Here is a 50,897-nt window from a genome sequence, read left to right as displayed (position 1 = left end):
CACAGGTGTTTCATTTTTGGAGTTCAGCACAAAGTAGAGTCTTCCCATTAATGGGGAATGGAGTCAGCAGAGTGTTTACATTGCTGGGTACTTTACTGTTCTGTTAATTAACTCTTATTCTATTTACATGCAGATTTAAATTTATATGGGGTATTTATTCTGTAAACGAACACCATGGTGATTATCTGATAATTAACTAGAGAATCGATGGCATAAGAGGTTGAGATTTATTCCTAATCTATCTTTTGTGCACCTCTATTTATGGCCCATAGACATTTTTAAGATGGGATAGGTTCTTAATATCTTGCATGCTAATTGCTTTTATTGTGAATGTGTGTTGGTAAGTGATTGTTTTTAGTTTAAGCTATTTAAGAGTGTTTTGTGCATCTTCTTTCCCTCTGTTGTGACTATGCTCAGCCAAATTAATAGGACAAATAAGGCCTGACTCAGAGCTTTATTCCCATTTACTATACTTGGAAGAGATGAAGTTTTTGTGTAGCCAAGCTGTGGATAGTCTTGTTCACAGAACTTTCCATCTTCTTATTGCCTCATATTTCACGCTGGCTTTCAACTTATTATTTGGGGAGGTGTCCATTAGTAGAAATCCCCCCCAAGCATTTCCCGGCACACTATAGAGCCCCACATCATGAATTTAAGCTCACTGATGACAGGGCTTTGGGACTCTCTTCAGTAGCTGAAGAACAAGTAATTCTTGTGGAAATTGTATCCAGTTCCCGTGTGTCCTTCAATCCCCTCTGCCAGTCCCAGCCAAAAAAAATATAGGGCATTTAAACACACAACATTTTAACGTAATGTTCAGCACAGAAACTGTTGACTTGCTCTTGAGCTGGTATCAGCAGTCTCCCTCATTTGTCACTCTTCAGCCCACCAGAGCTGGCATTGCACTTAGCTCCTGCATGCCCCCAGGTGGAGATGGCCACTGGTGGTGGACCCAGGTCTTCTTCAGCAGGGGGACAACTTCAGCTGAAACAGTCCCTTAGCCCTGCTGGGCTTTGGTTTTCTCTTCCAGCTGGAAACTATTCTCTCTCAGAATTTTCCCTGATGTGGAGATGGAAGATGCACTTCATCTCCCAAAGGTTCAGCTGTTTCTTAGTGCTTGCTGAGATTCATGCTCCTTTTGCAGTCTTCCCTCATCCTCCTCCCTGCTTTGGGACAGATATATATATATTAATTTTGCCAGTGTCTGCTATGTTGTTATCATCTAAAGTACACACTAGAGATGGCAGCAGTTATGTCTCATTTTGCAGTGGTTTTCAACTCCATGATTTTCAAGGGCTGTGAAAAGGATGCCGTCAAAGGAAATTACGTCCCTCCAGCAAGACCAGCCAGGGGAGATGCAGGTGCCTGATGGACATGCTTTCTCCTCAGATTCGTTCAAATCCCTGAGGAGGCCCATGACCTGTATCAGCATAGAAAGTGCTGAACAGACTTGCACAGGAAGAGCAACTCTTTTCAGCCTTTTGCTGCCTCCTCAGATCTCAAGGATCTTCATTTCTGTACCGCAATGACAAATGACCCAGGAAGCCTGGAGTGCTGTTGGCTGAGCACAGGGTATTCAGAAAGGATTTCATTCTCATAGGTTTGGGCCTGAGAGGGCAGGGCCATCTCTCCAGACCCCTCCAGGATCAAAGTGACTCTCCTGGGGCCAGAGCAGAGAGGGGAGATGTGTTCCTTCGTGCCACCAGTGCTAGCTAACCAGGGCAGAAGCCAACTCTGCCCACTCCCTGCTGGTGTGATGGGCTTGCCTACATGTTCTCTGGAGGCATCCCATGCCCTCAAATCCAGATGTGGTACTGGGCACACCTTTGTCCCTGCTGCAGGCATGCGTGTAACTCCATCAGCCCATCCACGTGGGCTGCTGGCCCCCCAGCTGGGTACGTTTCCCTTCTGAGCCTGCAAAGCCTGCTGTTGGCGTGCCAAACTGAAGTCATGAGAACGAGTAGGAATCTATTTTTAAACCAGTGAGAGATCTCTCATTCTTAGCTATTTTTTTTCGTAATTGGTTCTGTTTTTGCTAACGATTTGGAATTTAACATCTATTCCTGCCCAAGAGTGTTACTTCGATAGCCGGTATTAAGGAAGGGGATTAAGACTGTTGTTAGCAGTGGAGGCTGCAGGACATATGGATAATGCAGACCTGTTAGCGACAGACAGAAAGTTGTTTTGAGGCAGTGGGACAGATTGCCTGGGAATCCTGGCTTAGCAGCAATGAAATGATGACGAGGTAAGTAGTGCTGGGAAAATCCTATTAGGGAAGGAAAACAGTGGACTGCAACCACGTGATCACAGGACACCTGGTGTTGAATGTGACAGTTCTCTAAGAAATCAAATGCATTTTTGGTGCGGAATGGGGACACTTACTTCTCTCTATGTTGCACTTGCTTTTTTAGCAGGCTAATAAGGCACTCAGAACCTTCCAGTATTTAGTACTGGAATAGGACCAAATACCCCTTCTGCACCTTCCAAGCAGTTGGTTCAGATGTAGGCCAGATGTTTCCACCTGCGTCTCCTTGGCACATGCTATGGAGTGGGATGAAGGACAGCGTGATCCAGAGCAGCATCCTAGATCTGGACACTGCTGCTGTGACGGAGGTTAGATACCCCAGAGCAGATATGCTCTCTGTGCTGATAAGATGAGGAGGTATTTCCTAATGCAGGCAGGGCAGCGTGGGCTGTAGAGATACGTACACACAGAGCTAAACCTTTGGGTAACTCCCAGCACCAGCTCTCAAAGGCTGAAATCTATTTTTCCACATTGGGAATCTTTTACAGCACTCTTTCTAAAGCACTTCCCTGGCTGTGTTTGGTCTGCAGGTGATTTTTTTTCCTGTTCCTCTACAGTAAGTAGATTAGCTGTGATTTATTTCAGACAGGACTGGGACTGGTGATTTGTGCGCTGTTGTGGGTGTAGGAGCTGTGTGATCTCATGATGAAAGGTGATTGCTGTGCAGCACGAGGGGACAGATTAGGATAAATGACACAGAGGAGTCTAGATCCACCAGCAGGCTGTGAGCCTGCCAGCTGAAGGGGGATGCAGGTGAGATGTCCAAAATGTTTTGGGTTTCTGTTTACAGCCTCTCCCACTCCCTGCACCCTTCTGATTAAGGGCAACCATGTGGCAGACATCTCTGTTTTTATTCTCTGTTTTTCAGGAGGAGATGGGGGACAAGGGAACAAATCTTCCCGCAGAAGAAAAGAAGCAGAGAGGAGCCTGCCAGCAGAGACAGCACTTCTCCCACCAAAGGCAAGTGCTGTTTGGGGATGGTGCCATCATGGCCCTCCTGGTGAGAGGCAGGGGACCCTGGGAGGAATGGCAGGAGCCAGTGTCCCTGGGTGATGGGGGGATTTCACTATATCACCTACTGCTGCAGGGGAAATGCAGCAGAAGCTGAGCAGGGACCTGGATGGAGGCTGGGGTCTGGAGTCAGGGCTGGTCTCCTTGAATCTGTCCATGCAGATGAAGTCAGGAGAGCCCCAGGGATGGACAGATGGTGTGTCTGCAGGACTGGTGTTTAGTCAAGGGGTGGTACTTGGCTCAGCTGGCAGAGCCATCTACCCCAGGAGACCAGGAACAGGTGGTAGAGGTTGTTCACATGCTGAGGGTGGACAAAGGCATTGCAACATTGCTCAGAAAGCCTTTGAGGAAAGAGGAACCCCAAGGCACCAAGAAACATAGCCCCTCTCCCTCCCATCTGAGCAGCTTCTCCTTTCTCATGGGAAGTGCTGGGACCAGGGGATGCCGCCTGCGCTGAACCTCCTGCTTGTGGATTTACTGCAGCTGTGGGTTCCGCACAAACCCATGCTCCAGCTGGCATGGGAATTTGGAACGTATTTTCTTGGTGCTTGTGTGGAAACTGGTTATGCCCATTTTTGTAAAATGCCACTTTTATTTTCAAAACCCCCATCCTCCACATGTTTGGGTTGCAGAGCTGAACCTCAGCATCCTGAGCCCATTGGACACCTGCCTTCTGGAGGAAGCAACACGTGGCTTCTGCAGCAAGATTTTGGGGAGTTCAACCTGTTCCTCCTGTCCACAAAGAGGTATGATGGAATGCCAGGCTTCCACTTGAAGTTTGGCCTCTTTTGCTGTTTCAGCTCTGTTGGCTGCTGGACTCCCATCATTTCCTTTGAAATCAGCCTCTGTGTTGGGATGAGTCTGTTTTTGAGTCCTGTTCAGGAGGAGGTGAAGAAGAGTGGCTTGGAGAGCTGTGGCACTGGCACCGGTCCTGGCCCACGCAGCAGTTAGGAGCGATCCAAGGAAGCAAGGGCCTTGTGGTGTTGCTGTCCCAGAGCTGGACAGGAAGGTTGCAGGTTTCTACAAGAAATCCAAAGCACACCCATGATTTGCTGCTCCAGAATGTTAAAAATCACCAGGCCATGGCAAACCTGGAAGAAATCGCCATGGCATTTTGGCTTGGCAGTCAAACCTAACATAGCTACCAGCAGGATCCTGCCACGTCCTGGTGGGCTAAAGGGGCCTCTGGAGAAGCACCTGCTTAGTGAAGCTGGGCTGGGATGGGCATGCTGTTACACACAGCCTGGTGTCTCCTTGCTCGTTTCGCAAAGCACAAAGGTTATGTCTGTGGTTGCGGCCTCCAGACAGGCCTCCTGCACTCTCCCAGATAACATTTAACACCTACCGCCCCAGACGTGTGCCGCTGAGGGCTGCTGCTCCCCAGGGCTGGACCCGGAGCCTTTGCAGCCTCGCGTGCTGCAGCTAACCACTTCCACACGGGCAGGCCACAGGCGCCTGTCTGGGCCTGCAGCTGACGTGACTTCCTGACACCGCTCAGCACCGCTGCTTCCCCTGCCCACTATCAGCTACAGCGGCAGCACGTCACTGCAGCTTTAGTCACGTCTTGGAAGCATTTTGGGGAGGGCTGGTGGTCTGTGCTTCGCTGCTGCACATGCACCCCTGCTTGCATAAATGGCCCGGAGGGAGACTTGGGGCTATGAAGACTGCCAGGGCATCTTGGTTGACCTCAGTCAGGCCAGAGCTTTTCACCCCAAAATCTTGTGTCAGGTCGGAGTAACGCTGGCATGATGAAGATATCAAGATGGAGAGCCTCCAGCTCTCCACTTGCTGTGAGCTACAATGGCTACCTGTCCCCATGGTTAAAGCACGTCTTATCTCCCAGTGGACTCATCTGGCTCTAGCTTTCAGCCACTAACTCTTCTTTTACCTTTCTCCACTGATTTGTTAAAGACTCTTGAAACCCCTCATGTGTGTTTGGACAACTCAGGCTCAGCAATTCTTGCCCTTTACTGGACAGCATTTTTCCCAGGCCTAGAAAATCAAAATGGGTTTAAATGGGCAAAAACCTAAAGTATAAATCATTGATTTCCCAAGTAACCCACAATGAGAAGTCTGCTTAAATATTTGAGGATGGTTTGAATCACCTGCATTTAAAAAGGAGTGATTAAGGAAACTAAAGACGTTCTCAAAGGGCTGAATAATACTTTCACATCCATTTTCACTACAGAAGTCTCTCTGGAAGCGCCTGCTCAGCCCTTCCTCCTTTCTGGACAAAGATGAGATAGCATCAGAGACTGAAGAGCTGGAACAAGCAGATCGTGTAAGTATCAGTAAGCTGCCAGGTCCAGATGGCATGCAGCCAAGAAGTCACTGGGATGGAAGCGCTGTCTCTCCAAAATAAATATTCTTCCTCTCCTTTAAAAAAAAAAAAAAAAAGAGAGAGAGAGAGAGAGAGAGAGAGACAGGGAGAGAGAAGAAAGAGCAGTGTTTGATAAAGACAGTGAACATTATACTCACATCTTTGAAGGCTCTTGGGATGATCTGGAGAATTACAGGTCTGTTCAACGTGCATGCAAATGAATGCAATACCTAGCAAATTAGGAGAATCAGCCGTGAAGCTTACACTGCTAAGACTGCTCGGAGGTGCAACCTGCAGAGATTCTGTGAAAGGAAACCGCATTTACTGAGCTCTTGCAAGTCTTTGAACAAACCAGTGAATTAGCTGAAAGAGAAGAACCGTCTGACGACACTTATTTAGCTTTTCAGAAGGCTTTTTGTGAGGGCATGTTCAAGAGTGGGCTGCAGCAATTCAGCTGACAGCACAGGAAGCAGCTTATTGCTCTGGCTCCAATGTCTGCTAGGACATGGGGTGAGCTGATGGCCAGTGGGCACACGAGGGCATGAGGTGTCTGTGCAGAGCCTTGGTCAGCTATGGACCTCAGAGGATGGGCAGGAAAGTGCAGAGGCTGCAATGCTGCTTAGGAAACTCAAGGAGGAGAGGCAGGTGGAATATCTGAAGAGGGAAGCAATGGATTCACTTGGGAGTAGAAGGAAAACAGGTTGGTGGGAATGACATGGAAGAGAATGACATGGTTCCAGGAAGAGCTACCCAGGGGTGAAAGCGGTTGTCTCCTCATCATCACGGGTTTCTGTCCTTGCTATTGAAGGACCAGGGTGTGTAGGAGACTGATGGGCTGGTGTAAGGGAAAAAGCTGCTTTGTTGGTCTGTTTCAGGGGTCTATTTTAGACCAGCCCCAGAGGAAAGGTTGAAAGAAACACAGAATCAGTGATTATCCAAAAGGGAATAGGACCCCACAGTGATAACAGTCCAGCTGATAACTTCCAGGCATGAAGGACTGGGCTCTCGCTGGACCACCAAAGCACATCTGATCAATAACTCAGTGTCCCGACTTGCACATTAACAGAGTCAATTATCAGCTCTGCTCTCTGCTTCCTTGATTATTATTTCAGCATGTAGCAGCTGCTTTGCAAGCGTTATGGCCCATCACACTCTGAAGGGACTGAGTTAAATGCAGATTATTGACCGATGAGGCCATAAGAATGTGCTGTAAAATATATGGCCGTGTTCTCCCATAAATCCCCAGCGAAAGTGCTTTCTAAAGGAATTCCTCTTGCGGTGGGAGTGCTCTGTGTCACTGTCAAGGCTCTGAAAAATGCTTTTTCCTCCCAATTCCTGCCACCTCCTCCACAGTATCATCGCTTTTGGCATCACATCTTCACTTGAATGCGTGGTCCTCCCTTCCTGTTTCTTAGGACTCCTGGGCTTCAGTGAGGATGCTCGGGTTATGGCTTATGCTGTACGTGGCCAAGGTGAAATATGTGTAGTGTGTCTGCTTTGGCCCCAGGTTTTCTGCTGAGTTTCTCAAGTTCCTCAATTTGGGCTGAGGCTGTAGGTCTCCTTGTAGGAGACCACAAGCAGATGCTATTGTGAGTGGTTTAACACCAAGTGAAGTCACCTTTTCTTTCTCTTCCAGCCCAATTTATGGCTGGCTGTCCTCCATTGCTTCAGGGAGAAGTGCCCAGGTCATTTGCTTCCCAGATCTCAGTGGCTGCAGGATCCAAACCTATTCCAAGGGAAGGGAGTACATGTCCTTAGGGGTATAAATTGAGAATGCTGTGCTGAAAAATTTCTTGCTCATCTCTTCCTGAGCAGATTACTGGAGTTGATCTTTGCAAGCATGGCCTGCATGCTAACAGCTTGTGCACACATGAGAGTGTCCCTCTTCCTCTCTGGTGTGTGAGCATCAGAAGAGGTCATTGGTTTTGTTAGTGCCGCCAAGCTGAGACCTGGTGTTTTAGCCTGAGCTGTGAAGTTTCGCACCCTTGGAGCTAGGTTTCTCCTTCCAGCATCCTGCCATGGAGGTTCTACCTCTGAGGCAATCATAGTGCTTTTGAGGGTTTCTTGAGCTGCTTCTTGATCTCTTACAAGAATGGGGAGAGGATTTCACATGCTTGAGCTGCAGCCCTTAAAGATGGCTAAAATTTTGGGGAGTTTTGTTCATATATATGTATGTATCTGTATGCCTTCCCTGTCTTCCACCCCCAATATATATCTGAAACACCTTTGTTTAAATTTCAGCCTGGAAAGAAGTTTGCTGTTGCTGCTGTTTACCTCCATCTCAAGGACATCTTTGCGAGAGGGGCTGTATTCATCAAGCAGGAACAGAAACTTTTGAAGAGCACTCAGGAAAGGATCATCTTGAAGTGACCTTTGTCCCTTCAAAATACTGAGGTATGTGGAAAAAAACAATGAGCTATTGAAATTTTTTATTGCTTGTCACTGTTGTAGAAGTCTAGCCACCTCGGAGCCTCATAACTGGCTCATGCAACTCGTCTGGAGATCCAGGTAGTGTCTCCAGCATTTGTTATGTGTGTACTGGTGCTCAGTGCTGCCTTCGCCTGCTCTAGGAACATCAGGCTACACACAGTGTCAGCCCCATGGTGTGATATGGAACCTCCAAGCAAGCTGCAAGCAACTGAAACCACACCATACTAACACAGGTTGTTCATGTGACACTTCCCATTCTTCAGCAGCTTTCACTTCTCTTAAAGCCTTGTCCAAAGACTTCTCATGGGCCAGGCCTTAGGCTTGTGTTACCCAGTTAAAGCTGAAGGGTACATGCCAGACCTACACCAGTTTATGCACTCACCTTTGGGTTTGTTTCCCCTGGATATGTCTCACCACTCTCCTTGAATGTGCCCTTGGGGCTTCCACCTGGGGCAATTACCTGACTGTGAAGGCAGGTGTGCAATTAGATGTGGTTATGTTGGCTCTTTGAGGAATATGGGTTAGGCTCCCAAAGCCCAAACTGCATCCTTTGATGTCTGAGGGATGTGAGAAGCCTTGGAGAGGAGGAGCCTGGTAGGGAACACAAACAAAGTTTGCTCAACCAGAGAGGCCATGAACACAGAGTTGTTCACCCAGCCCTGCAGTGCAGCCGCTGTGCCTTGACTCCTGCATCTGGCTGAAAAAAGCTGTTGGAGGAAGCACTTCAGACAGCAGGTCCTGGGCACCTGGCCCTCGCTGCGCATGGGGGTGAGAGAAGTTGGTGGGACCCTAGAAGGGATGGGATGTGCCCTCTGGCACCCTTGGTTCCGTAACAATGGGCAGTGTGGAGGATAAGGGGAAAGGACGGTGGGAGGTGTCAGCCCCATGACTCCCTGCCATGGCCATGGCTGCAGACTGGTCCCTGGTCCCATCGCATGCTCTGCTGGTGAGTCCCAGCCCTGCTTTCCAGAGGGGCTCTGCTCACCCTGGCACTGGGTTGCAGTGGCATGCCTCGAAGAGTGGAGTCATGGTTTAAAATAACCTGTGAGTAATCTCAGCTGCTGGGCTGTATGCAAGAAATGGGCGGGCTCTCTGGGCTTGTAGTCTAAAAGCTGACTTTTGTTTAGCCATGACTGCATCATTACCAGAGCCCTTATGTCTCTTTTGGGGTCAGCAATTTCCAGCCCTGGCGGCATGGCTCCCTGGGGATGCCCATCCTGCTCTTTGGGGTCAGGGGTGTGGGAGCCTGCTGTCTGCTCACCGTTCCCACCTGCACAAGGGCATGTGTCCTCCACTGGGAAGCCCTCCAGGCTCCCCAGACTACAAATGGTTCAAATCCTTTGGCATTGTGGGGAAGTGCCTCGTGCCTGTATCACCATGGGTCATGCATTGGTTCTCTTTAATCAGTGTACTGCTTGAAAATCCCATGAGCAGCCAGCATCTGCCTCCTGCTTGGGGAGGTTTGGCAGAGCCCCCCTGCTGTGGGGGACCCGTGTGTGTGTGACGAGCATGGGGACCCCATAGTTGGTATGTGGGGATTGTTGGCCTTGTCAGCAGGCTCAGGGGAAGGTCTCCTCGTTGGCTGAGCTGCCGTCAGCATCAAAACTTCCCCTCCTGCGGTGCTCCTCTGCTGGCATTTGACATGGAAATGGTCCTGATTTATTCTGGAATAATAGGATGAAATGGTGCAAAGGAAAATGTTACACTAAGGAGCGAGATAAATCGCCCAGAGCAAAGTCAGCCAGGAGAAAAAGGATGGAGGGAACCTCCCAGCGCTGGGCTCGCTGGGGGCCCAAACTTCAGGCCGGAAAGTTGAGCGCTGGCAGCAAGGCGGTGTCGGCCAGGCTGAACGCAAAGCGCTGGGGGCCGAGCTCCCGCTGGGAAAGGCGGGGAGGGGACCCCCAAAATCTCCCGTGTGTGTTCCCCCCCCCGGCCGGGCGGGCAGAGAGGAGATGCTCGAGCCGGCTGCGGGCTCCCGGAGGGTTCCTGGCCGTCTGGCACCATCTGCTGGGGCTTCCCGGGAATAAAGCCGGGCTGGTCCCGCACTCATTCTCCAAATTCTCCTTCCCCAAAGGTGCTGGTCACTCCTGCCCCGCTGCCTGCCTCACTGCCCCACGCCCTTTGGGGCTGTGCCCTGCGGCGGTGGGAGGGCACCCAGGGAGTACTGGGGTGCAAGGAGGTGACCCCAAGCCTCCCAGGCCAGCGTTGAGCCCCTTCCTGGGTGCGGGGGACTCTGCAGAGGGCTGCTGAGCCCCTGATTGTGTACTCCCCAGCCTGGCCTTGCACAGGGGCTCCGGCTTAGGATGGAGATGGAGATAGAGCAAGGCAGAGCTGTGCCTCCAGCGAGACGGGCTGCGCAAATGGACTGGCTTATAAATGAATTTATAAGTGGAAATTGGCCTGTAATGAGAGAGTTACTGAGCAAAAAGGACTGCGCTCTGCAACCCACTTAGGAACCTGAGAGCTTGGCATGTTATGCAAAGCCAGAGGGGCAATGGCGGGGCCTGTAAGCAAAAGCATCTGCACCTTGCTCCAAGCCGTGCACGGCAAGAGAAGCTCCATTAGGCTGCCAGTCCCACCGTCCTTCGTGGGCCCTGGGCTCCTTCCCCCAGAATCACTCCCCTCCCCTGCTAAAACTGCAAGAGCGCCGGGCTCTTGGGGCCACCGCTAAACGCCGTCATTAAAAACGGTGCCTGTTTCAGGGCAGCTCTTACTAGCAACAGTTCTGGAGCTGGTTCTCCGGAGAAATATGGTAGTTTTGAGGTTTTTCTTTCTAAAAATAAAGCGGTCTCCCAAGCCCACTGCTGTGTTTGGGCTCTGCACTACAGGCTTCTGTCGACAGCTTGCTTAATGAATGAAGATGTGAGGGAAGAGCAGCTCTTCGAGGAGGAGGCCGCTTGCTTCCCAGGGCTGGATCTGTAAACAAGACATAATCCGCGTCTGGAAACACGGCTCATTCCTCTTGGTGCTACACACACAACCAATTTCACCCTCTGAATTCCTTGAAACTGGGGAGGAATTTGTCCTGCCTCCACACACATAACCTCCATGCGTGGGTTATCTGCCGGGAAGTGCACGCATGCCTCTGACTTCATCCCAGTCCCTAGGGATTTCCCCTGCGTCCCTTCACTGTTGCATATCTTCCTAGGGGGTAAAAACAGGCTCCCCTTGACACACTTAGCACGCCTGTCCCCTCACCAGCCTGCTCTTGAACAATTGGCCTGAGAGCTTCCAGAGACCACTAATTGAGAGAGAAAAACAGCATCTATATAAAGAAAATCAGCCTCAACATGCAGCTGGCATTGCTCAAAGCTGGAAGGCTTGCAAAAACCCTTCCGTAACAAGGAGGGAGAGGCGCAGGCGATGGGAAGAGATATCGGGAGAGGAGCAGGAGCCAAGAGGTACAGCTGCAGCATCCGCACAGCCGGCAAGGCACCAGTGTAGCCCCAAAGCACGGGAGGTCCCGAGCGCTTCCAGCCCCCTTGGCACCAGAGCACAGCCCTACTGCTCCTGGCCTTCTGCTCATAGGGCAGCAGCAAGCCACCTGGGACATCTGTCAGGGCCTGTTTGCCCAGGAGGGTACAGGGGTGAAGATCACTTTTCCATGAGAACCATCAGAAATGGTTCTCGAGCTTGTGCAGGATAAAAGGGGACCTGGAGCACATCGGTGTGCATTGACCCAAAAATGAACGTCAAAGAAGGTGTGTTTGGTATCAGCCAGCAATCCAATAGACACATCTTCACAGACAGAAACCTCCTGTGGCTAGATGTGAACAACCAAATTTCTCTGGCTATTAACTCGCTTGGGAATATCCGAGATAACCCTGAGGCGTGATTTTTCTTTTCCCTGGAAGTGCAGCACATCTGTGTTTTCTGTTGAGGTCAATTAGAGCTGTGGGACATTGGAGGCTGATGAAATAAGAGTGCCTGGCTATTGTCTTGCCTCCCAAAGTAGCAGTTCCTTGATTTCTGGGTCACTGCAATGGTATTTTCTACTGTTATTGCATTTATTTTTGTGTGTGTGTGTGTGAGAGTCTCACCACGACTGCGTGCCTCTGCAGGGTTGTCACCGCCACAGCCAGGCATGGCTCCAGTCCTCCTCCTGTGCTGGGGTGCTGCAGCCCCTGGGAGAGCACCATGCTCATCCTCCAGCCCACGTGAGGCACCACCACCCCCAGCATGGCCATATCCAGCTGGGCAGCCCCTCGGCTGGCCTACACCTCCCTAACAGTGGAGCTGTCCTAGCAGGTCACGTACAGCACCAGCAGGGGCTGTGCTCCCCTGCACAGCCCCATGAAGCATGCCTGCACCCCTCTCCTGGGAGAAAGGGGCCTTGGGATTCAAGAGAGAGCTGCCTGCCTCTGCCAGCAGTCTGTGGTGCACAGCGGGGGCTCATTGGAAATGTAACGATGGCTCTGCCCATGAGCTGGCTCGTCTTGCACCAACATCCCTGCACAGAGGTCTGCCAGAGGATTGGCATCTTGCACCTGCCTGTCCTTGCACCAGCTGGAGAGTGACACCAGCCTGTGACGAGCTGATCTGACCGGCCACAGGTGGGACAGGTCTCAGCACACGGTTTCAGTGCCTCTCACATGCTGCCTTTGGCTTGCTGGCTTCAAGGCTCCTGTAGCATACTCCCCAGGGAAGTGGAAGGCCACTGTGCTTTGCCCTCATCCTCTGCTAAGCCCCACTCCATCAGCAGGGGTCGGCTTCCCTGCAAGGATGCTTACCCACAGGGAACAGGATTAAGATGCAGCACTCAGGGACCTGTTACCACACTCCACCAAACAGCCTTTGGTTGGTAGCAATTTTCACTCGCTGCAGTTTTGTGTTTGGAGAATTAATTGCTTTAATAAGGAGCTTAATTGGAAGAGCAAAAGTAGGATAAACAGCAGAAATGTTGGGTAAGTGGTAAAGACCACAGCCATAGAGAGAGCTGTCACCCTCTGGGAAGGGAGGGATATCAGGGCACAGGGACTGCAGCCAGGCTGCACGCCTCTCCTCACAAAAAACAAAAACAAAACAAAACAAAAAACAAACATATATTTGGAATATGTAAGAGGTGTCCAGCAATCCCAAATTTTTTAACATCCTGGGATGTGATGGGACAGGTTTGAGGGTACCTGAGCAGAAGCAGGGGCTGCACCTGCCCGTGGCAAACAGCAGCAGTGGGGTGATGCCCCTCCATTGCCCACCACCCTCACCTCCCCGTGGTTTCACAGCTTGGTCATTCCCACAGCTGGCTGCAGTGAAGATGAACGCTGCTGGTTCCAGGTGAGTTAAAAAGCTTCAAGGACAAATGCACTCCAATTCAGGAATAGGCTATTTCTGCCCTTGCTATCAGCTGGAGGGGAAGGCACCTCAATTTTCAGGGCACCTGAATCCATTTGCAAATGCACGTTCAGTTCAGTGAATGGTTCTGGCTTAAGGAATGGAGGGGAGCCTTTTTTTCAATCTAAATGTTTTATTTCCACAGTTTCTAAACAAAACGTTTCACTTTTTCATTTTGAGATAACGTTCCATTGTGAAATACATTTTTTTAAAGCATAAAGCAAAATACAAGCCCTGAACATGAAGTAAATGGCATTGAATTTTTGTGCCAAAGCAATGTTTTTGACAGTGCTCAATATTTATTCTTTCCATGGTAGGTGTCAGCAAGAAAACTGGAAAATCTGCATTTCTGGACAACCTGAAATTATTCTTTGTTCTTTCCCTAGCAGCAAGCCCAGAAATCAATTTTCACTGGCCCATTTTCCGAGCAACCACATCGCTGCTGTCAAAACGGTATCTCTGGTCCTATTTGTGCCTAGAATGGGCAGATAACAACGGATCCCAAAGTTGAGGTGCCCAGCGCAATTCCTGCTCCTGCGTTAGTCGTGCCCATTGGTATCGTTTCCATCTAAACAGGAGCACCTGTCCTCCCTGCCGCAGCACTGCAGCTTGTGCTGCAGGTGCTAGTGGTCAAAGTATCAGCCCCACGGCCTTAAAGCCATCACCTTATGTTCCTAGAGCTCTTATTAATTAATTAAGCCTTATGCTAACACATCACAGCTGGGCAGAGTGTGCTGCCTGGCCTGCTGCAGCATTCTCCCTGTGCACCACTGAGCCTCTGCCTGCTGCAAAAGGTGGGTGAGCACACACACACGGAGCAGGCTGCTGCCCAGGGGGAAGGATGGGGTGTTACTGTCCTGGGTTTGCTGCTACCCATGCTTGAGACAGGGTGGGAGCTGGGTCTGGGCACAGCAGGACTAACCTGACCTCTGGCCATGGTCAGGAGCCCTGGAAGCAAATACCCAAACCCACAGAGGTGCCCCTAGAACTACCAGGGCCTGTAGCCAGCTGAAGCACCTCTCCACTTCCCCGGCTTGCTCCTTAACAGAGCCGAACCAGCCCCTTCAAGCAGCTCTGTGCACCACTGGGATGAATAGCAGCATTTATGGAAATGTATATGTTGTTTAAGGTGAAGCTGGGGTCAGTACGTACCTTGGAGGAGAATCTCAGCCGAAGCATGAAATGCGCTTCGTGTTGATTTCTGAAATCTTTAACCGTCTTTTCGTTAAGGGAAATGCTGTGCTGTAAAGTGAGCATTCAACAGTAGCAAGTCAGGCTTGGCGTTTGGGGGAGGTGAGGGCTGGGTTTCCAGCACTGCCCCATCCTGTGTCCTCTGGAAAGTCACTGAGATGCCTGGGACCATGCTCTCTTCTTCAGTAAGGAGGTGTTCGTGCTGACCTGGGTGCTGGGCCAGAAGGGCAGAGCAGGCAGTCTTACAGAAGTGTCGTTGTAAATGCCAGAGTGAGGAAATTGTGTTGGAAAAATTGTTCTGGGCTTGTTCTTTGGCTATAAGCAATTACTGACTCATAAATGGGTTTTGACCAGTGGCATATACGCATGGTGGTGTGGCGTCCCCTGTGTTGAGTGACAGCACCCAGATGCATGTTTGCCTGCCAAAAATTTACTGCTTTTTGTTTTTTGGCCTGGGCTTCACGCTTTGGAAGCTGTGGGTGCCTGTGGGACGGGGGAGAGAAATGTGAGCTAGAGCAGTGCAACGAGGAAGGAGTCAAAATCCAAGGCAGCTGTATTTCTTGCAGGGAAAATGGATGGAGGCCGCGGAAAGCAATCGCTGTTAGGAGCAAGAGAGTTATGGCATCCAATCAGGCAACAAGGGAATAGCACATTGCAGAGCCGTGGCTGGTGTTGGCTTCCTGTTAACCATAATAATAACTATATCCTGGAGCCATTCTGCAGTTCGTTTGGGCTGAGACACAATTACTGTGCTGCGTGCAACAAGCACCCTCCGTCTGCTGAGCACCATGGGGCCTGGGGCCAGCCCCTCTGGGTGCTGCTTTCCAGCGGGCAGCCTGCTGACGGTGTGCTCTGCATCGCTCCCTGCATGCCTGCACACACCTGTATTCGCTGATAAAATCAGGGGCTTTGCAGCTAAGCACCAGGCAATGCTTCTTTCAGAAAATTCTCTTTTCTACTTTCAACAGGGAGTCCCCATTGTGGACCGAGATAGCTCCAGGCTCTGAAAATGAGTCTGGAGTGAGGGAGGCAGCTCCCCAGTCCCCAGTTTGAGACTGGGACCACTGGGCTCTCTTGCGTGTTGGCCTGGCAAATGCACGCCACTCACCAGCTGCTGGAAACGCTCCTGTTAACTTCAGCAGCCTTGGTGCTGGCCTCTGCATGGCACAGCAGGAGCCCTCGGGAGTAATAAGGCTGACACACCCCTAGCTTAAATTTGGACAAGCCTTTTAATACCCAGCTGAAGAGATTACTGGAATGACCTACTTGTTTACATGTGGCGAATCCATGAAATGTGCAGAAGGCTTTGCTCATTAAGGGAAGAGGTCTGCAGGGTGGAGCCACCCCAGCAGCACCCGAGCTGCAGCCAAGCGCATGGATCACAGGCAGTGCCTCTGAGGGGCTGGGTTCTTGCACGAGGCTGGAAATCCCCCACGCTGCCCTTAATTCTCACCGATGGGATGCTTTGTGCTGTGGGTAGTTAACCCAGGCCTCTGAAGCCACTGGTGGTTTTGTAAGCAGTTGGGGCTCCTCCGCAAAGCCCATGCTATGTCGCAGAATGGGCCTGGGACCCACAGGCAGGGCTGGGGCATGCTCTGCCTTTGGAGCCGTGGTGTAACCTGCACCCCACCCACAGCCCCAGGATGCTGGAGTTCAGGATGGCTGAATTTCTGCCTGTTGCATGGCTCCTTGGGAGAGGGAAAAACATAACCTGGTGTAAAGGGAGCTTGCCCCATCTTCTGCTAGACTGGGATCTGATGAAGGGGTTGGAGCATTATAACAAGACAAATATCACAGCTCTGGTTTCCTATGCAGTGATCAGTGTGTCCCACCATACAGCATGCCAGGTCCTGGAAAGGGCATTGGGTTCAGATGGTCAGAGCAGGTTGCCCTGGCATGTGGCAGGAGACACTCTGTTGTTCATATCCACAGTACATCCTCTGAGAGCAGAGCCAGAGGAATGGTTTCCCTCTCTGTTCACCATTTGCTGGGTGCTCCAATGCACACCATCTGTGTCTATCACACAATTCTCCATCCTGTCATTGTCTTGTGACTAAGAAGGACGGAGACACGCAGCTTGGATCCAGCTATAAAGGTGGAGGAACCTCCATCCTCAGCTCTCTGCGTGTATCTCAGAGCCAGCCAGCCAGCACGGGGCAGCAGGAGGTGCGGGCGAGCCCCAGAGCTGGTCCCGGGGTCATGGCAGTGCAGGTGCAGCCACCAAATCCTTGGGCCGGCGACAAGAAGGGGAAGTGTGTTGTTATAAATCGACAGCCCGGCCTTAATAGCTTTAGGCTACAGGCGTGTAGATTAAATTTCAGCCCTATATTTCACAGGAGGCACGCAGTGGCATGTCAAGGCACTGTAACTGCACAGCCCCCTGACGGCATGCCGGAGGTCTGGCGAGTGGACTAACTAGAGCAATGAAATAAAGCGTAATAAAACGCAGGCTGAAGACTGGGAGAGTTTTCTCATGGTGAGACCTGGGCTGTAAAACAGCATGTTGGGGAACTGATGGAAGCTTCTCCACGATTGGGTTATTTAAAAAAAAGATTGAATGAATGCTAGATGGTGTATATTAGCCTAGTGTTGTGAAAATAGCAGCAATTTTGTCAGAAAAATGATGGAAGAGGGGAACATGCTGGTCCATTTTCATCAACTTCACCCCGAATGCTATTTCATTTCCTTTGGAGATTTAGGAGGAAGCTTGGTCATCCATTTGTTGTTGGGGAGGGGGAGAGCAAATGCAGCTGATGGGCTCCCACCAGTGACTGCTCAGTGTGAGGGTGAGCACCCTGCTGGATGCTGCTCGGCGGCACCTTCCTTTTTGGCTGCCCAGTCTTCTCCATGCATTACTGCACCAAAGAGCGGGGCTGTTTTTGGCAGTCACGTGCAGCGGACAACAGGGGCAACAGCCCAGTGGTTAGTGTTTCCAAGCTTTCTTCCCTTGGGAAGACTTCCCTGGTCCCGTCAGCCTCCTCTTTCCTTCTCAGATCGTCCCAGCTTGGATTTGCCAGCCCGTGCACGGTGCTGCCAGGTGGTATCAGCTCAGCCAGCAGGATGGGTTTGGCTGGCAAGCAAAGGCAGAGCTCCTAGCACAGCCTGCTGGAAACAAAGCGCCTTTCTCTCCAGCAATAGCCTCCGTCAGCCCCCTGGGTAATGCTGTCTCTTTTGGAGCAATGCCTTTTCCCCACTGCACATCCAGTGGGAGCATCACTGGCCCCTGTGGTCCCCAAGGGTGCCTGTGGGACTGAGGCAGGGGGGAGGAGGGTGCCCCTTTACCCCAGAAGCATGTCTGGATGTGCGTGCTGGGCAGGGCTCAGTCCTTGGTGTAAAATGAGGAGCTGGTAATAAATATTCGGCTTGTTTAGAATTGCAAATACCAGGGAAAGGAAAGCAGTAAACCAAAGAGGCTGCAATCAGCGTCCTGGCGAACAGTCAGGAATGGAGCTGCAGCGGTGGATGCAGGAGGGGGTGAGCAGCTGGCCAGCCCAGCACTCGGACCAAATTCAGGTCTGAGAGAGCAAAAACTCGAAAGGAAGCCGCTTAAGATAGGCCCTTCTTAATGAGAGACAAACGCGCAAGAAAATATTGCCTGCTAACAGTATTCATAAGCTGCTCCCAAGATGTTTTGATTAAACTGCTGTTGTCTTTCTAGTGTACTAATGGTTTTTAATCTCTCTTGATGCCTTGGGGCAAAGGGGTCTACTGATTCACAGCAGCGTGGTGAGCTGAAACTGGTCCCTGGTGAATACATCTCTCTTGCCACAATCACAGCTTTTAATTTTTAAAAATGTGAGTTTTTTAGCAGAGGAGGAACCCTTCAAACATCAGTAGGGTGTAAGCAGTGTGCCGCTGCATGCCTGAATACCAAGGGAGCTCCTCTGTGCTGCGGGGCTGCCCTGCGGCTGTTTCACTGCTGGATGAGGTCGAGTCCTTTCCCCCTGCCCCACTGCAGGTGCTGTGCCTCCTGCTGTTCTCTGCCAGGCTGCAGGACATGGACACGGACCTGCAGGGCTTGCACCAGCCAGCCAGCAAAGGAGAGCCACGCCTGGTCTCAGCAGAACATTGTACCCCAAAACCTGGTGGTGTTTCCTCCTCTGTGCATTTCCTTTCCTTGCCAGCAGCTGTGGGATGTACCCAACACCTTGTGTCTAGGAAGCTTGGCTTCATCTTCCCCATGAGCATCACCCTGTTTGGCCTTCCAGCTGGTTCACAGGTAACTGCACAGCTTGGCTGGGAGATGGGATAGGGGAGGGCTGGTTTCTGCTGTGCCGTGGCCCTAGCTTCACACAGGACTGCTGGGGGATGAGGGCTGTGAGCAGGTTTTGATTCCTGAGGTTTGAGTCACTCTCCTTGAGCTGAGAAAGCAATCCCTTAAAGCCATGCTCTGGGCTGACCCCAAATTTGAAGCACACCAACCTGTCCCCAGGTGGGCACTGTCTTTCCAGCCACTGGTGCTCAGGGTCTTACAGGAGTGTCCATACCTCCCTCCCTTTCACAGCCCCCTTTTCCCCCACATTTTACTTTTCTGCCCGTGAGTACAAGGGGAAGGCTCCTCCTATGAGCCCCCATGCACAGCACATGCAGTAGGCTCTCCTCCGGCGTCCTGGCTGAGCTGGGCACCAGGGAGCATCCCTGATGAGAGCAGACAGCTCCTCAGTCCTCTGGGTACAGTAGCTGCTTGTTGCTCGCGGAGAATGAAAACATATTAAAGTAAGAAACCGCTGCACCAGTCATTTTCCAATTCCCCACTCAGAGAACTGGCTTCCCTGGAAAATAGGTCACTTACATAAAAAGCACCTTATTATCACACCAGAGTGGTGAAGGAAAGGGATGGCTCAAGAGACACTTTCATTTCAAGCCCCGGTTCCTGGGTACTTAGATATTTCTGGAAAATTGACCCTTTGGGCTGAAATTTCTCATGCTCATATTCAGCCCATAAGGTGAATTTTGGGACCTCATTTCCTCCACTGAGACAGATGAAGCTAGGAAAGAAATTGTGTTGTATCTTAACCCTTGGGAAGATGGTGTGTGCACACTCATGCTTTCCATGGGGGTTGGGGTAAGCCATATACCTGGGTGAAGACTCTCATAGACAAGTGACCTTCTGCCTCCCACCTGCCATCCCTCCCCAGAAATACATTTGGTTTTCTCCTCTAATCCATAGCTGTGTTTGTTCCTCCCCAGAATGGGAAACAGTGAGGGGGAACAAGGGGAGAAGGGGTCAGGAGAAGGGTTCATGCTGAGTGTGGTGGCACTTGAGATGTAGGGGTCAAGGGACTGCAGGCACATGTCATGTTCTGAGGCTGGGAGAAAGTATCCAGCTTTCAGTAAAGGAAATGGAGCTGAGAGAGGGAAAGTGGGTTGCTGGGAGGAAAGGAAGGATTCGTTGAGGGGGTTCCTGGCTGGCTCTGGAATTGTCTTTTCACAAGGGAAAGGGGAGGTCTCTGGGGAACGGTGCTGGCTTGATTCACCCAAAGCAGTGACATTAGCAAAATGCCCAGCTCTCCTCTGAAAGAAAGAAGCTCTGCTTTTGGGGAACAGGCAGGTTGGAAGACTCCAAAATGCAGTAGCTACCTCCTTGGTCCTGGGCTGGGTGCTGTGTTCTTCCTCTTTTAGCAGGGTCCCAGGGGCTCAAGATCCAAGTGCTGTAAACCTGGTGAGAAAGCAAGGAAGATTTTCTCAGCCTCTCCATTTCAACCTCCGGTCTTGGCCAGCATCTGTTTCCCCCACCAGGGGAAAAGTGGCTGTGTGGGAAAATGACTTCATTGCAGACTTGTGCTCAGCCAGGTAGGTGGAAAGGTGTGTGAGGGAGCCCCGATAAGAGGAGGATGAGAAGGAAAGGGAAGGGGAGGAGCTGCATGGAGGAGGCTGGGAAGGAGAGGGTGGAATAAGGCAGGCAGATGGGCTGGGAGGATCGAAGATAACAGCGTGGTGAGAAGCCTGTGGAGAAACTTGGAGGATGGGGAGGGCAGATGGAGCAGGGGACAACCAAAGAGGCTGAGCTGTGCAGGAGGAGGTTGCCAGCCCCTCGCCCTTATCAGTGCAGTTGCCCCATCCCGAGGAGGAGCAGTACAGCGCTCGTGTGGCAGGGGACATCTCTGCCACTGACGCTGCTGTGGGAGGTGGGCAGAAGATCTGGTGCCTTGGCCTGGAGGAGATGCTTCCCAAAAATATTAGCAATTACCTCTGCATTGGCAGCAGCCAGCAAGCAGCGGTAATTTACATAGCAGGAGCTGGGAGATAGATGGCTCTTTAAACCAGATCTGTCATTCGCAGCTCGCTCCCCGTCTCCGACGCTTTGATGTTCCTCTTTGAAGAGCTCTCCTCGCCTGCTATTCCTCGCTCCCTTGGTGCCGCTCCAGCTCTCCAAATGCCTCTCTCTGCCTTTCTGCCTGCGTGCCTTCGTGGCCGTGTCCCAGCAGGAAGGACATGCAGCAAGTGTCCGCTGGCACCCTGACAGCCAGCGCAGGATGTGAAGCACCCTCATGGGGGGCGATGTGAAACGGTAGGGGCAGTAACAGCAGGAGCTTTCTGTCATGGTGCCAGTGCCTGATAGGGAACACATGCGGGACCCAAAGGTAGAAACAGGTGGAGGTGGGGTGGAGCACTGTGGCTTTCCCAGTACCTGTGGCATCCACTGTGTCCCTGATAGGATCAAGTCCCTAGAAAGGGAATCACAGAATTTCTAGGTTGGAAGAGACCTCAAGATCATCGAGTCCAACCTCTGACCTAACGCTAGCAGTCCCCACTAAACTATATCCCTAAGCTCTACATCTAAACGTCTTTTGAAGACTTCCAGGGATGGTGACTCCACCACTTCCCTGGGCAGCCTGTTCCAATGCCTCACAACCCTTTCAGTAAAGAAGTTCTTCCTAACATCTAACCTAAAACTCCCCTGGCTCAACTTAAGCCCATTCCCCCTCGTCCTGTCACCAGGCACGTGGGAGAACAAACCAACCCCCACCTCGCTACAGCCTCCCTTGAGGTACCTCAAGGAGAGACCCACGTGAGAATAATGTTCTTGGATGGTTAAGTTTCAGGATGCTCGGAGGAACAGGCTCTTCTGAGCAGCGGTGGCCATCAGGAGGTCTGTCAGAGCAACAAAGGCTCGCACATGCAGCAGTACAGAGGACCCTAGCAGTGAACAAGGTGTAGGAGAACAGAGGGAAGTGGGTGGGCTACAAGAGGTAAGTTACTGAGGAGCAGCTGCTCAGATAGGGCTGCTTTTGCTGTAACACACCTTCCTCCTTGAGCTCTTGTATCCCAGGGTGCCAGTGACTGAGTTTGGGTTCTTTCATTTTCATGAAAACCAAGTCACAAGCTGCCTGAGCTAAACCACAAATGGTGCTCTGATACCAGAACTAGTGTCCGTTCAGGTTTTCCTCAAGGGATAAAAGCTGAAAGAGGTAGTGTCAGTGCTTCAGTTTCACCACTTACATTGACGAAGGGGTAAGGGGCTCCAGTACAAATCTTCTCAGAGAAAGGAGCTGCATTGAATGTGAATGGCATAGCAGCACTGTGTGGCCCAATGGTGTGTTATATCTCCAGATCACCTACCGGGGAGCTGGAGAGCCAACAACCATCACAAAAGTGTGGACACAAAGCAGTGTCCTACTGCTGGATATCTCACCTGTAAGGTATTTTGAGGCAGTGCCACGTGTTTGAAATTAAAATTATGTCAGTGTGAATTATACCATATACCATATAATCATTATATATTTTATATATATATATATATATATGTATACAGATTCGTGTAGTTTTCTGGCAGATGCAGCAGAAGGGCAGTTTCCCCTTCCAAATGTGTCTTCTGGCACAAATATTTCTTGACCACAGACAGTAAGACAGCGTGCAGCCAGTCCCCATGGAGGTCAGGTCCCCTGGTGGTTTGGGAGGAGCAGAGGCACTAACTGTCAGCAGGCTGTGGGCTCTTTGGGTTTCATTTTTGTGTCCTCAGTAGGGACTGCTGTGAGAAGAGGGGTGGCAGTTGTTCAAGTGTGTGGCTGTCATCTATTAGCGCAAAAACCTGCCACGCTCAGGTTTGAATCAAAAAGCATGTCAGGTTTCACCTGTGGGTTAGGGACCCCCCATCTGTTGCCAGCACTGTAAATTGCCTCCAGCCTGGCACCCAGGGGGGCACCTGCTCTCCAGCAGTACAGGTATCCGCATGGCAAAGCAGCCAGTGTCAGGGGCAGCAGCCCTTGGTTTGTTTATCTCACACAAGACAGCAGCCACAGGGGCTTGAGTTTTCTCTGCTGTAGGACTGGGGCATGACGAGGGCAGAATCTGGCCTCGCGATTTCACCCTGGAGAACAAAGGCAAGCTGCAGCATCGCTAATGCAGCATCTGGTATTCCTACCGTCATGCTTCTGGTCCCGATCGCCTCACCTAGGTGCAGGTTTGCATTAGCAGCAGTGCTTCAGGAGAGGCTCATGGAGAGACCTTTTCTTATAAACACCCCCCTGAGCTGCTCTGGGTGAGGGTCTCCGTGATGAGGGGCTTGTGGCTGCACATCCAGCATGCTTAGGGCATGGGGAGGGAGCTGCAACACTGCCTCCTCCTTGCTTTGTGCCTCTGTAGTGGCTCATTCTTGTTTTGCTTTGGTTGCAGAAAGAATGGGGCATCATGCCTCTGGTGGGAAGTGATCCTCCGTGTCCCAGACTTGCTGGTGCCACCTCTGAAGTGGAAGGACAGTCCTGTCCTGTTGTGTGCCCAATGCTTCATGTGCCCAGAGTCACCCAGGCTGACACAAGGGATGTGAGATGGCTTGCTATAAGCTGGTTGGTGACAGAAAATGATTATCCTTCCTCTTGTGAGTACTAGTGAATAAACAGGCTATGAGCACTGACAAGTAAATCTACAACTTTTAGGAAAATGAGCACCCAGACACTGTCACCTCACTTTAATCTCCACTTGCCTGGAGTGATTATTTTCTCCTTGGCCACTGCAGACGATATGACTAGCAGTAAGTACGGCTTACTCCACTCTTCTGGCTCCACATTAACTGTTAATGATGTAAAGCTGTATTAAGCCTGAGCTGCCCTGATCACCTCATTCAAAACACCCCTTGAATGCCACAGAACAAATTTCTTTGCTACACACTGCTGGTCAGTGGATTCGTGCCTGCTTTGTCTTGTGTTTTTTTTGTGTGTGTTTTTTTTTTTTTTTTTTTGAGCTGAAATCTGCAGTAGTGTATGTGTTGCAGGAATAGAAAATGCCTGAGACACACGATGACCTTCGCTACACAAAGTGTTTTCACAAAGCTCACCTAGCCTTTGGAGGTCATCTGGTGTTTTTAGTAAGGATAGCGGGCTGGGACCCCAGCTGGCAGAAATCAATGCAGCTTGCCTGAGGAGCGCTGAGTTCTTCAGCTGGGGATTTGCTGAATAGTTTTTGATATTTTTTAATATTCTGTGGTGGAGGCCTGTGCAATTGGAAGTGGTACAGAGAGCACAAGCAGGGAGCATCCCTTCCCTGGCCTAGAGGAACAAAGGGGCATCAGCTGAAGCTAGCCTGATCAACTTTCAAAACAACACAGAGCAATTCCTCATACGAGGTGTTGTTAATGTGGGGAACTCCTTGCCACAGTACCCGCTGGGTTTTGGTTTGCATGGCTTGAAAAGCATTTGGACAAACCCAAGGAAGACAACTCCTGGGGCTATTAAATACAAGAAAAATGTGTTTTCTTGTTTAGGAAGCCCCTGAGCTGCAGGTTATAAGAGCCCACTGAGGAATGCAACAGACCTGGGAGAACATCCCTCGCCAGAGCAAAGGTTTCTTGGAGGTTTGCTGAGAAGATGAGATTTGGGCCACCCAGGCTCCCCAACCTTCTCTTGGGAGAGGAGAGCAGGAGAGATTGCTGCTATGACAGTGGAGGGCAAAGGAAGAGGAAGGCAGAAAGCACAAAGATAAGGCAAACTCCTCCTCAGCGAGGACTGTAAGGAGGAATGAGCTGCTGTTCTCCCTGTGATCTCACTCTCCTCCTGAGCAGGGTCTTGAGAAATTTTAGCACCCAGCAGGCCAGCAAGCAGCAGCCTGGTGTTGAATGTAAGGACAGGCTCTGCACTTATTGTCACCCTGCCATGAACTGTCCAGAAATGAAGCTCCTTCTGGGGCGAAAGACAGGTGAGAAAGCAGAGGTGTTGTCCCTTCCAGAGCAAGTCTGACCACCATATGGTGGTGACAATTACTGTCGCCATAATTAATTCCTTCCTGACACTGCTCTGCAGATGTCCCCAGGCCTGCAGGAGCAGGGCTGTCTTCTTAGCAGCTGCAAGGAAGCAGGGTAAGAAAATAAGTGGCAGGGGAGTTTCCTTCTGTTTTGCAGGCTAGCTGAGCTGCACAAGAAAGCAGCAGCTCTCAGAGCAAAAGAGGCTCTTTGGTCCCTGGCCCTGCTAGTTTTCTGAGAGAAAAGGGCTCCCATTTCCCCCACAGTGACTCCGCCAATGGATTATGCCAAGATTGCTAAAGCTGATGCTTTCATGTGAAGCAATTTGTGCATTGCAACAAGGAAAGTAAGTCAAAGCAGAGCACCTACCATATGCAAACCTGGTCTCTGCAACCAGCAACCATTTGACACTTTCCATTAAACAGCTCTACCTGCGATTAAAATCATCTGAAGTGAGACTTTGAGCTGCTGGGTCTTAGGATTACAGCCAGTAAACAAGTATGTTTTCCCCCTCTTGTTTTCTTTTGCATCCCTTCCTAAAGAAGGGTTCTGCATGAGGCTGAAGGAGGGAACAAGAGGTACTTTTTGGATAATTTAGCCCTTTTCTTTCAATTGTGTCATAGCCATCAACCTTCATCTCTGGATTTTGGGCAACTGCTGTGGTCCTTGCTTCCTGTGTCCTGTAGGATAGCAGAACCGGAGAGGCACGCAGGCTAAGACTACAGACATTTCTGCTGGGATTTCCTTGCCATGGCTCAGGTATGTCCTGGGAGCATGTTCTGTAACTGTATGTTGGATTGAGGCAGCCTGATCCCAGCCACAACACGGACTTCTGATAGAGATGCTGTATGCCTAGAAATCCTGAGCGTGCATAGCAAATGCATTTTCAGGGCAAATAAAGGGTACCAGGAGTAGTTTGCTGCTGAGAGAGCCTGGATCTGAATATAGAACCATAGATTCTCTGTATATCCCAAATGATCACTCTCCAGCAGCAGTGGTTTCTCCCTACGTGTGGGCACAGCTGGCTCTTGCTCTCTCTGCCTTTGCCAGCTGGTGTGCCTATGTGACACAGCTCCGATGTTTTCTGGCACATGGGGATGTCAAGGGATGCTATGGGGCTCTGAGTCTATCCAAAGTGATACTGCTCCTGTTCCTGTATGTTGCTGATAGCAAAAATCTTGCCTTGGCTGAGCTACTGGTATAAAGGACTTTTTAAGGGATGATAGATGGGATGGATTACTGATGCTTCTTAAAAACAGCCAGTTCTATCTACAGGTCCAGCTTTCTACCTTTTATAGACAGGATTTCACTTTTATGAATTGAATTAAGCATTTTGTTTTCCCTTCCCTTCATGTAACTCCTGTTTATTATACGACGTCTCCTTATTGACGTAGCATCTCTAACAATAAATGATGCATGAGCTATCTGAACAGTTACTGGAAAGTGTCCCTGGGCAAGCTCTCAGGAGGAATGCTTGCCTCACTAATGGAGGAAAAGTCTAACTACTTCCTAAATCAATTAACCTGAAAGGCCAGGAGACACGTCCCGGCTGCTCCAAGCACGTGTACATGTGCAGCATTCTTGGCCATGGGTAACAGCACCATGCCCACAGACGTGCTTGCTACTCCCAGCATGGTCCCAGCCTTGCCGATGGCTGCTGGATGACATTTCCTGCTCAGCACATACATGCTCGCTCCGTGCATTCCTGCTGCTGCACGTACACACGTAACTCATGGCTCAGCAGAGGCCAGCTCCCTGTCTGCAGCTGGCCCACGGGGACTTGTGTCTGTTTTCTAGCAGACAGCCCAGCTTCCAGGCTCCAGCCATAAAAATGCATGCTGCTTGTCTCTGGAAGTCCTCACGGTAATGGTGACCCCATGTACACACACATCCATACAGTGCCTCTTTGTTCCTGCTCACTGCATGGAGGGAAAGCTAACAACTGCCTGCTGACAGGCATCCCTGTTGCTGAAGGGAAAGGGAGTTAGGCAGAAGTCATTGCTGCTGATCATTGACATCCCTCCCAGGGGGAAAACAGAGGTGCTGGGCTGCAGGGCAACACACCTGAGCGTGGTGATGCCACCAGTCAGTGTGCCACGGGCATCCAGCCCGAGTACAGGCAGGGGCCAGCAGGAGGTCACCAGAAAGTGACAACATGAAGCCAAGGCCATGGTATGCTCATCCAGAAAGGATGAAGACAAGGAGAAATTCCTGACAGGCTGGGCTGTACATTCTTTCTTCCAGAGGAGTGTCAGTGCTGTGTCTCCAGCGCTGCAAAACCTGGAGGCTGGTGAATGAGAAGAAGCAAGGAGCTGGTGGCACAAGAAATTTTCTGTTAAGGAGGAGGAACATTTCTTGGAAGGAAAGAAAAGAGTGAGTTTAGGCTGATGGCAGAGAGGACGTTTGGCAGATGTTTCTTCCACGGAGTGTGCTGTGTCCCTGGGGAGGGATAGTGGTGCACTGGGGATTAAGGCAAGATGGGGATAACAGCATACATGGAGCAGAGGAAGGGGCATGGTAGGTCTGTACAGCAGGGAGGAGCAGTGAGAAGTGGAAACATGGGGCTGTATGTCTAGTGCCATGAAAGCCAAAAGAATGAGGACCAACCAGGGCAGAGAGTGAGAGGTGTCAGCGGGCAGCCACAGGCATCGGGAGGACCAGAAGGACACTTTCTCATGACCTGCCAGCTCCACTGCTGTGCCACAAGGAATGAAATGTGGGCTGTAGCCTGCGTGTAACCTCCAGTCATTATACCTTCAGAAGGCACATCTCTGAGAGTGTCCCTGATGGGGTCCAGAGAGCTTTATGGGAGGCAGGTCTGGGCATCAGCTTTGGCTGAGTCACAGCCCCAGCACAGCAGTGCATGAAGCTTTGGGAAGGCAAAAAGCCTTTTCCTCATGGTGTTCAGCCCAAGCCCAGCAGCACCTGGGGAAGCTCCTCGCTTTGTGACCTGTGGCAGGAGGAAGGTCCCCAGTCTCGCTGCCTGAGCGAGCAAAGGCAGCGCTGCGAAAACCAGCAAGCCCTATTTCCAGGGCAGCGCCGCTGACTCTTGGCAGACATGAAAGGAAGCTGAATCACTGTATTATAATTTCAAGCTCCATTAAAGAAACATGGGGATGGGGACAGCAGAGGGAAGGAGAGGGCAGGGAGGGATGAAGAGAAAATTGAACAGAGCAGAGTAGCACTTGAAGGGGAAAGAAATGTTGCTCATAGGCTCAGAAGGGGGAATTGCAAACAGAGATGAGATTAAAAGGGAACCCTTGAGACCATCTTTTTAAATACAGCAAGATTCACTTACTCCTTGCTGAGCCAGGCTTGCTGAAGGCTGGAGGCATGGTCCCCGCTGAGATTTGCCAGCTGATCAAGCGGTGGAAACCTGTCTCCCCACACGTACCGGCAAGTTGCCCTCTCCCACCTATGTTATCAAGGAAGTCCCACTGCTAATAAACTTACCGCGGAGTGAGTCTTAGCAGGGAAGCTTTTTTCCTTGACTAGACTTCAGCACCGAGCATTTTAAATGCTCCTTTATCCAAGAGCACACAGTCACATCAGACCAGGTGCCATGTGTTGGAGGGCACAAATTTTTAGTAGCTCACAAGGATTGGTAAGGCCCAGTGATGGGGTGGGAGGCAGATGTTGACCTGCATGTTTGCTGTGGCGGTCCCACGGGGGCCACAGGCTTCTTCTGCTCTGCACCCAGCTGAGGTCTAGTCCACCATGAAGAGTGGTGGTGCTGACTTAACAGAGGCTGTACTGGTGTACAGGTGAAGAAATGACAACGCAAATGAGAACTGGTCAGCAGAGATGATCTCGTAGATGTTCGAAGCACAGTAGTGTTTGGCCTGATGTCCTAGTCAAATTTAATGTGTGTCATGACATTAATGCTGCACCAGATCCCCTCACCCCCCTCAGCTGCAATTTCAGCTCATCCCTACATCCCACACTTTGAATTTTTATGGCAGTGCCTGCTTGAAAGAGTCTGAATTCCTTGGGACAGTGACCAGTTTCCATTTGCTCTGACAAATGGTAATGGGGCTGAATAAATAGCAAAAAGTGGCCCTAATGTAACAGGGCAATCATTGCTGCATTTCTTAAGTTGTTGCCTGGCACTACTATGTGCCATTAGATATCTGCCACATTATGCCTCAGGAACTCCTGGGTCTGCGGGGTGTTTGCTTTGTGGGAATGAGAGAAATTGCAGAGCTCCTCTGGCATGGGTTTTGTCCACACAACCCACAGGGAGGCCTGAGAGACGGGCAGCAGCCAAGGCAGATCGTGCTTTGTCCAGGCTGTTCTCCTTCCCAGCGGCCACGCTGAGAGCCAGGCTGTTTGGCCAGGAGCCCATGGGCTGACCTGCAGGAGAAGAGCTACTCCCCACCAGCCATGACCACCACCCCTCTGCTGCAGTGGTGCCAGGTGAGAGAGATGCTGTGAACCCATTGAGTGCAACCCTTCTTCAGATTTGGGGATCCTGGTGGGTTTTACACCGTGTCTCCTCAGTTTCTGGACTGCTTTTTGATCCAGGGGGTGCTGAGGGATGGCCAGGATCCTCTGCTAATCAGAAATAAAAGCATTCCTGCTCAGCCTCAAAGCCTTTCCTAGGGCTGGTGAATCCAAGGAGAATGCCACGTTCAGAAGAGGGAATGTTAAGGCAGCAGGAGAGACTAAGGCACATGGGGCTAGAGGCTCCTCAGTGTGCACAGCAGTGCCCTTTCACGGGAGGCTAAGCACACGCCTTGTACCCAGCTGCAAATTTTGAATGTTTTCTGGACCTGACCATCTGCATCCTAACCCTAACAGAGGCTCCAGGGCACAACTGCAATGCAAATAATGATAAATAACAGTAATAATAAAGCACCACCAGCACTTGCTGGCTCCCTAGCAATTCCCAGCCAGCACTGCAAGTTTGTTATCACCCATGCTGAGAGAGCCCCAGGGGCTCTGTGGTGGTGCTGTGAAGGCTGGAGCTGGCATGCAGCCTGGCACAGGAAACGTGGGTGCTGTGACCCACGCTGCTCAACCAGGCGGCCAGGGGCTAAAGCCCAAGGACAAGCGCTGCTGCTGCACCGTGGGCTTGCTCCTCAGGCTGATGGCTCCTTTTTTTTGCATGGCAGCTGGTTGAGGCTGGCCCCTCGGCCACCAAAACCTGCTGTTGTAGCTTTAGGCAAGCTCAGCCTTCTTCCGTCTATTCAGCATCGAGCAGCAGAACACCACAGAAGGGAGCAGATGGGTGTAGGGAATTATTAATAACCAGGCTTCTCAGCGTTGCTTGCCATTTATTACAGTCCCACTTAACAGAACATGCAAATGGGCATACTGGGACCCACTAACCCAGTATTCTGTGCTAGCTGCACTGTACGGCCCGTGAATAATAGTCAGTGCTTAGAGAAGGTGTATACGGAGAGGGCAAAAGCAGACTGATGCATCCTTACTGGTCAGCATGATGGGTGATATCCTCTGCACAGCAGCTGCCGATGGTTTATGGAGTTCTTTGCAGTCCTCAGGTGTGCTGTGGTAGGGATTTAGAGGAGGAGGAGGAGAAAGCAATTTTTCAGATGTTTATGGGAAGCCTTCTTCAGCGTGAGGGACAACAAGGCAGAAAGCACCAGTTAGCGTGTGTGAAAATACAACACACATGAGCTGGTGGAGGTAGGAGTTGGCACCTCTCTGGTGAAAGAGATGAGAAGTGGGAGTAGAGGAGGTGTAGATTCCCCCTTATCTCAGATTCCTGGGGGAGAGGTTTTTGGAAAGTGTGTGGATGTAAGCATCTTTCTACTCTGGAAAAGAATTGAGCATTTTGGGGAGTGGGTAGGAGAGCATTAGAAAATCAAGCTGCACCTCCCTCCACTGCCAGCTGAAAAATCACACCAAGGCCTCCCAGGAAGGAGAAGTAGGCTTCTGCTGTACTTCATTGTGCATAATTAAACAGGGCTCCTTAAATCTTGATCTGAAATCACAACGGTGTGTGAAACTTATTTCAATAACTGACAAAGGAGGCATCACACATGTGGGCTTGAGCGCTGTGGTGGAACTGGGGCAGGTTAAGCCCGGGTGGCTGGGAAGCCAGGGAAAGGACATGGGCTGCGATGGCCTTGCTGAGGGCCAGATGACATCCGTCACCTGGTGCCACCACTGCAAGGGATGAGCACGCATCTGGCAGGATGTTCTGGCTCATGCCAGAGGACCTTGTCATCCTCTCTTGTTTGTGGGCTACAGATTTCAGCCCTGGGACCTGCCCCTAAGTATCATCAGGAACTATAATGTAGTGGGATCTGTAAAACCTATCTCAGCCACCTTCCTGTGTAAATGAAGGGAAGACACAAAGAAAAAACAAGCTATATATAGAGTTCTCCTGTTACCGAGATGTCTGGAAGTAAAATCCCCCCTGTGCATACCCGGGAACCAACTGGAGACAGGGAGGGCTGGGTGTTTTAGGACCAACAAGCTTTTAAGTCTCCTCTTTGACTGCTTTTCTTCCCTAAGGGCAGTCCCACCTAGGCATAGCTGGGTGCCTTTTGGTTAAAGGTAAGAGATGAATATCAGCCATTGGGATGGTTAAGTGTGGTTGCCCAGGGCTGTCTGGGTGTGTAAAGCAAAGACCTTGGGCTGCTTCAGTGCCTGATTCCTAGCAGTACTATCCAATTTTTCCCAAGGGCTCAAGTTCCTATGCATATAAATAGGTCAGCTTTGCAAGGAATATAAATACACCTTTCACAACATCATCATCAGCATTCGTATTCTCTTGTTTGCCCTGACCAGGCAATTCATATCCCACAGAAGTGTCCCTCAGCTCCCAGGTCTCTGTATCTTCCCCAGTCCTGTCTAAGCATTATTGGTTCCCACCAGCCCAGTGGGACTTGGGAACACTTCCTGGGCTCAGGCACAGGTTGGTGGCAGCAGCCTGGGAAACTTTTGAGAAGAGAAGAGAGGAGGGGAGGGAAGAGGAGAGCTTTGCAGTTGGGCTTTTGTCACTTGCTGAAGCTAAAATGCCTGGAAGAACAACTTAGCTGGAGCTTTTTTTTTTTTTTTCTTTTCTTTTCTTTTTTTTCTTCTTTCTTTTCCTTTGCCACACTTCAAATAATTTGACGCTGAATATTTAAGACTGTTGCCTTGTCCTCAGTTCACCTCATCAGACCTCTTGGTCTTCAGGATCACAGCGGAGGAGGAGGCGAACATTCCGCTGTCTTGCAATGCCCTTGTCTGAGACTCCATGAGCCCGCTGGCGACGGCTGCTCGTTAAGGCCTGCAGGCCACCCAAAGTAGGTTAATTTATTGCTCCTGCCTCGTGCCTGGCAAGAAGCTGTGCCTGGTGAGAAGCTCAAGCGAGCTGGGAGGCAAGGCAGGCCTGGTGGGCTCGAGCTGCTAGGCTGGGGGCAGCGCAGGGCAGAAGCTGTGGGCAGAGCGCTGGCAATTCCCATTTCCTCCCTGATGCAGGAGGAAAGAGACGCTACGGAGGGGGTGAGAAAGCAGCAGCAAAGCTGTTTCTGTGCCCACGGGTGGAGCAAGATGCTTCTGCCCCGGTGCCTGCACCATGGCTGCAATGTCTGCTGCCCACCAGCCTGCTGCGGGGGGACCTGCCAGACGGGGGTCCCGCCGGGGCCGTATACTTGTTTTTCTTCTTGGTTGCATTACATAATGTGAGGTAGGAAATGTTTGTACAGTAGCTGTATTGCTCCTTGGGGCGAGGGGGGAGAGGAAGGAGGCGGTGGGTAATTTGAGGCTCTTTATTAGACCAATAAATCATTTGTAATGCATCGGCTTTCAGGCCAGTCTCTTATTGCCCGCGTCAGCCACAGCACATTACGTGGCCAGTGAAGCTGGCGGGGCACACAGGGGCTCCCCTAAATTGTGGGACAGAGCCTAGCTGCTCGGGGCTGGAGGTAGGGCTAGGGCTCACGAGGGCGGAGGTCAGGACCTGTTCTCCTTACAGGAGGACAAATCCAGCACAGCTGGTGACGGGCATGAAGCATGCTGCAGCAGCCCAGCCCTGCAGCACCCAGTTCCCCGGGGGTGAAGCACCAGGACTGGTGATAACAGAAGGGCCAAAAAGTGGCTGTGGACACCTGGCCTCAGGTGCTTCAGGTGTCCCTGGGCATTTCACCTGGCCTCCCCTTATCACCTGCAAGCAGAGAAAGCTGCACATTGTAAGGATGATACCCTAATGCCTCTGGGCCATGACAGAAGGCTAAGCACATTTTCCTGGTGGCACTCCATTACAAAAGCAAGGGAGTGTCCCACACCGGTCATTTTTGTATCACAGAATCATGAAACATTAGGGATTGGAAGGAAATTTGGTATTTGGGAGTTTGGACAGAGCTTGGTCCTTGAGGATTATCAGGTAAAAAATCTCATAGGTTTCCTGGCTGCTCCAGTGCCAGTGAGGTTGCTGAGAAGGGCTGTGCAGTCATGGGTGATGTTTTGTTTTATTGAGTACAAGTTCTTTGTTTTTCACACTTCACAGTCGTGTCTGGTTCGATTTGAAATCATCAGGTTCTCCAAAATGATGCCTTTTAATAGCCTGCCTGTATTTCCAGGTACTTCAGAGCATGTCAGCTGGCCTAATGTTTTGACAAATGATACCTATATCTAGCTCCCTCCTTCTTCTTTCCTCCTCTCCCTCCCCCCCAACAAAGAAACCACTTTTGATAGCTTATCTCTGGAGCTATGCAAACACAGCAGAGGAGATAAACTCCCCTTCCAGGTGAGTTCACCCGAGGGTGGGCTTCCAGGGCATCTGAACCAACATGCTCCCATGTTGGAGCAAGTAAATGTTTTTGGAAGGGGGGTGAGGAGGCACTGAATCAGCCTAGCATATATTGATGCTGTTGTGCTTGGACTTGAAATAAAACAAAACAAAACAAAAAAAGCTGAGCAACTTCAAAGGAATCTAATGGGGAGAGGTAAATGTAAAAATGGTAACAAATACCGTTCCCTGTTATGAAATACACATTTGGGGTGGGAGGAAATTGCATGGCACGCCTGTTTTTGTGCAATCTAATTTAACCGTGAGCCCTTTAGTATTTTGTATCCTTGTGGACTGTTTGATGGAAACAGCAGCTAAAAGCAAATCGCAGGGTGAGAGGGTGAGGCTTGCTGGCAAGAATTAGCGGTGTCAGGAGAGAAATATCACACACCTAACCAACTGAATTATGCATTATGCTGCAAAATCCCTGATGTCAATACACAAATGCTATTCCTGTTGTTTTGCCTATGATTGATAGCAAAAGAATTCAAATCACATCCACACAACAATTGTCCTAGTGTAACTAAGTCTCTTCTATCCATGTGGGTGTGCTTGTGCTGGCAAAATCTATGCAGTAAGCTAGGTGCTCTAGGAATGGGTTACAAAAGGACACTGGAAACATTTTCATATGTTCAACAATACAAAGCATTGTCAGTTTGGTGCATATTAATTGTGGTAACTTCTCCTTTTTCTCATGGGCACTGAGAATAATAGGCTAGATGTTACTCCAGACTTTGAGAGGAGTAGGAAAAGAAGTTCATACCAAGGCAATGAAAGTGATTTGAGACACAAACTTCCATGTAAAGACTTTTCTCTCCCCAAACAAGATAGGAGAATGGGAAGTAGAGCCAAATAAAAATGCCATCCCCAGTATAAAAGAGCATTGGGGTCAGCTGCGTATCCTAACCATGTGACGGGACCAAGAGGATTGTGAAAATATAAGTAATAAATGGTAAGAAAGTTATTATTTTAATGAACACAAGATTATTAAAATTCCCTGCTATTAGATCTTGCTGATGTGTTTGCAGAAAAGCAGATAACAAAGCTAGCAAATATAATCTGCTTTGGTTTGCTTCTGAAGTTGCCTTTGCCCTGTTACCAGAAGACATCAATCAGTTACTAACCACATTCCCAGTCGGAGCTGCTGTGAGTGTTCACATGTTTAATCAGCCCTGCGTGCTTGCAGGAGGAATTGCACTCAGGTGAGCGCATGAGTCACACACAATTGTCTTGCTCACATTAATGCCTTACCTTTCACAGAACCAGAATGTGTGAAAAACTGTTGGTGGTGGGTTTTTTTGTTTGGTTGGTTGTTGCTGTTTTTTTGTTTTGTTTTGTTTTGTTGTTTTTTGTTTTTTGTTTTTGTTTTTGTTTTGTTTTTTTTGTTTTTTTTTTGTGAGCAAATAAAAAATTTGGACTGAAGAAAAGTGGACTTGATCTGAGGCTTAAGAGAACATTTTGTTCTTTAGATATCTCTTTCTCTTCCTCAGAATAGATCTTCATCTAGAAACAACATCACTTCAAGATGTTTGGGAAACAGCAAAACAAATCAGAAGATGTTTTACCAGTGGCTAGCTGAATTAGAATAGTTACTGCAAAAATACTTTTTTTTTTTTTCCCTCTCCCACAAGTGGAGTAGACTGTCTGCCTAAGAAATGTAGCCCATCCTGGGTTATGGGCTCCGTAAGGGATCGTGTTACTGAAAAAACAATTCATGGATTTGATTAGGTAGAGACCGAGAAGTCAGAGCCAGCTGAAAGCTTCTCTGAAGGATGGCAAAATTGTGTTATGCTGCCCTAGAGATGGAAGCGGCCCTGGGACATCTCTGGGATGGACAACTGGGGAGATAGGAGTGTAAGAGCATCACTGCCCTCACAGAGACTCCTGGTGGTGGCTCTGGTCCTGCCTGTAGGTTTGAAGATGAATCTAAATGGGAAGGAGCAGAAGAGTGGAAAAGAGACCGTCTTGCACCCAACACGGTCTGCTGATCCCGAGGGGCTGGGAGAGCCAGACTAAGAGGACAGGAGCAAGGTGCATGCCATCCAAACTGGCATGCCAGCCAGTTTGGGTACCATTGCCACTGTCACATAGAAGACTTAAAATGAGCTTCTGCTGGGAAGGAAAGGGTAAAACAACGCTGAGCCCTGCAAGGATCCCCAGCTCAAACTGACCGCTGAAGAACAGCAGCCAAGGATAAGAGCAAGAGGAACACGGGAAGGAGCTGGCGGAGGATCAGACCACAGAGTGTTGACTCTTCCCAGCACAACAGAGGAGGAGATGGCCCCTCAGCCAAGGCGCACAGCATGTAATGTCCTGGTGCCTTTGCCTGGACAGCCAGCAGAGAGCATGGCACTGGGGAAAAAATAAAACTCCCCTTTCCACCCCAGAGAGCTCAATATCTCCAGCCTGGACAAACGCCAGCAGTTTCTTTCCCATGCTGAGGAGCTACGCACCATATTTGCAGGGACAAGGCTGGAGCGACGAGGAGCCTGCTTGCTGCCTGGCCTCACAGGACTCTGCACAGAGGCCGTGGTGGAGGTGCTGGGTCTGCCAGCATTGTGCCACCTCTTGCTGCGGGCTCTGCAGGGCGGTCGCTGCCAGCCTGTGCATGGGCAGCTGCGGCCTGGCAGCCTGACACAGGCACACGTGCTTCTCCGCTGCTCCCGGCCAGAGCTGTCTCCTCTCATTTGGCTGCTTCACTGAGTGTCAGGCGTGCTGAAGGGCCAGAAAATAACGGGGTAATCCAGGTTCACCTGCTGGCTTCCCACCTCAGATGGCGTCGCTCTTGGTCAGACGTCGCTGCAGTGGCTTCCAGCAGTGTTCATTCTCTGTGGTCACTGCACATCGCTGCCACTTGGCCACCTGGAGATACCCCAAGGGGTCATGCCACCTGGCAGGGCCTCCAAATGGACAGCGAAGAGCTGAGGGCACTCTTCAGGCAGGTGCTTATAAGCAGGAGGTAACTACAAAAAATGAAGCCCTGAATGCGGTTGTTCCAGGACAAAGCAACCTCAGCGTTGGTGCTGGCTTCTTCCAAAAGCACCAGGTGTGTCACTGCAGCCTTTCCAACTTGTCTGTCAGTCCTTGAGCTGGACTCTCTTCACCTTCCACAAGGCAGCTTTTGACTCTGTAGACAGCCTGATCTTATTGTAAGGATTTGTGTGAGGAGTCCTGTGGCTTAAATAAGGCTGCAAAATGACTGGCTGCATTTATCCACTCTATTTCAGGATCTGATTTATGCTGTTAAAAGGCATTACACGGACATCTACCTGTCCCAGTGAGAGAAACTTGTTAGAGCCCGGGTTTCTCTCGGGATCTGGGCTGACCTTTCCACACCCTGCAGATGCAGCTTTAAAGGCTCTGTCGGGAAAAACTCAGAAAATTGTTCCAAGCAGAGGCAAACCTGCAGGTCTAACCTAGCAGTCTGGCCATCTCCCACAGATGCAGCAAAGTGGAATTGCTTCCTATTTCCCCAGGGTCTGACAAACTTGTGACTTTGATGGCACTTGGAAAGTAAAGAAAAACAGAACCAGGCATGCAATCTTGCAAGGGAAGAAACAGCCAGAGCTGAGTTTTAGGTGTTCAAGGGTGGAGAATAATAAGGGCTGAGCAGAACCAGCTGCATCCTGCTGTAGGCTAGCGTGCTCACGCATGCTATTCCCTCTCCAAACTGCAGGGTGCTCAGCCCCCTGGGTTTCTCACCAGCACTCATCAGGAGAGAGATGCCTAAAGGGAGCTTGCTTGGATGCAAAACATGGGTTGTGCTGGCCACAGGTGGCCATGGGCTGCAAAGCAGTGAGATGGTGTGTGACCTACTCCAGCAGCTCCTGAGCCAGATATGGCTCATGTGGTCTGTGGTGTAAGAGTCACAAACAGCTTTGAGGAGACAGAAGACTCCATCCCATCCCTTTGTTAGGGGCGTTTTTCTTTTTTGTTCTAGTGACAGTCGCACTACATCCAGAAACGTGTGTAATGTAGTTGTGAGGGGGGCATGGTAAATGCTGAAAGGGGAGATGTGGATGTGCTTGGAAATTGCCGGATGGACCAGACCCGTGGACAAAGTTGTGATGCTTTGATCCAGGTGCTCAGTGGAACAACCCTCAGGGACCATCATATAAAACAGTGCAGAGCATGGATGTACACACTGAGAGCATTTTCCAGCAACCCCTTTGTAGGAAGGCTAAACCCATAAAACGCTTCCCTGTGACTGTGATCTTGCAGCAAGGATTTGCTCTACACCACTTCCCTTTTGCAATGCGCTTTTTTTGTCTTCACAAAAGGATTCCTTGGCAAAAGGCAGCTGCCAGCTGGCCAGATCTGGCCAAGGGGCTAACGGAAGCATTCAGCTCTACGCCGTTGCACCAGCAGAATTGTCTATTCAAGGAAAAGTCATAGTTTTGACTTTGGTTTTTCATCTGGGATTATTGCTCTAGGACCACTGCCAATATGATTTTTTTTTTCTAGCTACAAGGGAAAAAAATCCTAACATGCTCAAAGCATCCCTCATCCTGGCTTGTACCACTGTTCCTCTTCCTCCCTTCACTCCTTTTGGTCCAAGCGGTCGCTGCCTTCTCAGTGTTGCTTTCCTGCTTTCGTCGCAGGAGTGTAGTGAAACGGTGACCGACCGTTTCATTGTACTCTTGTTTTTACATGGTGAAGGCATTTTAACTTCTGATGGCTTTAACAACACCATCCTCCCCTCCTCTTTCCTTTTTTAAACCACCTCTAAACCTTAGGGATGGAACTGGCTGACAGGATTCCTTTAATTATCCTCCCTCCACATGCTCATCTCTTCCACGGTGCCTTCAAGGGACACCACCATGAAAGGTGCTGTACACACAAGCGGCATGTCCAAATTGAAGCTGAGAACAAAAACAAAATGTCAAAAAAATCCACCATTAAAGAAATTAATAACAAATACACCAGGCGCATTTCATACGCCCCATTAGTCAGTAGTGCTCAGATACCATGGTGATGAGCATCCTATAAATATTTCCACAGCAGCAAAACTGCCTTAAAGGGACCACACAACAGCTGATGTGCACCTGAACGGAGCGCCCTGTGGAAGTCCTGTCTGTGCTGCCTGGCACCTGTGCCCCATGCCCAGAGAGGAAGCCAGCACCGTCTGTTTTTCTCTGCCCTGCCACAAGAACCGAGAGCAATTCAGCCCTGGTATTATTCCCAAAACTCTGTGATTTGACCCAAACATGTTGCTGGGCACTAGGGCAGTCTGCTCTTGGCTGTTCAGGGGTCGTTCAAAGCCATGAACACCACATGCATCAGCTACAAATCGTCCACATCATGCGAGCTTTGCGTAGCACAGCCACCGCTTCTGCAGACAGCAAGTTGGAGCTGTGGCTCACGGGGAGCCCAACATCTCCTTGTTTATCCTCCCAGAGGCAAATGTTTGTGGAGAAGGGTGGCACCTGATCAGGTCATTAGGCACTTGGGAACTTACAGAGCAAAAAGAAGCTGAGCAAGAGCAATGGGGATGGAGGGGAAAGAAAAACACACTCAGATGTTTAGGGTGCAGCAGCCAGCTTCCACCCACGCAGGAGGAGAGCTTTGTATGTCCTGCCCTTGATGCAACCACCACCAGGAGTTTGTTTTCACAAACCCTACTTGTCTTGAAAGCTACAACTCACACCTCAGTACCTCGTCTGAGAAGAAAAGCATAACCCTGTTATTAATCTGTGGGCAGCATCACCTGGAGGGTGATTCTTCACACACCTGCTGCTGTTCAGAAATAGATGGAAAACTTCATATTGCAAAATAATTTCCAGAGAACAGCAGCTCCAATGGAAAATGGGGCATAAAAACAGAGAGAAATTATCCTGTGGGGGGGAAAAAAAAAAAAAAGAAAAAAAGAAAAAAAAAGCTGAGCTGGCCTTGATGCTGAGAGCCCAGTTCAAGGTTGCTCAGAGCGCTGATACAATGCAGCTAGAAACTACTTGCAGCTACCTCCTTACAGATTTTCCATGTGGACAGGCTAGGGAGTAGGAAGAAAAATAAACAAACAAAAAAGCTATTTCTTGCCTACTTCTTAGTACATCCCTAGCACCAGGAATTGGAAAAGGATGGGATTAGGACTTGATTGGGCTTGAGCTCCTCCTAGGACAGCTGTAGCTGGTCACTAGATAAGGCAGAGGAGGACAATGAGGAGGGTATATATACATGCCTTGGTGCCTGTGCTGAGGTGTTTTTTTGGTGAAAGGATAAAGTTGGTCCCACAGGAGGATTTTGGGGGGCTGGGGATATAGCTCTTCTGATGAAAGAGTGGTGTTACGTGGCTGGACTGGCTGTAGGATGGGTGGACATGTAGAGATCTCCTGCCCTGCTCAAGGAACTGCTGCTCATGAGCTCTGTTGCTGCAGGCAAGTTTTCCTCCCCTCCTGTGTCTCCCACAGCACCTTGCACGTTTTCTAGCCTAGTCCTTGCATGGTAGTTCCTGAGTGTGTCCCCAGTGCATTTTGTTTCCATTAATTACACTTCCTAAATGATATCTTAAGGTCCGGGGTGAGTGGTGATGTCGAAGTGCATGAGCAGTACAGAGACGTGGTGCTGTCCCTCCAGTGCTGAGGGATGACAGCGCATTACTCGCCCGCCCTATTTACACAGAGGCTAATCAGCTCTCGCTGGAGTTTCTTTCTGATCCCCGGGCCTATCTCGAGGGAAGCACAATGCCAGCTGACAAAACATGCATATTTTTGCTTTCAGAAACTATTACGCTTTGCGACTGTCACCCAGACCTTGAGCTTTTTGGTTGCCAGGGAAACCCAGCAGGAGACGACCTGCACACAGCTGCCAACTGGTGCCAAACCGGGACTTCCAGAAATGCCCACCCCAGTCTGAGGGATATTATCTTGAGGAATAAGGCTATTTATGGTCCAGGAGATATTTCCTGCTGAAATAAGACCATCTGGGAGGTTTTGCTCTTCGAGCTGGAAGTACTGGCTAGGCAGTGGCAAAGCAGCAGAGAGACTTGTAGTGCTCCGATAATATCGGTGGCTGCTGGTGTAACCACAGCCCCATCCAGATAACGTGAGGTGGAGTCCATGGGGGTTTTGTACAGTGTCAGCTCTGGGTTTGAAATACTCAGTCTCTCAGGAGCCATTGGCTAAGGTCATCAGAGGCTTGAGTCGATGTGGTTCTCTCCAGGTGGGATAGGTGGAGACCTCTCTGAGGCCCACCATAAAAAAGGGGTGTGCTGCGTTGTTCCAGAGGAACATCAGGGCCCACGTTTCCTTCCACAGCAAGGGGATCCTGTGCTGTTGTTCTCATCAGAAATACTTCTTTATGCTCCTTTTATATGTTACACCATGTGTTGGCAGGCAGGTGTTGGAGAACCTCACTCAGATTTTCTCTGTGCCAGTTAGAGCCCAGCCAGCATAGAAGATAAAAGGCAATGCTGCATTTTAAGATGTGGTGGTACTAAAAAGCCCTGCCTGTTTCTCTAGCCCCTGGACGTGACTGGTGGTGAACTTTCAGTGATGCTCAGAGGGCGAAGGGTGCAGTTCATAGGATGCAGGCCATGGGCTCGTGCCCTGTGCTGCCACATGTGGTGGTGGTGATTCTGATGAGGAAGAAGGGGGACATGCACGTGGTCCTGAGGAAGCCAGATGTGCGTGTGTTCCCCTTCTGGTGTGGCAGGATGATGCTTTAAAGATGTGAGCTGCAGCTCTTTCTCCTGACACTAAAAGAACAGGCTGACAAGCTGCTGTCAGGGAAATGCTGCCTAACTCCCTTTCCCCCAATAATTTCCCTGCAGTGAAACTGCAGTGCAGGGGAATCAAATAGTGACAGAAAACAAGGGGGGATAGGTGTTTTTTTTTTCCTTTTTTTTTTTTTTTTTTTCAAATGTGCATCTGTATTGGGAGCCATGTGCGCTCCAGTAAATCTCACCAGTTCAAAGAAATGTTTTTAGTGTTCACATCCAACCTTTAATGCTCCCCCCCCTCTGCTTAAGAAACAACAAAGCCTTGAAGATGCTCCCAGCTTGCATAGTATTAAAAAGACAACTTGGCTGAAGTGGAAAACAGCGTCTCATGTTTTCCTTTGGGTTACTTGTGAAGAAAGCCACTTTGCTACTCTTTTATGTGGGGCTGTGAAAAGTCCGCTTTGCAAGGTGAGCTGTAAGTGGAGGGGGGGGAAGGAGGAGGCAGAAGAGGGCTGGGATTACAACACATCCTCGTGGCAAGCAGTTTGTGCCCAGAGCTGCATTGAAATAACCTTGGTGGACACATTACCATTGAAACCTCCTGGCAGGCTACTTGCCTCACTTGTTTTACTTAGGTAGTTGGCTGATGTTCACTGATGCTTTCCTTCCCCATCTCTACAGACTGGAGAGGATTTTCTGGGTGTGCAGAGGGCCAAGACGGCTGCAGCTTCCCATCAGCTCCATCCTGCAGGACTGGTGCCTCTCCTCATCACCCAGTGCTGGGGTGGATGTGTGCACGCATGGCTCTGCCACTGTGTAATGCTCACGGTATCTTTCCCTCTAAGGCAAGTTGTCATGACTGACTTTTTTTGAGACTTTTATTCTAAAAACCCATGTTTGTCATCCTAGCTCCTGCCAGACTTCAGTGAGGGTCCCAATAAGAGTTTTTAGAGGGGGATTTCCCTTCTTGTCTTAATCTGACTCTGCACATACAAACAAATCTTTCATGGTTGTTGTCTTTCACATTAGTTTCTGTGCTTGGTAATGCATGTATCCTTACATTGTTCATAACCCCAAAGAACTCAGCGATATCTGGATATAAATCCCATCCCACCTTCATTCCCCATGCGTCCTGCAGCAGACAGGGAGCCACTGTGCCATCCCTGAGCACCACCTGTCAGCAAATTTTTGGCAAGGGCAGGGTGGTTTTGCTTCACAAAACCAGCATGAAAGAAGGGGTTAAGCTAATCTGGTTTGCAGGGAAGGTCTGAGAGGAGGTTGAAGGCAGTACCTGAGCTCTGAAGATTGCTACTCACCAGTCTTCAAAGCTGGTTTTATCCAGAAAAGATGAGTTTGGGCTGTGTAGAACAATCTAAAAGCTTGACAGACTAAACAGGGAAGGGAAGTGAGGAATTTAGGGTAAGGGAAACAGTCAGTCAAGGGTACAGACAATGCCTGTGTGACTGTCTGGAGGAGTCTGAGGCTCTGGTTTAGCACACCTGGCAGTGTTGCTGGAGAGGATGCTTCTCTTCAGGGAGGGGATGCTGTGATATCCCTCCCCACAGCACATATAGACAGAAAGCAGAAAGAACTGAGGAGGAACCACTCGTGTCTCTCAGGTCTGCAACCAAGACAGGCTAGCCAGCCCTTGGTTAACATTCAAAGCAGAGCATCTTGTTGTTAGAGTGGACACAAATTGCTTTAAGGCAAATCTTCAGGATTTCATTTTGCGTTCCAGAATGTAACAGCTGCTCAGGCGAAGTTTTGCTCAGGAGCTGGAAGCCCTGCAAGGTTTTGCCCATGAGTTCTGGCTTGGGTCATCAAGGTTAATCTAAACAATTGTCTTGGCCTTTACTTCAAACGGCTTAGGTCTGTTTCACTTGGAGATGATTTTTGCCCTGAGATCTATAGGTCTGGATTTTCTTGCTTGTTTTTGTTGTTTTTCTTTTTTTGAGGGCCTTCTGTTCTCAAAAAGACAAAAAAAAAAAAAAAAAAAGGTCCTGGGGTAGAATGGCAGCTAGCTTTCTGCACAGAGGAAGCAAGGCAGAGAGACTTAAAATACATTAAACACTTTTTTTATAAGGTACAGCAAATTTGCTATCATTCAGTCCTCAGGAATTGCCTTGCACAGGGGAAGAATTGATGGCATTAATGCCAGCTGTAACTCTCTTATTTTTGGTAACAAGGCATCACTTAAAGGCAGATTAATTCAGAGCCACGCTCCTATGAGACCAGTGTCCTTTTGCTGGTTTAGGAATCCTCTGTCACCTGGGTTTTGTGTTCAGTGGTGTACGTCAGGAGCCGAGCAATGGCTCAAAGCACACGCCTGTTTTGCTGCAAGAAGGCATGGAAGGTGTGCCCATATAGGTTAATTATCAAGGGACACCGTCTTCAAGCGCCGTCAGACTGTTTTCGAATGTGATCGTGACACCTGAGAGGATGATCTTTGAGAGATCAGAGGGAGGAAATTATTCTATTGCTTTGCACTTCTGAGTGCAGTTTGGCTACAGTCAAATTAGCTGCTTCAGCCTGCACTGTCAGTTTGCTCTCATCTCTTTCCTCTTGTTGTATTATTAATAATAAAAATTTAAAAAAATAATAAAATAAGCTAAATACGGTGGTAAAGACCCACCTGCATGGGGCAGGGCTGAAGCCAGCAACAGCCTGCAAGCAATTTTTGACAGTGACCAGTGCCTGAGTATCCCACACAGGGACGTGTCCATCCCTGGGGATGGCAGGAGCTGCCTGAAGGCATGTGGAAGGCAGGGCTAATAGATTTGAGTGAGCTCATCTGCTTCGTGCTCCCTGCCCTCCCTCCCTCCCTCTCTCCTTATGCAGCTGCTTTTAGTAATGAAGCTGGCAGCATTAGAAAGTCACCAGAAGTAGCCCAGCTGCCTCCGTCAGTTCACAGGGAGAGCGACTTTGTAGCTGCTCTCAGTCAGTCCATTAATTGCACATAATAAGGCATTTAGTGACAGAAGGATGGTTGATGAGCCTTAGCTGAAATAACAAGGGCCTGCCAAGAGCTGTGCTGGCTTTGTTGGGGAGGAGCGTGGAGGGTCCTAGCACTGAAGTGCAGATCCGCGTGTCGACGAGAGCAGTGGCAACCTGCTGGTCCCTGACTTGCACGGCACCTCCGTGGCCCAGCACATGGCAGAGAAACAACACCTTGGTGTCTCGAGGCCCGTGGCTGGGACACCTGCAGGTTGGTAAAGCCTGGGCTGTTGTCTTGCAGCCGCCCGTGCAGCTGGCGCATCCCTCACCTGCGAGGTCTGTGCTAGCAGTTGGCAGGTGGTGTTTCTTTGTCTGCGTGAGCGCTTGGGAGTGTCAACATTTCTCCAGGCTAGTTTACTGTTCGTCTTTGCTATGGTTATTTTCTTTTAAATGTTTCAGTCCTGAGCAGCACTGCTTCTTCTAGAGCAAGCCCCAGCTCGGAGGCAGGCGCAGACCTTTTATACCACACTATCCAACAGCAGTGCCTGCCTTTGCTTGGCTCTTCTCCCCTCCCATGACCCTTGGAGGGTGAAGGTTCGGCAGGGAGGAGCAGGGCAGCTTGCTTTGCGGGCATGCCTTGCTTGTGTACGGCTGGAGCAAAGGAAGAGGGCAGGGGCTATGAACATGCAGCAGGGCTGAGGCCCTGAGCAGCAACCTACCCACTGCTTTTGGGTTTGCTCTGCTTGCCTGTGCCTGACAGCAGGAGCTGGAAAGCTCTCCCTCCTTCTCCCTAAAGGCTACAGCCTCCCTCTTCCACTCACATAGTCTGGACAGCATTGCTCTTTTAGGATTTGTGAGGTTTTGCCTTAAGCTTTTTAAAGCCTGGTGACTTGTGGCAAACACCACCTATAAGGCTGAGAAGCTCTGTAGTTTGAGTTTTCCTTTCCTGCAGGGAAATGCGTCTACAAAGCACCTAGCAGCTCAAGTCCTGGGTATATCTCAGCAGATCTCTGCTGGGATGGAGGGAGTGTATGCACAGAAAAGTGCAACTTTAGCTGACAAATAATTTTTGTTTCTTAGGAAAAAAAAAAAAAAAGAAAAAAAAAAGAAAAAAAATGGGGTGGGGGAATGTTGCAATTCATTTGGTATTTGGGTTTTTGGAAGTTTGATCAGGAACCAGCAAAATGTCCATTTTGGAGTGTTACCCTGAGTAGGAGCAGGGATGCTGGAGACAGTGTATGTGTAAAGAAAAACCTGGACCGAGTCTGACACAGATGTGGACAAGGCTGCCCTTGCTGTGTGATCACTCAGGTGTTGGCAATTTTGGATAGAGACCCCTGTTAGGAGGGTCAGAGACTTCAGCTTGGGCAGTGGCAATCCTGCTAGGTGCCTGGGCATGTACTCTTAGCTGAGTACTTGTTCTCATGCTGTGCCCTTCAAAGCTATCTCAGAGCCTGTGTTTTCTTTTAAACAACACATTCCTGAGGCTTTTCCAGAGCTGCTTGTGGAGGAATGTTTGGCAGTACCACAACCATCTTGGCTTTCCCACCTCTGCTGGATAAAGCAGACCTCCCCCCAAAAAGCTGACTGTGCTCCTCCTCAAAGGGCGACAGGGCACGGCCATGGATCACAGCCACATGGGCACAATTACAAATAAAAAACGCAGCATCCTGTCTTGGAAACCAATTGGAAAGGGGTCTGCCACTCCTCCCTGCCAGCAGCACAGACAGCTGAGCAAATGGTTGCCCAAAGACATGCACGATAACCTCCTGGCTCTCCCCCTCCGCTCTTCCTCCTGTGCCATGCCCAGGAGGTGCAGGATGTGAGCGCAGCACCCCAGCCTGCTGCAGCTGTGCACATCTCTGCCCCTGGTATGCTGGGATGGTGTGCTCTCACCTGCTGCCCTGAGCTGCTGTAAAACCTGAGCTGAAAAGGTAAAGCCTGGCCAGAATGATGCTAAATGAGCTGAAAATTCAGATCCTCGTGCCTGTGTCTGGAGCACAGAGCTTCCTGGCATGAGGCTGCTTGTGGTCAGACAGGACCATTGAGGAGAGCCAGCTCTCGGATGTGAAACCCCTGCAGGGAACGGTGATGATCTAGCAAGTGGCCCTTACCTGCTGATCCGTGCTGGACCTCTGCCCCTCACCACTCTGGATCCAGCTGAGCTGCTGGAAAGGAGGCAGAAGGCAATGCCAAGGGGCTGAGAGCTCTGGCCTCAGCCACAGGGCATGAAGGGGCACGTGGACCTCTGGGTCCTGGTGGCCATCTAGCACTGGTGGCATCAAGCCACTCATCTGGACAGGTCTGGCGGTGCCCCCTGCTAAGGTGAAGCCAGACACTGCTGGCTGGGGCCTTCCTCTCTGTTGCTTGTAACGCTGCCAGGCTCAGAGCATTGCAGCTGAGTATTGCCATGCCAAATGTCTGCCCCAGGCTAGCTTTTTCTCTCGTTCCTTTAAACGGAAGCTTCAGCTCAAATGGTTCAGTTGTTCCTCAGAGTGAGGAAAAATATGTTAATAAAAAGTCTCGCTATGCTTGAGAAACACAAGCGTCTCCAGACCCAGTGGGGAGCTCTGCTGCCAGCCCTGCACCTACCTCTAACACAGAGTCGTGAGGCACTGCCCAGCCAGCCGCCCCTGCTGTACACACTGCATGCCTCTCGTGTTTTGGGAGCTGTGAGATGCTGGGCTCTCCTTTGGAGGAGCGTGGAGCTGTCTGAGCATATCAAGTGCTAGATAACGAAACTCATTACCTAGGCATTTTGTATAACGAATAGCAGCAGATCTGTCTCAGTCTCCCCTCTCTCTCCCTGCTCTCTTTTATAGGTCTGCTGTGAAAATCAGATCATTAATATCTGATGTGAACCCAGACACTGTAAACACGAGCTCAAGAGAGCCCATGAAGAGATTATTGACCCTTTCTTCAAGGAGCCTGCTGGCACAGAAGATGAGGGAAACATCCTTGCTTCCTGAACGGCAAGGTTAAAATGATGCTGTGCATGTGTTCATCAGCGAGGCCCATCCAGCTCAGGTACTAAATCAGGTAGGAAACCCAAAAAGAAAAGCATGCTAATGAACAAAGTCTTCCTTCCCTCTTCAGCGTCAGCTGCTGTTGCTCTGGTCGGTGAGAAGAATTCTAGTTATTTGTTCCTGGCTGCCGGACCTTAGCTTCTGGGCTGTTGTCTCTTATTTGTTTCTGGTTGCCTGGCTCCTCGGAGTGACCTATCCATTCCTGTGTGTTTCAGTACTCTGCTATACAGACAATGCTCTCCCCTCTGCCACCAAAAAATGACAGTATTGTCCCCGTATGTCTGTGCTAAGGCTGCCTACCAGCTCCTTTCTACTCAGGCTGCCCGTCTTCTTCACCTGTGTGCGCTAATCCGCAGCTCTGCAGGCTTAACTGTTAATTTTCCACTAGCATATGTCTTCTGGGAAGTCCAGATGGATGAGATCTACTGTCCCGCCTTTCTCTAGAGAAGTAGTTCACCAAAACAGTATCACTGCTGCAGAACATGACGTAACTGCTTTAAAGCCCAGCTTGTGTCTGAATTTTATTCACCTTTGTCTTCCATGCAGGCCTTCCCTTAACACAAGGTGTTCAAGGCCTTCATGCTTAGATGCTGCCTGCATGCATGTGTACCTATTGCATGCTGTCCTCCTGTCATCTAGTGCTGTAGCTCCTTTTCCCCTGCTTGTTAGGTCCCTGATGAAGCCCTGCTGCCAGCCCCTTGTTTCTGCCTTGTTTTGTTCATCTCTCTGAACGTTGATGTGGATCCTGCCTGCCCAGCCCCTCCATGCACTTGAGCATGGCAGCCCTTCAATCCCAGCTGGGAAGGTCCACTTCCAAGCCCTTGTTCCTATCTCCCCCTGCTTTCTTGCACCCCATCTTCCTCCTCACTGAGAACTCAGCCTGGTATTTCCTTCCTTTGAGAAGTCATCTCTCAAATTTTTTTGATTAACAACAACAAAAACACCTGAGTGCTTTGCAGTCTGCTGGAGAGGTGTGGGGCTTTCTTCCCGTTTAGCACTGAGATCACTTTCTACATCCTCTTCCAGCCGTCTTTTCAGTGTTGTCACAGCTGTAGAGGCAGTGAGCTGGGATGGATTTGTCTTGCTTGCTAGCATCAAAGGTGTGTATGACTCGCTTACTCATTATTCCCAGAGCGTATGTCCCAGAATTGCATTATCGCTCCCTTGCCACAGCTTGATGCTGTTCGTTCCTATTGAACAACCAGTCTGAGAAGGATTTTGGAGGTTGTGACGGAGGCTCTGCTTTCCAGATACAGAACCCTCGGAGGTCTGTCTGGCATTCCTTATTCCAAGAACAACTTTTTGCAGTAAAATGGCGCTTGTTTAAGCAGGCTTTGCTCGCTGAGCAGTAGCGTGCTTTGTGTGGTCGCCCTGTGCTCCTCATTATTCATCACTTGGAATCTTTTTGTCGTTTATGCACTGCACCAGCCCTGAGATTTGCATTTGCTTTTCTTGTGATGAAAATGCTGAAAAGTGTCAGGTCTCAAGCAGCTCCCTGAAGAACCCTGCTAGCAATACTGACGTTTGAAGATGATTCACCACTGGCAGTTACTGGTTAAGAACTGTCAGCCAGTGCTTAATCTGGTTAATGTGTGGTTTATTGATATTATATAGTGCTAATTTTTTAATCAGGATGTTGTACAGTCTGGTGTCAAATGCCTTACAACAGTCCTCCCTGAAGCTGACTTAGAGTCAGCCTTAGAGTCAAGTGGTAGGTGTGACAACTGCCAAGTAGATGTGTCATCTCATCAGAGAGGGCCAACAAAACTAACAGAGCCAGTTGTTAAATATATTCCTGTCTTCTGATTTGCCATCATCTGAGACCCACTATGAAACTCTCAGGAACTTCATTCCCAGTTTGCTGGGCCTGTTGCTACCTCAGCGTGTGCTGCCATATCCCTTAGCACAGAAGGAGCTTCCTGGCATTTGGACTGATGCTTTCCTTCCTGCAGCTCTCCTCCACGTGGTGTTAGGATGTGGACTGTCTTCAACCAGTGTACTTGATACTCAAGCCTGGGCAGCCCTCAGGGAGGACTGGACACATGGCAGATTGTCCTCAACATCCTCCATCTCCAAAGGCAGTTGAATGTGTAACCAGCTGTCTAATCCCCCCTGCTCCTGCTGATGCATGCAAGGCATGAACCTGGGCTCTGAAGAGCACTCAGTGCTATCAGGAGGCATTTGCTCATCCCCAGACCAAACCTCAGGCTACAGCCTGATGCACCCAACCAACTATCTCAGCTTGGAGAAGATCAGCAACACAACAAACTTCCCTGGCCCACAGTGGGGCTAGGTGAGACCTTGCTTTGGGGGGCTCCTGGGGTGCAGATGGGCCTCTGGCTACTGCTCTGGGGTCTATGCTCTCCTCTCTGCAGCCTCACCACAGCTACACAACTTGCTGAGCGTAAATCAGCTGGTAATCACACCCAGTGATAAATAGTAAGAGACAGGAGTTCGTCACAAACAAATGAGCCTCAACTAACCTCATTTCCTTTTTTTGACAGGATAACAAGCTTAGAGGATAAATTCTTCCCTGCCAGAATTTTTCTCTGCTGCCAGCCACCTCAGCAATTAGCAAAGCCCCATCCTTCCTCTTTGCTGACTTCCAAGATGCTTGAGGCAGAGGTGGGTTCAGGCCACCCTCCCTGAGTTCTGGATTCAGTCCCACAAGCTTTTTTCCCTGTGGGCTGGTGTAGACATTCCCTACCCTCCCACTGTATTCTCTGGAGATGCTTTAGATGCATCTGGATGCCTCTCCTGGCTGGTCAGCACCCCACTGGGCTCCCACACTGTGCATCAGGCTCTCTTGTACCTGTTGCTGAGCTGGCTGGACAAACTCAACCCAAAGCACGAAATCTGTTGGATGTCTTTTCAGGCATGGTAGGATAAGGTGTGGATGCTGAACTGCATGGCCATGCTTGGGAAGGGACTGCCTCAACCTTGCTTGGGGCAGGCTGCAGCAAAGGAGCCCAGGCATGTGTGCCCCTTGCATGGGTGGCAATGAGCTGCTGTCTTCCTTGCAGCCCCTCGGTGCTGCCTCTGCAAGGATGCTCCATCCACAGCTGTGGCCCCAGCTTTTGGCAACATTGTCTTCCAAGGAAGCAGCCCAAAGTCTCTCCAACCCTTCCTAGGATCAGTGTCCTTTGAGGGCCTCCCAAACAGCCAGAGCTGCCTGGGGAGGCTTAAGGCCAAGAGATCTGATGAGAATTGAGCCCAGCTCACTGATGGCACAAGGAGCTCTGCACCCTCAGTCAGGGTTTTGCGCTTGATGTCCTCAGCCAGACCAAAGCAGAGCAGCAACCAAGGTGGGTTTTGGCAGTGCAGGGGTATGCAGCTGTGTGCTACAGGTTCATGTTTCCATTCCTGGGAGCAGGTTGAAGCAAGAGCAAGCACAGGAAAGTCCCTCGTAGCCAGCTAAAGCTGCAAAATGCTGTCTCAGCAGGGGAAGCTGCTTGTGTTCCAGTGAGAAGCCTGGGAGAGCTCTGTGACAACACAGGGACAGGACAGCATGGAGCTTGTGTCCATCCAAAACCCTACAGCAGGCATGGCACCTGCCAAGCCATCAGGCCCAGCTGGTAAGTCAGCAAGAAAGAGGCTTTTTCTTCTGAAACCTTCCAGAGTATCCAAAGTGACTGCTCATGGGGAACCTGGCAGTTCTGGTAAGTAAATTAGCAAGAAACAATGTGCCTCAGGATCTTCGTTACCCCCTCAGCCTAACAACACCCAACCCCTAAATTCTCTTTACACAGTATGTTTGCTCAAACTGGAGCAGCTC

The 50,897-nt window shown here is 50.1% G+C and overlaps 4 long non-coding RNA genes across 4 annotated transcripts; 3 read left to right on the top strand and 1 right to left on the bottom strand.

The window, feature by feature from the left end:
- Positions 1–3,888: 3,888 nt before the first annotated feature.
- Positions 3,889–5,865, bottom strand: LOC311430383. The gene is made up of 2 exons (XR_014688750.1): positions 5,795–5,865; positions 3,889–4,336 (listed from the first exon to the last, which is right to left on the bottom strand). It is a non-coding gene; the product is annotated as an uncharacterized lncRNA (long non-coding RNA).
- An 8,220-nt stretch (positions 5,866–14,085) lies between these two features.
- LOC311430382 lies at positions 14,086–26,191 on the top strand. The gene is made up of 9 exons (XR_014688749.1): positions 14,086–14,191; positions 18,716–18,807; positions 20,211–20,381; positions 20,871–21,099; positions 21,629–21,781; positions 23,205–23,374; positions 23,465–23,559; positions 25,188–25,260; positions 25,386–26,191. It is a non-coding gene; the product is annotated as an uncharacterized lncRNA (long non-coding RNA).
- Positions 26,192–33,025: 6,834 nt separating this feature from the next.
- LOC311424760 lies at positions 33,026–36,239 on the top strand. The gene is made up of 4 exons (XR_014686176.1): positions 33,026–33,100; positions 34,333–34,457; positions 34,587–34,707; positions 35,001–36,239. It is a non-coding gene; the product is annotated as an uncharacterized lncRNA (long non-coding RNA).
- A 5,632-nt stretch (positions 36,240–41,871) lies between these two features.
- LOC311430532 lies at positions 41,872–50,684 on the top strand. Its single transcript, XR_014688859.1, has 3 exons — positions 41,872–42,007; positions 46,919–47,135; positions 50,562–50,684. It is a non-coding gene; the product is annotated as an uncharacterized lncRNA (long non-coding RNA).
- The last annotated feature ends 213 nt before the right edge of the window (positions 50,685–50,897 follow it).

This window comes from Aythya ferina (genome assembly GCF_964211825.1).
Source record: "Aythya ferina genome assembly, chromosome: 1".
Lineage (NCBI taxonomy): Eukaryota > Metazoa > Chordata > Aves > Anseriformes > Anatidae > Aythya > Aythya ferina.
The sequence above is the reverse complement of the archived record's forward strand: the minus strand, read 5'-3'. Positions and strand labels throughout refer to the sequence as shown.